We start from the raw sequence: 72,089 nt of genomic DNA, 5'->3' as shown, positions 1-72,089 counted from the left end.
TTTCATATCAGCGCCCACTCCGCTGCAGAGTGAAAATCTCATTCTCACTACTGATAGGTTATTCTATGAACTACAACTTCTTTCTATTATTTTTCACTGTTCCATTTTGTAAAGCTCTCTTCCCACTTCTTTTCTTTTGCAGATGGGAATAGCATATGGTTTAATGAAGAATTGATCATGCACTTTTAATTTCAGTTTACAATGACACCCTTTTACTCTCCCAGGTTTTACACCAAATATGTCTTTACAATCCCACAAAAAATCCTCAAGTTCTCTTCTATTCTCTACATTAAGACTCTCATTTCAGACACTTTTTAGCCACCAGTGCACTGTATGAGTCAAAACTGTTATCATTAATACAAATTTTTTCCCCTTCCTCTTAATCACCATCACTGTTAGTCTCTTGCACCCCCCCCCCCAATCAGATTACTTTGGCTATGATCTTCCATTACAGGACTATCTTCCCTATGAATTCCCCTCTTTGGTTCAACAAATCTTATTTTCATCACAGCCCAGATAAAATTTACTTTTGCATTAACTATCCAGTTCATACCCAATATCAAGTTTTCATTCAAATTATCAATCACTAAACAACCTTGTACAAATTGCACATCATTAATTTTAAATTCTAGTAAGACTTGTGTGGTAATCAATTTACTACATTTTCGTGTTGCACCTTTTACGCTTACCCCTGTTACTGGAAATTCTGTGAAATTCTCGTTATTTTTAATCCTATCTCTTAGCTTCTTTGACAATCCTGTACCTGGGCTTCCTGTGTCCAGAAGACAGTTTCCATCCAATCAGACATCTGTACTACAATTTATGGACTTCCTCATTCTTTACCAGTTTCATTGACTTCATTTTCAAATAACAGATCCTCCTCTATATCTCGGAAATTCACCCCTTTGTCACAATCATGTCTTTCTTCTACTGTGTCTACACATCCACTGATTATTTTTCTATTAGATGAGTGCTTTAGATTTTCAAAACAACTTTTCTTCACTAATTACACATTTTGACAAATTTCATTTATGGTTTTAAACGTTTGGTCACTATGGTTACATTTGTTATCATAGTCACTTATTACTTTCACTATTTTATCAGTGATCAAATTTTCTCTCTCATTTTCAGCAATACATTCAGACACAATATCACTAACATCTAATGGCAAAATAAAACTATAATGTACTTTTCTACTTGTTTCAGAATCATCACTCAAGCTTACATCAGAGTTTCCAGAATCGTTTGGCATACAATAATCAACTTTAACTTCTGCATATATTATTCATCCAATTCGTTGAACAATACAGTATCATCAATCTCATAATCACCATCATCAGAAAGATTATCATCACACTTAATATTATTCTCAACACTAAATTCATTTCCATCTTCACACAATTCTTCAAATACACCAACAACTTCAACACTATGATTCTTTTGTGCTACCACATCATCATCTTTTTCCTGTTTATTGCTTACTGAAATTTTATCTGGTATAACACTGTCATCTAAGTACATGATCATCAGCTACCATACATACAATACTGGTATCAGTATTTCACAATCACTCAACATTTTCACTAAACCATACTCATCAGATTTGTTCACATCACTATCAGTAACTGCCATTACATTACTACTATCAAACAAATTTGTCAAAATGTTTTCCTCTATTTTAAATTCAGATTTTCTTTTCCTTTTTTGTTCTCAGATAAAAAATTCTCCCAAAATTCCCTATCAAAATTCATTTGGTTCACTTAAAGTTGTGTTCTGGATACACAGTTTTGGTATGGCCTATTTGTTCTACTCGTTCCCTTTCTGAAATCACCACAATGTGCCTGATTATAAATACCATTTCTATTTGCCTCCTTCAGCCAGGCTCTGAAATTGGCAGGCCTTAGTTTCCCAGACCATTCTCTCTGTTATCAAAATTGTTACCATTATTTCCTTGACCTTGTACCCACTGATTATTTCTTTGTTCAAAATTTCTGTTCTCTGGTCTCTGGCTAGTATTTCTTTCCCCATTTTGTCTGTCATCATTTCTGAATCTACTGTTCCCTTGGTACTCTCCCCTATAAATTTCATTTCTAAAATCTGACATATAATTTTTTTTCTAAAATCTCCCCTCCTGTACCTATGTTCAAAAAGGTCATTGAAAGCTCTGTTACTTCTATTTCTACTGTCATCTTGCCTTTCATTACACCTTTCATTTCTTTCCCAGGCTAAGTCTAATTTGTCAACATATCTCAAAAATTCCTCAATAGTGTCGTCAGGCCATAGAGCAGATTTCACTGTACTCTTTGTGGCAAACGTCTTTTCAAAGCATCTATTTGAATCATCTCATCACTGCTTTATCTAAATGCACTGATGTTTTGAACTGCTGCTCACCAAATGTTTCCATTTGACCACTACCTTGCTTGAAATTTTGACCATTTAAGAACTTGAACTTGATTCTAGCTTGTCTAGTTTCCGACCAAAATTTGTTCATAAAGGCATGTTAAACCTCATAAGAGGCCACGTCAGGTTTGACGATCTGGTTAGCTCACGAGAGAGCTTCACCATCCAAGAGATTTTTAATGAATTTCATTTTTAAATTGTCACTTTTGCTACTTTAAAAATTGTCTTTAATTTGAAACACAAAGTCGACAGGATGTATATTCCATACCCCTGATAAGGGTTTGATATTGATATTATTCCAAAAGTGATTGTAGTTGCTGAAAGATTTTATAGTAACAATGTCCTCAGTTTCCCGAATTTCTGAACTGAAATTTGAAATTCGCCCTAAACATGTATGTACATCTTCTTTTAGTTCACTAAAATTATCATTCGCAGTTTTGGTAAAGTTTGTATACTTTTATCTGTCTCAGTAAACTTTTTCACTACATCTTTGTTAAACTTTTTTAAGTGTTGAAATTCTGAGCTTGCAAATTTTTCTAAAATATCATCTTTTCTTTCTACAGAATCTAACCTTTCTTCAAAATTCAGCTGTTGTTGTTTTAAACTTAGAAATTTCCCCCTATATAACTGACACATTCTTGGTATTTTTGTCTACTTGAACCCAACATTTCTCAAAGCTATCTTTTGTTTCACATATTTGGTTCCCATGACCATCTAATTTCTTTTCAATAGAGTCAAGTTTTTGATTGAGTGAAATTTTATGTTCATCAATCGACTTTTTCAGTTCCCCCATTAGTTGAATTAATCTATCCAAAAAAGCTGCACTTGATTCAAACCCACAAAAAGGTGAGCGTTCACCTGCATTATTGTGGTCACTTTTCTCCCCAATTCCGTTGTTTCGATTAACTAGATTATCTTCATCATGGATAGATCAGTTTTGTAAGTATAGATTTATGTATACCATTGCCTTTTGTTTACATCAGTGATTCCTGTTTATTTCAAATTGGATCGAAAAACACGTGTTTTAAATGGGTTTCAATGGACTGCTACGTCTCAAAAGCTAGAAATACGGAATCAATTTGAAACCCTTGTCAATAGCACTCAACACTTCATCTGAGTACAGAGCTAGTTGCATTTTATAAGACAGATTTTTTCTAAGTCCATGTTGACTATGTGGCAATAGACCGTTCTCTTTGAGGCGATTCATAATGTTTGAGCACAATATATATTCCAAAAACGTTCTGCATATACATATGCGCTTGTAATTTAGCGGATTACTCGTATCACCTTTCTTGAATATTGGTGTGAACTGTGCAGCTCTCCAGTCTTTGGGTAAGAATCTTTCGTCTTGTGAGTGGATGTATATGATTGATAAGTATTGAGCTATTGTCTCAGCATACTCTAAAAGGAATCTAATTTTTATACAATCTGAACCACAGGACTTTTATTAAGTGATTTAATTTGCTTCACTACTCCAAAGAGATCTACTTCTAAGTTACTCATTGTGGCATGTACTCTTGATTCGAATTCTGGAATATTTACTTCATCTTCTTTGGTGAAGGAATTTCAGACGACTGTTTTCAGTAACTCTGTTTAAGCAGCACTGTCGTCGATAGTGTTTCCATCGCTATCGCTCAGAGAAGGCATCGATTGTGTCTCCTCACGACGACATGACCGAATGGTGACAGAGGTACTAACCATGTACTTCATTAAGGCGGACATGGCGACATCGTCAGTGGCTAATCACACACCTTAGGACGCGATATCGTCTCTCCTGTACAACCCAAGCAACCATAGTAAAAACTATGGAGGATCACTCTCGTCATCATGAAGCAACTGCAGAAGTGTTACAACAGGTGATGTACTCTATCGACACAGCAACAGTGACAGGATTAACTGAGAAAGTCACTTCTGAAGAGGTAAGGGATGCTTGGACAAATGTGCAGTCAGTAAGTGTTCAAGGCCTGATGGTGTACCGATCGAGTTTTATCGGACCTTCCATGACGTCATGGTGCTCTGCTGGGTTCCGTGAACTCATGTCCCTAGACTGCACTGTACCACCTACGTCTTATACAGGTATACAAGCCAGTAGGAGAGTGACCGGTCAATGACTATCGACTTAAACTGTAGAACGCAGATCTTCGCTAGGCTTTTGGCAGGCCACATTAAGACAACATTGCCGATGACCCTCCCACAGAACAGACGTCGCAAGGGGGAGGTGCCAACCCACAAATGGCCACCAGCGACTGCATTGACTTAACAGTGATCGCCTCGGCGTGCCGCCTGAGAGTGGTGGTCGTCGCCATCGATTTCGATCAGGACTATGGTAGAGTGCACCATAACTTCCTCTTACAGGTGATGGACTATAATAAACGTATGGACGGTGGGCCCAATAGCCATTAAGAGGTCTCTACAACAATGTTGCCCTATGTCTATATACCTTTATGCAGTCGCCGTAGAACCACTCCTTGGCGTCTCAACTGCAGGCTATTTTTCATCACACTGGAGTGAGATGGAACCTGGATAAACTGGAAGAACCCAATGTTGTAGAGAGTTTCAGAGGGAGCATTAGGAAACGATTGACAAGAACAGGGGAAAGAAATACAGTAGAAGAAGAACAGTAACTTTGAGAGAGATGAAACAGTGAAGGGAGCAGAGGATCCGATAGATAAAAAGGTGAATGCTAGTAGAAACCACTGGGTAGCACAAGAGATACTGAATTTAATTGATGAAAGAAGAAAATATAAAAATGCAGTAAATGAAGCAGGCGAAAGGAAATACAAATGTCTAAAAAATGAGATCGAGAGCAAGTGCAAAATAGTTAAACAGAAACGGGTAGAGGACAAATGTAAGGATATAGAAGCATATATCACTAGGGAAAAGATATATGCCACCTACAGGAAAATTCAAGAGGCCTTTGGAGAAAAGAGAACCACCTGCACGAATACCAAGAGCTCAGATGGAAAACCAGTCCTAAGCAAAGAAGGGGAAGCAGAAGGAGTGTATAGAGGGTCTATACAAGGAAGACGTACATGAGGGCAGGGTTATGGAAATGGAAGAGGATGTAGATGAAGATGAGATGGGAGATGTGATACTGTGTGAAGGATTTGATGGAGCACTGAAAAACCTAAGCTAAACCAAGGCCCCAGAAGTAAACAACATTCTGTAAGAACAACTGATAGCCTTGGGAGAGCCAGCCATGACAAAACTCTGCCATCCGGAGAGGAAGACGTATTAGACAGGCGACATACCCTCAGACTTCAAGAGGAATATGATAGTTCCAATTCCAAAGAAACCAGGTGAGACAGGTGTGGAAATTACCGAACTATCAGATTAATAAGTCATGGTTTCAAAATACTAATACGAATTCTTTACAGAAGAATGGAAAAACGGATAGAAGCCGACCTCAGGGAAAGTCAGTTTCGATTACAGAGAAATGTAGGAACACGTGAGGCAATACTGACTCTACGTCCTCTCACAGAATAGGGGTTAAGAAAAGGAAAACCTACATTTATAGCATTTGTAGACTTCGAGAAAGCTTTTGACAATGTTGACTGGAGTACACTCTTTCACATTCTGAAGGGGACAGGGGTAAAATACAGTGAGTGAAAGGCTGTTTAGAGTTTGTACACAGACCAGATGGCAGCCATAAAAGTCGAGGGACATGAAATGGACACAGTGGTTCAGAAGAGAGTGAGACAGGGCTGTAGCCTATCTCCGATGTTATTTAATGTGTATATTGAGCAAACAGTAAAGAGGACCAAAGTAAATTTTGTAATAGAAATTGAAGTCCAGGGAGAAGAAATAAAAACTTTCAGGTTTGCTGATGACACTGTAGTTCTGCCTGAGACAGCAAAGGACTTGGAAGAGCAGTGAATGGAATGGACAGTGTCTTGAAAGGAATTTAGTCTAATTAAATCAGGTGATACTGAGGGACTCAGATTTGGAAATGGGTCACTTAAAATAAAATAGTAGATGAGTTTTGCTATCTGGGCAGCAAAATAACTGATGATGGTCGAAGTAGAGAAGATATAATATGTAGAATGGCAATCGCAAGAAAAATATTTCTGAAGAAGAGAAGTTTGTTAATGTCAAATATATATGTAATTGTCAGGAAGTGTTTTCTGGAAGTATTTGTCTGGGGAATAGCCATGTATGGAAGTGAAACATGGATGGTAAACAGTTTAGGAAAGAAGAGAACAAAAGCTTCTGAAATGTGATGCTGCATGTAACTAATGACAAGGAACTGAATAGAACTGGGAAGGAAGGAAATTTCTGAAAAATGCCTAGAAGAAGGGATCGGTTGGTTGAACACATTCTGAGACATCAGGGGATCATCAGTTTAGTTCTGGAGGGAATCATTGGGGGGGGGGGGAAGGGGAGGGCGTAAAAATCGTAGAGGAGATCAAGAGATGAATACTGTGAGCAGATAAAGAAGGATGTAGGTTGCCGTAGTTATTCGGAGATGAGGAGGCTTGCACAGAATAGAGAAGCATGGAGAGATGCCTCAAACCAGTCTTTGGACTGAAGACCTCCACAACAACAACAACAACTATGGGACATCACCTTCTACACTAGTGCATACATTGACGATCATCTACTGCTGGTTCATTCCACCGATGAACACCACCGTCTACTAAACTGGATCGACCAATACAGACAACCGCAGGCAGCCATCTGAACAATAACTCGGTGGCACTGGATAATGGGCACGGTCTCAGGCTGGACGCTGACGCCCTCCTCCTGCCAGTTACTGAACTGCAATACCTGGGAGCTGTGTTTATGAAGGACGTGCTTGGAGCACTTGAAGCAAAGGCAAACTGTCGATGGTTACTGTGGATCGTGTCCATAATGGTATGCCAAAACCTGACCCAGGACTTGAACCAGCTGCAATATGTGTAATACCTGGACCTCTACGTGGCATCAGAACTCAATCACACGGCATATGTCCTCCCACTATCAGCAGCGATAGGTAGTAGACTTCAGGCTGCCTTCAGTTATTATCTAACTACGGGAAACATACTTAAAGAACATTATGACACACTCACACTCCCCCAGATCAGTGGAGAGCCAGGATTGGTTAATGTCCAGGCACAGGCACCTGCCCTCTAAATGACCATTATGTGGAAATGATGGACCAGTCAACATGCCTTCCTCACAGGACATTTATTGGACATTCTGATGCCGGTCTCTCACGTCCTGCTGGCGTTGGTAGCACATTTAGAGACATAGCTCTCCCAGGTATTGACATTCATTCCTGAATACAGCTATGTGATCTCAAATATCCGTGCAACATGTCTGCTGAAGACAAAAGATTTTTACACCGCCCTTCTGCGGAAAATTCCATGTAAGAAAGAGTAAACCAAGTTTCCGAATGCCCATTGTGGGAAACGATGTATTGCCATTTACCACCCACCACTGTGCATACAACATGATATCAAGTTGCCAACAAAATGACGAGAAACTGGATCCATGCTATTGGACTAACAGATTCCACCCTTTGCTTTGATTGTTACCTACTGGACAACAATGATCATTGCTTCATGTGCTTGCTGACGTCCGGTGTTTGCTGACTAACGCTGAAGATTTTACCTTCTTACTACCTTATCACACCTAATGTGACTGAACATCAGACCCTCCTCTGTTCAGATGGTTATTACTTTCCTCCTGCAAAATATCACATGTGAAAGAAAAAGGGAAATTTATCTTTTGGCGAGAACAAGTAGGGATCCTGCAGTAGTTGTACACTACAAGAAAACATCAGAATTACCGTGAAAGATTATTAAAAATCGAAGAACGTGCTCATAATGTTAGAAATCAGTATTTCCAACAGCACGGTTAGTGCAATATGGAATGTAATGAAGCAAGAGACAGGACAGTCAGCTACAGAACAACAAAACAGCACTAATGAACTGAATGGAACAGCTATAAATGGTGTGTTGCAGGTACCGAAAACATTTAATAACCGCTTCTTAAATGTAGTAGAAAGCATAGGGACAAACAGTTCAAGCGCAAAATCATAGTAGTATGTAGAAAATGTAACTTTCATAAAATACAGTCATATGACTGTATCACTAGTTTCTCCTTCTGAAATTGAGAAAATTATACATTCTCTCAAAAGTGAAAGCTCATCTGGTTTTAATGATGTTTCCAATAGCGTACTAAAAATTTGTTCCCATATAATAAGCCCAGACATATCTGAAATATGTAATTCATCACTAAATCAAGGCATTTTTCCAGAGACTGGAATATGCCATTATTAAACCCCTCTTTGAGAAAGGTGATTAGAGAGATGGCAATAATTACTGATCAGTTTCACTGCTGATATAATTTTCCAAAATTTTTGAGGAGGTGATGTATTCTAGAACAGGTTCTCACTTTAGCAACGATAGTATCTTTAGCAAATCACAGTTTGAGTTTCAGAAGGGTTCCTCTAATGACAATGCCATTTACATGTTCACTAGCCAGATTTTACAAGCATTAAATAAGAAAATAGCACCAGCTGGTATTTTCTGTGACCATTCTAAGGAATTTGACTGTGTGAATTTCAGTAGTCTCCTAGATAAACTAACCTTTTATGGGACTGATGGTACACCCAGCCAATGAATAATGTCGCATGTAATCAAAAGAAGGCAGAAACTTGCACCTAGAAATTCAAACAATATAGTATAGGTACATAATTCTGACTGTGAAGAAATCATGTATGAGGTTCCCCAAGGTTCAGTCTTAGGTCCACTACTGTTCCTCATATATGTAAATGGTCTTCTGTCTAGTAACAACAAATAGAATTAGTTCTTTTTGCAAATGACGCTTCTATTGTAATCAATTGAACCACACATACAGAAAAAGAAGAAATGGTAAACAAAGTTTTTAAGAGTATCATTGACTATTTTTCTGTTAATGAAATTACAGTTAAATCAATACCATTAGCTGCTGATGGTCGTTGATATACATCAACGGGGACAGCTGAAAATGTGGGACCCAACCAGGACTCGAACCTGGGATCTCTTGCTTACATGGCCGATGCACTATCCATCTGAGCCACTGAGGTCACAGAGGATAGTGCAACTGCAGGGACTTATTCCCGGCACATTCCTCGTGTGACCCACATTCTCAAATTATAATCCACACACTACATTCATAGTGCCCCTGCCATTATACCCATTACTCTCGGCAGACATTCCACCGAGTCCTTAAAGAGTTCAGGCACTTCGTGTGCAACTGCACTGTATGGTCTCATCCTCAATTTTAAAAAGACACCAACATATTCGGTTCTGCACACCTAGAGGTACTACACCAATGATAAGTGTAACACATGATGAGGTGCTAATAAATAGGGTGGAAATTTTAAATTTTTAGGTGTCAATATTGATAAGCATTTAATATGAAAACAAAAAACAACTTAGTTCAACCACATTTGTGCTTCGAATAATTGAAAATCTTGGAGAGAGACAAATCAGTAAGCTGACATATTTTACATATTTTCATTTAATAATTCATATGGAATAATTTTCTAGGTATCTCATCTTTAAGAAAAAAGTCTTCATTGCACAAAAACGTGCTGTGAGAATAATATGTGGTGCTCACCCACATCTGTTTAAGGAGTTGGACATTGTGACAGCTGCTGCGCAGTGCATTTATTCCATTATGAAGTTTGTTGTTAATAGTCCACTACAGTTCAAAAGGAACAATGAGGTACATAATTACAATACCAGAAGGAAAAATGACAATGTATTACTTCACATTAAGGTTGTCTTTAGCACTAAATGGGATGTACTATGCTGCACCAACATTTTTGATCACTTGTCCAGTGATGCAAAATGTCTGACAGGCAGCAAAGTAAAATTTGGTAACAAGCTTAGAAAGTTTCTCCTTGTAAAAAAGAAAAATATATATAATGGTAAATTTCAAAATGTAACTGTATGTCGAAATTAATTTGTGATGTGGATGGATAATGACTTGTTCCACATCATTTAGGTCTGTCATGCAAAATTGTCCATGGAAAATGTTACTACCCAACTAACTAACTAACTACATTGTTCAAGGGAATGGCCATCGACTAAGTCTTTGGCAAGGGATAGAAAAAGGAGCTTGATTACTGGTGGTACCTGCAGAATATTCACAATGTCCTTCAGCATGCACCAAAGTACCATATGCTCTTTACAGATTACTTATGCAGCGTTTTCTTTAATTCCTCCTAGATGGGGAGTGCAGGGCCCAGCTTGACGTTCCCTGCAGCATCACACTGAAGACAGAATTTTCTGAATTGTAAGCAGTGAGCTAGAAAAAAGACAAGTTTCTGCCTTAAGGGGAGCACTTACATCCTATACTAATAATGTTTAATTTGCAATATTGATAAGCCATTATCTCAGATCCTTTGACAGATAGAGATCTGAAATTTTTGGGAAGTATAGTTTCACTCCATTTCTGAATACTCAACTACACTCATAACATACAGACAAATAATTAGTTAGTTGTGTTTTTTATTTTAAATATATGTTCTGTTTTTTGAAAATCCACTTTTGCTTGTGGTTCAACAGCAGCAGTATGCTAAGAGGTAATATAGTGTAAAATTAGACATACATATCTGTAATAGTTGCTGAGATAATGGGTCAAATGTTAAAAAAAGTCATTTTCAGGAAATCAAGTTTAAATGTTTCATTTGGTATTTCCTCTGCAGCTCGTAGGGCTTTCATAATCCTAAGTCGATTCTTTCACTCCTGTAGTGATGCCAAGTTGCTCTAGTACCCTAAGCAGGCATGTCAGCTCCTAGAAACAGCTAGGCCCATAATCAGCATTATCTGGATCTTCTTGTTGATCATCCTGCAAACACAAAAGCTTATTTCTTTTCCTGCCTATTGCTTCTTTAGTCATTTCCTGTGCTGCATGCTGGGCTTTCATTATCCTGATTCGATCCATTCGTTGGGAAATTTGCAGTGTCCTGGCTCCTGGAGCGATACAAAGTTGCTCTAGCACCCAAATTATTCCCTTTTACCATCATTAAACCTTGTCACAGCATCACAAACACCCAAGCGTAGAGTTTCCATTCTTAAAAGGCCTTTTTTTGGTATGCAGGTCCAAATGACATTATTGAAAGACTCATTTGGTGTTTGCATTCGATAATGGAGGTATTTGGAAAGAAGGTCAGGATGAGCTAACTCTATATTTAGTCGTTCAATAGCTTCCATCGCTGCAGATGATATGCTATTTTTGTGCCTAAATTGTTCCTGTGTACTCGCTTCCTGAACTTTCAGGTACTTGCATCATGAATTGGCGCCAGGTGGGCAAAGAATATGTATAGAAATATCATCAGTTGATAATTTGTGGAAGAATGTAGCCCACACTGCTCTTTTCATCCCTTGTAGATCATATGTATTGTTTCTTATTGCCATTACATCACATTGCTTGAGTTAATCAATGTTTTTGTCTGTAAGTACTCCTTTGCCATCTAGGGCCTCCACAAAATGCATATGCAATACTGACATTTCTGTTTACACATTGCATCCAGGCACTTAACATGAGCATTAATATGAATTCAATAATAAATAGATGAAAACCGTAGCTTTCTACACTGAATACATTATGTGATCAAAAGTATCCAGACACTTGGCTGAAAATGACTTACAAGTTTGTGGCACCTTCCATTGGTAAAGTAGGACTTCAATATGGTGTTGGCGCTAAAATCATCAACGTAGGCCTGTGCTGTGATTTTGCCATGCAAATGCTTAACAGAATATCTTGTACTTCTGATTGACTTTACGTATAATCAGCTACGTCAATTCGATGGATATCCTCAAATTCTGTACCTGATGATGATAATGATGATAAGGACTCTATTTGTTTTACATTTTCTATATTTTCTACCTATGGTTTCTGAACATTATCACCTAAACCTTCAGTTCCTTGTTTAACTTGTTCGAGTCCATCAATAACAGGTTGTTTTTCAGTTTTACAATTCTCATATTCTGTTCTCTGTTTTAATTCCATGTTCAAAAAGTTCTTTAACTCTTCTACTTTTTCTTTTTCTTTAGCCTGTTTAATAATTGATGAATCGTATTTTGCAAACATTTAACTAAGATAAAAAGCATTAATAATGATTAAATTTATGTTTAACATTTACCAATATTATGAAAAAGATAGATTGTTACTCATCAATAGCGGAGATTTTGCACTGTAGATAGGTGCAATAAAAATACTACTGAACACATAAGCTGTTAGCAAGGAGGCATTCTTCTGAAAGAGATAATGTGTCCAGTGTTCCTATGAATGTGTGTGTGTGTGTGTGTGTGTTTGTGTGAGTGTGTGTGTGTGTGTGTGTGTGTGTGTGTGTGTGTGTGTGTGTTGTGTTTGTGTTTGCGTGAGTGAGTGTGTGTGTGTGTGTGTGTGTTTGTGTGTGTATGTATGTATGTGTGTGTGTGTGTGTGTGTGTGTGTGTGTGTGTGTGTTTGTGTGTGTATGTATGTATGTGTGTGTGTGTGTGTGTGTGTGTGTGTGTATGTGTATGTGTGTGTGTGTGTTTGCGTGTGTCATCTGTTTCAGAAGAATCTGTATTTCAGCATCTCTGCTGTATCGAGAGTAGTAGTCTGTGCTTTTCATAATACTAACATTATTCAATCCTGGATTTTCCATTCATATGCTTAACCTGTAGTATTTATGTACATTGTTCAAATTTATATGTTGACATTAACTTTGTTTTTAACATTTCTAGAATTTATAACAGTGGAATATCTGACATAAAAATTAATGATATGATGTGTATTAATTGTACATTTATCAACTACTGTATGTATTTGCTCCATATTTAGTTTTGTTAATAGGTCACAGTCAAATTGTATAATGTTGTCCAAACATAGATTTAACTTTTTCTAATTTTCATTTATTTTAGTAATCAAGAGCTTCGTTATATCTATTTTTAAATTCATGGAAAGTATAATCAGGATGTTGTTGTTGTTGTTGTTGTGGTCTTCAGTCCACAGACTGGTTTATGCAGCTCTCCATGCTACTCTATCCTGTGCAAGCTTCTCCATCTCCCAGTACCTACTGCAGCCTACATCCTTCTGAATCTGTTTAGTGTATTCATCTCTTGGTCTCCCTCTACAGTTTTTACCCTCCACGCTGCCCTCCAATACTAAATTGGTGATCCCTTGATGCCTCAGAACATGTCCTACCAACCGATCCCTTCTTCTAGTCAAGTTGTGCCACAAGCTCCTCTTCTCACCAATTCTATTCAATACCTCCTCATTAGTTATGTGATCTATCCATCTAATCTTCAGCATTCTTCTGTAGCACCACATTTCGAAAGCTTCTATTCTCTTCTTGTCTAAACTAATTATTGTCCATGTTTCACTTCCATACTTGGCTACACTCCCTACAAACACATTCAGAAACGAATTACTGACACTTAAATGTCTTCTAGATGTTGACAAACTTTTCTTCTTCAGAAATGCTTTCCTTGCCATTGCCAGTCTGCATTTTATATCCTCTCTACTTCGACCATCATCAGTTATTTTGCCCCCCAAATAGCAAATCTCCTTTACTACTTTAAGTTACTCATTTCCTAATCTAATTCCCTCAGCATCACCCGATTTAATTCGACTACATTCCATTATCCTCGTTTTGCTTTTGTTGATGTTCATCTTATACCCTCATTTCAAGATACTGTCCTTCCGTTCAACTGCTCTTCCAAGTCCTTTGCTGTCTCTGACAGAATTACAATGTCACTGGCGAATATCAAAGTTTTTGTTTCTTCTCCATGGATTTTAATACCTACTCCGAACTTTTCTTTTGTTTCCTTTACTGCTTGCTCAATATGCAGATTGAATAGCATCGGGGAGAGGCTACAACCCTGTCTCACTCCGTTCCCAACCACTGCTTCCCTTTCATGTCCCTCGACTCTTATAACTGCCATCTGATTTCTGTAAAAATTGTAAATAGTCTTTCGCTCCCTGTATTTTACCCTTGCCACCTTCAGAATTTGAAAGAGAGTATTCCTGTTAACATTGTCAAAAGCTTTCTCTAAGTCTATAAATGCTAGAAACGTAGGTTTGCCTTTCCTTAATCTTTCTTCTAAGATAAGTCGTAGGGCCAGTATTGCCTCATGTGTTCCAACATTTCTACGGAATCAAAACTGATCTTCCTAGAGGTCGGCTTCTACCAGTTTTCCCATTTGTCCGTAAAAAATTCGCTTTAGTATTTTGCAGCTGTGACTTATTAAACTGATAGTTCGTTAATTTTCACATCTGTCAACACCTGCTTTCTTTGGGATTGGAATTATTATATTCTTCTTGATGTCTGAGGGAATTTCGCCTGTCTCATACATTTGCTCACCAGATGGTAGAGTTTTGTCAGGACTGGCTCTCCCAAGGCTGTCAGTAGTTCTAGTGGAATGTTGTCTACTCCCGGGGCATTGTTTCGACTGAGGTCTTTCAGTGCTCTGTCAAACTCTTCCCGCAGTATTGTAGCTCCCATTTCGTCTTCATCTACATTCTCTTCCATTTCCATAATATTGTCCTCAAGTATGTCGCCCTTGTATAGACCCTCTATATACTCCTTCCACCTTTCTGCTTTCCCTTCTTTAAATGAACCATATTATCCATTATGTATTCCAATTCACGATAAAATTCAGGATTTAGAAATTACTATTACTGATGAAGATGTTAATATTATTAATTTCAATAGCTCTATAGTATCAATTTTTTCAAAAGAATTAATAAATTTTTTCTTTAATAAACGAAGAAGATTGAGAGCTAACAGTTGTATTCTTTCTTGTGACTGAGGAAAGTAAAAATAATCTAAATGTTTCTAACAAAGATGTAGAAATTAACATTCGTATTGGTGATGGCTGGCTACATCCAGATAATTCTCAATTTTACAAGAGTTTTAAAATTTGCAGCTCATGGAACTGGTTATCCAATATATGATGGAAATAATAAAAAATTGATTGGTGAATATTTAGCAAAACTATTTGATTTTTTTCACTATAAAGGAAGGAAATAATATTTTATGTAGAATGGAACATCCTTTTGTTTCATCATCAGTTTTATTACATTTGACTTTTTCTCTTACTGATGAACTACGTATGGAAAGACATGTACTAAACAATGATAAAATAGGGGCAAAAAATGAAGGTCTATATTCACCGGAAATTTATGGAAATTTTCTTAAAGATTATCAAGAAGTAATGTGTGAAGATAATCTTACTGTTTGTCACACTTCTAACTCGAGTGCAAAATGATGCCGTTTTTAGATGGTCTGATTATAATAAAGCTGGAGTCGAAATAAGAGATACATTACAAAATGAAATTGTAATCTGAATCCCAGTTGCTACATATGAAGCTAATTATAAGTTTTAACAGTGACAAATTGTATTGAAAAATCCAAAGATAGATTTCGTGTAATGCCGGAAATGCATATCCTCCTATTTCCATCTATTGTACTATTTTTTTTTCCTTGTTTTGTTACCTCAAGATATGACATTTCTGTCTCTTTATATATTGTAATTGTTTTACTGTTTGTATATATATATATTTATGCATTTATGTCGATGTATAATTGGTTGTTTTGTAAATATTATTTGTATTTTACGCTGGGTCTTGCCTAGGGAAAACTGCTATCGAACGATTACGTCGATAGGTCGTGTGAAGAATCAAAGTGTGTAGGATCTTTGGTAGTGTTAACTCTGCCGCGTGGAGCGCGGGCTGAGAGAAGGGGTGTGGCGGGAGTAGCGAGTGGAGCAGGTGCGTGGTGTGACGCTCCCGCGAGTTGCCGTGCTTTCGGGGTTTGGCAGCATGTAATTGCGCTCGACTTGCGATGATAGTTTCTGACATGGTGTCGCGGACGGGAAACATTAACTAGCGCACATCAAGAGCCCGTTTCGTCTGGTGACCGTGTCGAGAAGAAGGCGCGCCAACATCCAGCTTCTGCAACAGCGACGGCCGACAATGAGTGACTGTCGCCACCTCCTCGATCGACGGCTTCAAACCTTCAATCCACCAACAAGGAAGACTGGAAGCAAGTAAAGTTTTAGAACTGTATGGCAGACCTCAGCTTTTAATCTTGTTCCATTTGCCTCGCAAAATTACAGCAACTTAGCATGAACCTTTGTTGCTCATTGTCCCAATTGCATTACCAAGCAGGGTCCCTTCCTTTTCCGGAATGGACCCGAGTGTCGTTGAAATTCAGACGCCAGCATTAAAGTAACATCATTTCACTGCTTTAATCTCAAAGGTATTCATAGCTGGCTTCAATATTCAGATTACACAAGCACAAATTAAGAGTGCGAGTTTTGTTATCGTATTTTAGCTTACCTGTGACTGCAGCTCAGCTTGGTACGTACTAAACTTTACTATTGTTAATTGTTCAGAATCATTTAATTCAAGTTCAAAGTTAAATCTCTTATTTCTAAATTGCGTGGATTCAAGTAGCTTTTGAAATGATTGTTGAGGTAGTCCAAGACTAACCGTATTTTACTGAATTTCGATGTGCTACAGAAAGAAAGCTCACTATTAACTTCAGTCACTAAATTAACTTTCGATTTTCCTGTTTTATTAATTCTTTTGCTAAATTAAGCCAGAGTGTAGCGAAATTTATTACTTCTGACAAACTTTCAGTTTTCGCACTACATGTGTCAACCTTCAGTTGCCACACTTCTAGTACTAATTATATGTGTAATAACCTTTCTTTTTCAGTTACTATAGTAATTGTCCTTAGGACTGGCGAGCGTAATTTCCCCCAAATCTCAAATACCTAATTACCGCTAGTTAATTGTTAATGTAACGGCTGCACATTTACTTTCTTTATTAACTTTACCCCTTTTCAAAATTAATTTCCACCAGTTTCATTAGCACTTTTCCTTTCATTTAGATGTAACCCTTTCCTCCCTCTTTACCGACAGGTTAACTTCGGTGACGATTGCTTTTCCAAAACTCCCATTAGAAACACGCGGTTTCATTTTTCACTGTCATTAAGGTCGGTAAGTGAGGGGGAGGTTACACTAACAAAGATGTAGAAATTAACATTCGTATTGGTGATGGCTGGCTACATCCAGATAATTCTCAATTTTACAAGAGTTTTAAAATTTGCAGCTCATGGAACTGGTTATCCAATATATGATGGAAATAATAAAAAATTGATTGGTGAATATTTAGCAAAACTATTTGATTTTTTTCACTATAAAGGAAGGAAATAATATTTTATGTAGAATGGAACATCCTTTTGTTTCATCATCAGTTTTATTACATTTGACTTTTTCTCTTACTGATGAACTACGTATGGAAAGACATGTACTAAACAATGATAAAATAGGGGCAAAAAATGAAGGTCTATATTCACCGGAAATTTATGGAAATTTTCTTAAAGATAATCAAGAAGGAATGTGTGAAGATAATCTTACTGTTTGTCACACTTCTAACTCGAGTGCAAAATGATGCCGTTTTTAGATGGTCTGATTATAATAAAGCTGGAGTCGAAATAAGAGATACATTACGAAATGAAATTGTAATCTGAATCCCAGTTGCTACATATGAAGCTAATTATAAGTTTTAACAGTGACAAATTGTATTGAAAAATCCAAAGATAGATTTCTTTTTATGAACTTCTGTCTACAAAGATAGGATTTAGTGGTAAGAAAAATTTTGGGACAGATAAAACAAATTATTATACATCAATGGTGTTTGATATACTTTATTTTATTCTTTCAGTGTTTAAATTAGACATAAAAATAATCGATCGGTTGATACATCATTATATGATTGTGTTAAACTATGGACATTGTATTTAAAAAATGGAGGAAAAGAATTACTTCTGCAATAAACGTGGGATTTAAAGCCATCAGACAATTACGTGAATGCATACGATTCATTTTATGGTTTTAAATGAGTTACACAACCCCAAAGCAAAAACTGATATAAAGTCCATATAATTGCTTAACAAATGATCCCTATCTATGTCATAAATGTGACATGTAGAAAAGCTAGCGTGACGACACAAAAAGCAGCAATGAAATTATGTTCTAGTTTTAATGCTACTATAACAGCTGATACACTTGCCTACACAATTAAGCATGGAAAGAAAAATTTTACATATGAGTCACAACATAGAATATATCTGAGAATGTTTAAATCTTGTATGTTTTATTTATCGATTTATTTCGGTTGCAGCTGCAGACATTAGTGTACATCATGCTTCACTGACAGAAATAACTCAACTGACTGAAGCATGGCCTATGAGCAGCTATATGAGTGCTGCGCTGGCGTTATCTTTATTTTCCATTTTAGGTCTGTGAGGCTCCGCCTTACATGTGTTTTTGTCTTTTTAGTTCCATTGAGGCTTTGCCTTATCTATGTCTCGCTCTGCAATTATCTCTAACTTGCTACACGCTTTATGTCATTATGAGGCAGTTGCTAAACGCATCCGCAGTGAAAAACTTAGTACTATGTTTTTTGACCAATTTTTATGCTTCAGATCTCTAAATGTCGTTATTTACTCTCTTTTCTTAATGGTTAAAACTAATTTCAATGATTAAAAATAAATTTCACGTATTTCGAGAATCTTCACAATTGGCAAGACATATTTAAACATTTTACACTTATTTGTTAACAGATTTAAATGATTTAATCTTTGAACTTATGTTATTTAAACTACTTATTATTATTTTCGATGATCATTGTATAATCATATTTATATATAGTTAATGAAGTTAAACATAATATTATCAGATAGGCTTAGTTTTCAGTTAGGTAATATATAAGGACAATCTGAATGATTATATCAGCTTCTGGCAGTGGCTGAGCGCCAGGAGATGGGCCAGCAACCCAAAGTGATTGAGTTCATCAATCATCACATTGCAGCTCTGCCCCCTCAAATTAAGGAATATGGGTACAAATGGTAGATGACAGCTATCACCAAGTTTGCAAATCATGACGACATCACAGCAATGAACCTGGACAGCATGATGCAAAAAATATCTATAGGTACGAAATATGAGAAAAAGAAGAGAGAAAATTAAGTATCCTTCAGGATTTCCTTCAAATTACACTTATTTCACTCAAATCGTTCAACTTCTCTTTTATCTTATTAAATTTTTTCTGTATAAATGGAGTCTCTACTTAAAAATCTCAGCAGTGTACGCAATGCAAAACTGTTAAAGAAAATTAATGAGTGAGAAGTAGATATTTTATATAGATCTTCTGGAAGAGGTTACCTGAGTACTAAATATAGCGAAAAAATTTTATGTAGCTCAATAACAAATAGAAAATTAACTGGCGAAACAATTATTTAAAAAAATCAGTAGATTTAAATTTCAATTTTTTGAAGATTAATTTATTAAAGTGACATACAAAGGAAGGAAGAAACAAGGTAGTTATAATGAATTTCATGATACTGATTTTGCAGTTTGAAAACAATTTTGTATGAAATAATTTATCTGGAGTAGTTGTAGTTAGTATTTTCTAGCTCAGTTTCCAAGGTAATGAAAATGTGAAGTTTCATGTAAATATCATGGAAACTGGTTGAAATTTTGAAGAACTGATAGGGAAATGATCGGTAAATGCAAAATAGTTTCGAAAAAAGCAGTGAAAACTTTGATAAATTGCGAAAATATTCGATAAGATGGTTAAAGTGAAAACATTTGAAGAAAAGTAACAAAATAACTTGTATTTTTCGTTTCCAGCTGCTGACCACTTCTCGTTGATGGCAAGTGTGAATTGGCCTATATTGGGTGGGATAAATGATTCCATACTTAGTTTTGTTTCATATAAAATAGAACCTGGTTTCATCACATGGTGCTCTGAAGGCTTTTGAGGCTTTTTTTTTTTTACTCAAATGGCTCAAATGGCCCTGAGCACAATGGGACTCAACTGCTGAGGTCATTAGTCCCCTAGAACTTAGAACTAGTTAAACCTAACTAACCTAAGGACATCACAAACATCCATGCTCGACGCAGGATTCGAAACTGCGACCGTAGCGGTCTTGCAGTTTCAGACTGCAGCGCCTTTAACCGCACGGCCACTTCGGCCGGCTTTTTTTTTAAATTTTTTTTTTACTTTTAGATCTCTGTGTGAACAGTATGATTTAAAGACATATTAAGTGTATTACTTTTATTCTACTTTATTTATGTTTGCACCCAGTTCCTGTACTTTCTAGGATTTAATAGAGAACTCCATTCCACCAAGTTTTGCAGTTATTGGTATTCAGCTGTATTACTGTTACATCTTGTCATGGAACGAATATATAATTCTGCTTTGAATGCTGTTGCTTCTTGCCACTGATGGTCAAGTATTTCACGGTGGCTTACAGAGTATGAATGTAGATGTAAACAAGTATATGTGCTTTGTAGCCTTGGTGACTAGAGCATTTCCTTACAGATGCTGAAAATGCGATAATAATCTTGCAAATCTTTTTACACATAAATAACAGGTACTGCAAACACTACATTTTAGCAGAAGTCAACGAGAATTTGAATGGCTTTCATTAAATGTGAGAGTACGAAAAACGAATGGGACCAAAAATAACGTAGAATACTTACAGTGCATTTAAAAAGAGCAGTTCACACGACAGTACATAAGCAGTAACAAATATGCATGGATTCACAGAATATCATACATCGACACTGGCTTCTGTTTAATATGAAACAAAAACAAATATGAAATCATGTACCCCACTTAATATTACAGGTGAGAGGAAACATTAAGCAGAATACAAGAAACTTATTTGAAATGTGTGCGATATTTGAAAGAAGGTCGTAATTAGGAACATAAATTCCACTTGATAACAGCCACGAAGTCGAAATTGCAATATTGGGTTTTACAAATAGATATACTTTATAAGAGTCGAGGGACGTGAAAGGGAAGCAGTGGTGGGGAAGGGAGTGAGACAGGGTTGTAGCTTGTCCCCGATGTTGTTCAATCTGTATATTGACGAAGCAGTAAAAGAAACAAAAGAGAAATTCGGAGTAGGTATTAAAATCCACGGAGAAGAAATAAAAACTTTGAGGTTCGCCAATGACATTGTAATTCTGTCAGAGACAATAAAGGGCTTGGAAGAGCAGTTGAATGGAATGGATAGTGTTTTGAAAGGAGGGTATAAGATGAACATCAACAAAAGCAAAACAAGGATAATGGAATGTAGTCGAATTAAGTCAGGTGATGCTGAGGGAATTAGATTAGGAAATGAGACACTTAAAGTAGTAAAGGAGTTTTGCTATTTGGGGAGCAAAATAACTGATGATGGTCGAAGTAGAGAGGATATAAAATGTAGACTGGCAATGGCAAGGAAAGCGTTTCTGAAGAAGAGAAATTTGTTAACTTCAAGTATAGATTTAAGTGTCAGGAAGTCGTTTCTGAAAGTATTTGTATGGAGTGTAGCCATGTATGGAAGTGAAACATGGACAGTAAATAGTTTGGACAAGAAGAGAATAGAAGCTTTCGAAATGTGGTGCTACAGAAGAATGCTGAAGATTAGATGGATAGATCACATAACTAATGAGGAGGTAGTGAATAGAATTGGCGAGAAGAGGAGTTTGTGGCACAACTTGACTAGAAGAAGGGATCGATTGGTAGAACATGTTCTGAGGCATCAAGGGATCACCAATTTAGTATTAGAGGGCAGAGTGGAGGGTAGAAATCGTAGAGGGAGACCAAGAGATGAATACCCTAAGCATATTCAGAAGGATGTATGCTGCAGTAGGTACTGGGAGATGAAGCAGCTTGCACAGGATAGAGTAGCACGGAGAGCTGCATCAAACCAGTCTCAGGACTGAAGACCACAACAACAATACTTTACCAACAAATCCAGCCATGAAGTATAAATGAAAAATATGATCATCTAGCACTCGTACTTTGCAAAGTAATAATACAGTGCCGTATTTTCCGAAATTCGAAGTTCACTGCCAGACCACTAGGAGCGCAAATGTCGGACCGTATCGTATCATTGGCCTTGTATTTCTGACATGTAAGAGTACTGTGCTCCATACCGCACAAAATCTGTTTTGCGCTTCTGAACGGTTACTCCAGATATATTTCTACTCTATAGTCGTAATTTATATCACACGTGCTGTAACATCAGCCTCCACAGGCCTTGGTAACTTAACTGAAATGTTTAGAATACTCTTTGATAAAACTATAAAGTGGAATTTCTTTGCCTGTATTCCTTGATCGGAGCGAATCCAATGTTATTTACACATTTTAACACGTGTTTGTTTATATAGCACGATCATCACGATGGGTAAGAAGAGGAAGTTTGAGAACAAAGAAGACGAGCACGAATTTGATCCAGTGCCCAAGCATCTTGAGGTGGCTCACGTTAAAAACCAAGAGAAGAGGTTGATTGTAATTTTAGAAGGAGCTCAACTGGAGTCTGTGAAGGTTTGTTTTTCTATTTTATCGGCGGGGTACCGTGATTATAAGTGTACGTCTGTGCTACTGAGGAATATTGTAGATTAAATAAATAAATTTTATGGTTCCCTGACATTGAATATTTACGTAAGAGATTAATGAGGCCCACAACTTTTTGACCATGTGATGTATTTGCATGGAGGGATCCACAGGTGCATGTGTCGTTGCTATTGTAATCAATGTTGGTTTGTATATAAAAACCGCATGTGATTTGTATAAATGAGGAACAAAACAGGACTTTTTTGCGCAAGATATTCGTATTTCACAAGGTCCTGTCATCAGCACCAGGCCTTACGTGCGAAGACCAATTTTGCCTCATTACCCGTCGAATATTAATACAGTTTTTTGCAAATAGGACGCTCTGGGTCCACGTTACAGGTGTTTCTGTGTTGTCCAAATCCGCCAAGGAATTTTAGATCTATTAACCCCCTGTTGCATGGAAGAGGAGAATTGCGAGTGTGTGCCGTTTGACAAAATGGACAAAGTTGCTGTTTTAGAAATAACCGTAATGCACAGTTAATAATGCTATATTGAGTGTAATCAAAGACCTGGAATGAGTCTGTCATTTTTGAAAATTTTATTTTTACTTTTTCAATTCGTGTTAGAAGTGTGTCAGCTGCAACAGGCACTTAATGGCCAGGAGTAATGGTTGTAAATTTTTGATATTTGGACGCGTTCTTTCGTGTGGTCAGCCAAGGCTAACAGAATAGATCCATTCCAAACCACCCACAGGCAATGATGAAAGTAGGGATTCGATTGGAACCCAGTTCTTCAGAATATTACCTGCAATAATTTGAACTTCTGAACTTCAGACACCTATTTCGTAAAAGACTTATTTCTGTTGCAGTAGTGAGAGGAGAAAAACTTGGTTGTTTATTTTTTTTTCTCCTTTTGAATTTTCCGTTTTGGAGCTTCTTGATTCGTGAATTAATTGTCTTAACTATTTTTGTCTCCTAAATAACCTGGACTGTAATGCAACAAACAGTGGCTGTTTACTTTACTAAAGTACTATTTGTCATGGCATATTAGTATTTGTTTTACCTTGAACTGTGTGATTGTGCTGTGAAAAGTTCAATCAAAACTGACTAACTCTTTGCCACAGGATGAAGATTTTATTGCAGGCATGGTATTGCCCTTTGGCAGAAAGCAGCAGTGATGCATTATTTGTGCAGCCAAATGAAAAAAAAGTCGAGAAATGTTTTGAGCTGAGGTCGAAACGAATACTGGATTCATTTTGGTGTCTACTTTATTAGTAACTGTCACCAGCTGAACGGATTTACTAAGTACAAAATTTTACAGTCTCTGTGTCATTCTCTTGTGTCACCCCTCATACATGACTTAGAGGAGTGAGAGGAAATTTCTATAGTAAACTGCTTCTACACTGTCAGTGAGCTGACTGGCTTTGGTGAAACTTGTTGTAGCATGTGCACCCATTTCAGACTTGAAAAATGTTGATGATATTCCAGTTGCAAAATGAGTGTGGTTAACTGTAGGTGAGGTTGGATAAAATTACCTCTCCTTGCAGATGCTCACATAAAATAATGCTGTTTTAGCAAGTGATGCAATGTCTTGTGATCTTTGGCACGAGATATGAGATGCATTAGTTTTGTACAATCTCTGTCTCTCTCTCTCTCTCTCTCTCTCTCTCTCTCTCTCTCTCTCTCTCTTCTGAGTGGCTAATTAACTAATTCTGCAAGCCATGAACCTGGTAAATTCTTGGAAGATGAGTGGAACACAAAAATAGCCTACAATGCATTGAAAGCACAGCTTGCTGTTGTTTCGTGTGATGTTGCTGTACAAGGATTGCCCCCCCCCCCCCTCACTTTTTTTGGCAGTTTTCTGCTTGTAGCGAATTCCTGGTTTCAAAGCATTCTTAATCAATGCTTTGTGTCAGCCATTACTAACTTTTCTCTATGTACTCTTTGTATATTTTGTTAATTTTAAATAATTATTTATTTTGTGCTTGTCTTTTTTTGTATACTCCGATACTAGACAATGTGTGATAGTAGGACCACCGTAAACCAAGAAATATGAATGCTAAATAAAGGTTATGGTAACAAGATTGATCTATAGCTTAGCCTGACCTCCATGTTCATGCCGGATTTAATGATTTGTATTGTAGAAAGTAAAACTGTAAGTTAAATTCAGAAAATCATGTAAACCAGGTCATCTGATACCATCCGTGTGTTTTGCACAAAGACGTCACATCAAGCATTGAGATACAATGCAAACATGATTTCAAAATGGCAACCAATAACTTTAAATGTTTCCATGGTGCAAAAATGTGAACATAAGATCTTATAAATGTTGGCACTAGCAGAACTACTGTGGGGATTTTGGGTGCGGGCAAACCAATATCTGACATCACAACTGAAAATCACAATAATACATAAGGTGCAACAATGACAGAAACATGATAAATGAAGCACAATCAGAATAAACACCTTATAACTGGTATCAGCAGCATTACATGACTTGTATAGCTCAGCTCGAAAAACCAATACCAGTACAAAAATCTTAACACAGACTGCACTAAAAAGGCCAAAAGAAAGACGCAAGACCAATACATGTAGTGAAAAATTATGAAAACTAATGAAAGATGTTGACAATCAGTTAACCGATACACCTCAACTTGAAAACCAGATGCCGATACAAAAATCCTAAAATAGATAGTATTACAAAAAGCCAAAAAGAAGACTGATACACGTAGCAAAAAGTTGCAAAAAAACTGTAGAGAGGATGTATTACCAATGTCAATTGATTTATATATAGCTCAACTTAAAATACAGATACCAGTATGGAAAGGCAAAAACTTGTGCAACAAACACGGCTTCAACGAAACAGAAGCAAACTTACCAGACACCAAATTTCTGTGAATGAGGGAGCTAGACTCATAAATATAGATAACACAAAAAATTTGAAAAAATGGTGAACTATAGTAAACTAATGTAACTCACCAAACAGTTGAAAACACAGAATGAAAACCAATCAATTACTGAACATTCAGAAACAAAAATTTTGTACATTTTATGTTCATCATAGGATAGGTAACAAAAATAGTGTGTCAGTATCACTATGACATAAAGACTGAGTCTTCGCGTCTCAGTGTTCCATGCCTAATTGAAGGTTAATTTTGGTTCCATGTTGCAAAAAATAACACAGAGAGATCACAGACCAAAATAACAAACTAAAAATCAAACCTTGTAACACAGATTGTATGCTGTATAAGAACCAAAGGAATATACCATAGGGGGAAAAAAAAGTGGATACATTTGTCACACAACCATAAGGCACAACTTAACAGTTCAAAATAAACATAAATGACACACATATAATCTGCAGAATTCAAGTAAAATGTAACCATTGTTTTCACCAGTTACTAAGATAGTGATAGGTAATATTTAATCTCTGGGTGGCTACAAACATCACACTGTAAACAAATAATGTCACACATGATGTTACAACTCAAAGCTGACAACTGGTATCAAATGCCTGAGCATTTTACCAAGTATTTTTATTTACAATATGTTCATACATAAACTGTGGAAAATTATTTTTTATTGTAAAATCATTTGGTCATTGATCACTCAAAGTATATGATAGTGTTCTGTATTTCTAACCTCGGTAACCTTTTGATTTTATATTGCCTTTGTGTTGGTACCACTATGTTTATTCTCTGTACTATACATAAATTGCTTTGTTTTACTTTTTTAGGCGGGAAATACATTTGAACTTCTAAATTGTGATGATCATGCGCATATACTCAGAAAGCACAACAGAGAACCTGGAACTTGTAGGCCAGACATCACACATCAGTGTTTACTCATGTTGCTGGATAGCCCACTCAACAGGGCTGCACTCCTTCAGGTAAATATGTTTCAGCTAATTTTCATGCTCTTCTATGACTGAAAAACAAAAGGCCCAGCAGAAGTTATGTAAAGACTACAATAGTACACTGATCATCATAAAAAGAGCTGCATCCAGAAGGACCCAACCGAAGCACTGGAAACCAGGTGGGTACGCACACACCACCAGCTATGCCGACAATTACTTTTGCACTGTTGGTTGTGCACTTGGGGAAGGTGGGTGGGGCCGTGGCGTCTTGCCTGCCAGTTGAAATAAGAGTGCCTCAAACAACCATGCTGGCCTGTACAAAAGGTAGCATCTTTCGTGTATCGACTGGATGTGAACTATTCTGAGGTCATACGTATGACAGAAGGTTACCCAGCAAGGTGAGTTTTAGAAGGCTGCATCTTGAGGCTTCAGGAGAGCTGGTAGTCATATCTTTGTAGCTCACCACATTGGTCGTACAGACACCATTGTTGCCCACTGTCGGTGGCAATGAATGCAGGAAGGCATGCGCACACAACGTGTGGGATCTTGATGTCCGACGTGCATCACAAGGAGAGAGGACTGGTGGATTATCCACCTGACAACAATAAGAGCCATGCTGTCCTGCCTTCTCGGCATCATCCCATTAGTGCTACTACCACCAGTAGGCAATTGCACAACGCGAGGCTCACTGCACACCGGTCGTTACAATGTGTGTCACTCACACCCCCACTGTACCATCCCCGACTCGCCCAATATGGGCTACGGTGGACGGGGGACCCCGCAGACTGGCTGTGGGTCACCTTTAGTTCCGGTCTCACTTGTGCCTTGGGATCAAGAGCACCAGGTCTGCAGAAGGAAGTGGCACAAAGTGCGGTTTGTGATGTCCCATCACATGTCCCACCAGCCCAGTCCTATGGTGAGGGGTGCAATATCCTACAATACCTATTCATCATTAGTGTACCTAATAAGCTCCGTGACAGCTGCACAGAGGAGGGCCTGCAACTAGTGGCTCCACCGCTTGTGAATGCCTGTGTCCCTGCCCTGTCTGCACAGGACAATGCTTGTCCTTGTACCACTACCGCCTCCAGAGTGTAGCTTACAGCTGTCGATACTCTGCCACATCCCCAGCCCCTTCCTGATCGAGAACGACCGGGTTGTCATGGAATGTCTCATTGGGACTCCACCTCCACCAAATGATATGTGGGAACTGCACTCAGATGTGGGTGACACGGGACAGAGTATCACAGGATTACATCTGAGACCAGGATAGCTCTGGCCATGACATCTGGATGCTTGTATATACAACTGTGGGGACCTCACACCATAGGACCACATAATTTTGTGGCCGTATAGCACCTTAAACGTTTATTGCTCCTTAAATGTTTGCCCTTCTAAATTGTTAGTGTAATCATTTTGCATGTGTAGTGCCACCTATCTGCTTGCCACAGTAGTAGCAGTATGCTTTGCCATTGTGGGTGAAGTTTTCTTATGACGATGAATGTATATAAACGTGCCAAAAATTGAGGACAGGCAGTGTGACAGAGTATGAATTTTGCTGAAATTTTGGATTGGCGGGCATTTAATTATGAATTGCAGAGTATTGTGTAGGTTGTGTAGATGGTGATTGTGTGGTGTCACCATCAGACACCACACTTGCTAGGTGGTAGCTTTGAATCGGCCGCGGTCCATTAGTACATGTCGGACCCGCGTGTCGCCACTGTCAGTAATTGCAGACCAAGCGCCACCACACGGCAGGTCTAGAAAGACGGACTAGTACTCACCCCAGTTGTAGGACGACTTTGCTAGCGACTACACTGACGAAGCCTTTCTCTCATTTGCCGAGAGACAGTTAGAATAGCCTTCAGCTAAGTCCATGGCTACGACCTAGCAAGGCGCCATTAACCATATCTGGAGAGAGTCTCACTTGTATCATCAAGACAAATGATGGATTAAAAGTTAAGTATCACATCAGCTATGTACTTTTCTTTATAGCATTCATTACGTATCCTGTTCCAGACTTCACGCCAGTCGGCGTGAGTTGACGCGTGCCCTTTCGGTAACCTCACCTTGTGTCTAGACTGTCTTGTCTAGACACAACAGATTGTTAATGTGCTTCATTTTGTTTTGAACTGCTGGAATAATTTAGCTCAAGGAAATGCATTTAAGTTTTAAGGTTATGTGTTGGAGGAACATAACTGAATGGAATGATACCTCTATAGCACAGGGACTGAATTACAAAGAAGGCCATTTGCTAAACCAAACTCATTCCTTGACACTTGTATGCTCTGGCTCAGTATGCGCTAGCCGGTAAACTTTACCTTCTAGCATTTTTTGTAGTAATGTGTCTTTTTCTCACGGTTGGGGCACTGTTGTGATGTGTTGCCAATGCTATCAGTAGTGACTGTGTGGAATCAGCAGTGTTTTTGAGCTGACCAAGGTATCTGGAGAAAGAATCATGAGAAATGGACATGTGACAGTTAAACTGAGAAGTATTTAAGCAGTTGTATTGATCGAGTGACATATTATTTGATGTATAAAGTTTGAGAAGGTGTATTGGTGATGTTTAGTATTTCACTTGTAGATACTGTTTTCTGCAGGAGTCAATAACCATTTTAATTTGCATGCATGCTAAAACCCTAATGTTGTGCATATTTTAAAATTGTACATTTCCTGTCCACGGTTTACAACTTCAGAAATTGCAAACAATTATACTGTGCACCACTTGTAAGCTGCCTCTCTTGCTACAAAATGTGAAGGCTATAACATCTTTTGAATGGAGACAACTTATAAACAGTTCACGCCCATCAAATGATGAAACTGTGTGGCTACTGCCTGCAGATTGCTTGTAATTAATTGTCACACAAAATGAACTAGTCGTGACATAGATCCTTTGCAGTAAAAGATAATGTCCATTCATTTAGTGTATTAAACTTCAGTCAATAAAACACTCGTAGCTATGCTCTTCTCATTCACACTGCCATAATTTGCAAACAAAAATCTACACTCCTGGAAATTGAAATAAGAACACCGTGAATTCATCGTCCCAGGAAGGGGAAACTTTATTGACACATTCCTGGGGGCAGATACATCACATGATCACACTGACAGAACCACAGGCACATAGACACAGGCAATAGAGCATGCACAATGTCGGCACTAGTACAGTGTATATCCACCTTTCGCAGCAATGCAGGCTGCTATTCTCCCATGGAGACGATCGTAGAGATGCTGGATGTAGTCCTGTGGAACGGCTTGCCATGCCATTTCCACCTGGCGCCTCAGTTGGACCAGCGTTCGTGCTGGACGTGCAGACTGCGTGAGACGACGCTTCATCCAGTCCCAAACATGCTCAATGGGGGACAGATCCGGAGATCTTGCTGGCCAGGGTAGTTGACTTACACCTTCTAGAGCACGTTGGGTGGCACGGGATACATGCGGACGTGCATTGTCCTGTTGGAACAGCAAGTTCCGTTGCCGGTCTAGGAATGGTAGAAAGATGGGTTCGATGACGGTTTGGATGTACCGTGCACTATTCAGTGTCCCCTCGACGATCACCAGTGGTGTACGGCCAGTGTAGGAGATCGCTCCCCACACCATGATGCCGGGTGTTGGCCCTGTGTGCCTCGGTCGTATGCAGTCCTGATTGTGGCGCTCACCTGCGCGGCGCCAAACACGCATACGACCATCATTGGCACCAAGGCAGAAGCGACTCTCATCGCTGAAGATGACACGTCTTCATTCGTCCCTCCATTCACGCCTGTCGCGACACCACTGGAGGCGGGCTGCACGATGTTGGGGCGTGAGCGGAAGACGGCCTAACAGTGTGCGGGACCGTAGCCTAGCTTCATGGAGACGGTTGCGAATGGTCCTCGCCAATACCCCAGGAGCAACAGTGTCCCTAATTTGCTGGGAAGTGGCGGTGCGGTCCCCTACGGCACTGCGTAGGATCCTACGGTCTTGGCGTGCTTCCGTGCGTCGCTGCGGCCCGGTCCCAGGTTGACGGGCACGTGCGCCTTCCGCCGACCGCTGGCGACAACATCGATGTACTGTGGAGACCTCACGCCCCACGTGTTGAGCAATTCGGCGGTACGTCCACCCGGCCTCCCGCATGCCCACTATACGCCCTCGCTCAAAGTCCGTCAACTGCACATACGGTTCACGTCCACGCTGTCGCGGCATGCTACCAGTGTTAAAGACTGCGATGGAGCTCCGTATGCCACGGCAAACTGGCTGACACTAACGGCGGCGGTGCACAAATGCTGCGCAGCTAGCGCCATTCGACGGCCAACACCGCGGTTCCTGGTGTGTCCGCTGTGCCGTGCGTGTGATCATTGCTTGTACAGCCCTCTCGCAGTGTCCGGAGCAAGTATGGTGGGTCTGACACATCGGTGTCAATGTGTTCTTTTTTCCATTTCCAGGAGTGTATTTATTCCAGAGAAACCACTGTTTGTTCAGTACAAAGCTGAATGTAAATGTAGTAAGGTCAATGTAAAAATTCCACATTCCAGTGTCCATGCTAAAAATGAATATTTACATGATTTGCAAGAGTTAACACCTCGTCCTAGAAATTTACTTCAGCTCAACGCAAAAGACTCCCAAATTTACATTTTCTTATTAATCTGTAGACGCCAGATAATGTGCTACAACGGTATAACTGCTTAAATGCTGCCCATTTTAACTGTCACTTGTTTATTTCCTACAATTCTCTCTCCAGATGGTAACACGGCAGACCTAAAACCACTACTCATTCTGCTCTTCCCCTGCTGAAGCACTGATGGCACGACACAGCAATGCCCCATCCATTAGATAATATGTGGAAAAGTGAAAAATGTTTGAGGGTAAGGATCACTGACTAGTGCGTTTTAAGCCAAATGCACTCAAGAATGCTGTACTCTTACAAAATTGATTAACTGTACAGTTTCCCTTACTATGCATACCCAGAATAGGTCGCAAATAATGTAGCTCTGCTTTGGGGATTAGCTGATCCTCTGAGCAGGTTCTCAGTTTACTTCTAAATTGATCATGAAGCATTTTCATATGTACCTAGTGACCAGCTTCGATTTAAGAACTGTCTTAAGTAATGCTGTTGATAAAGTAACAGATTGTGCTAAGTATCAGTTGAGGCTGTAAATATCTTATTGACTGTGGACATGTAGCACTGTAGTTGGTTACTGAACCAAAAGCAGTGACCTAGTGTTAATAAAAGGCAACTGGACTGTTTTAAGATCAGTTTTTGTTAATTAGCCACTGTACATTCTTAGATACCATGTCTAAAATTATATTCATACCTCTACTGCACTGTTTTATCTTCGCAATTTGATCAAATGCTAGTTTTAACCTCTGTTGTTCTTTAAGGTGATGGAGATCAGGTCGCAGTCCTTACTTAGACGATAAGGTTGATAGTGTTTTCCACAATTTTAATTTCATTGGATTCTTCAGTGATTGATCTGACATTAGAAACTGTTGTCACATTTGTGGATTTCTATTGCCTCCGTCAATTAATGGGCATGGTAGCTCTTCTCCGCAGTGAGAACTTCTGCGCTGTGGAATTTTATTATGTGGCCAGTCTCACACAGCACTATGGCCCAACCTGAGGTACTGTTTTGGTGATCCTGGTGTTGATGGATCCTCCTATCATACCCCCAGACGCTTTACCAGAAGTACATGGTGTGTGGTATATTTATGAATCGCAGTTCAGTTCTTTTTGTCCTGTGTCAATCTGAGGCACTCTTCAATCACCTCAGTTGGTTTGTAAAAGGTCTTTACTCATGTTCGCGCTATGTACGACCGATTCTGTGTGTCATCCTGGAAATGTATGGCAGAGAGCCATACACGTTAATTCTTCCAGTGTGTCACTTCGCCAAGTGGTAAGTTTCATGACACTTGTTATGAAATGGGTGGAGTACCCAATGCTCCACAGAATACTTTCCATGTTACAAGCATACAACGTCTGTCTAAAAAGTATCCAACCTTCTATTTTCCCACGCAAAATAGACGATAGCGTGGTGCCACTGTACACAGTAAAGGAAGAGATCTTTATGTGCATGTGTGAATTTTGTCCCTGCTCTCCAGCATGTCAGTCGCTGCCTGTTGGTCACCGAGTGAGGTGCTACACAACGTGTTCATCGGATTACCGATTCTCTCAAGATGACTGAATGTATTGAGCAAAGATACTGAATCACATTTTGTGAAAAGCTTGGTGATTCTCAAAGTGAAAAATTCGTAAGACTCAGAAGGTGTTTGGAGAAGATGCGATAGGTGTAACACAAATTAAGGAGTGGTTCAAGTGATCCAAAAATGGCCGCACATCGGCAGAGAGTAACCAGCGTTCTGGCAGGCCCCAAATTGCTCGGAGTGCAGCTGTTGTTGAGAGGGTGCAAAATTTGGTCATGGAAGATGATTGTTTGACCATGTGGGAGACTGCCCAAGAGGTTAGAGTGAATGAAGATTCTGTACATGCAATTTTGGGCAATGTTTTGAACATGCATCGAGTGGCTGCGAAATTCGTGCCCAAGTTGTTGTCGCCAGAACAAAAAGACCTCCGTTTTGAGGTTGCTCAGGACCTTCTGGGCCCCACCAACACTGATCCTGGGTTTCTGAACACCGTGATAACTGGAGATGAGTCATGAGTGTATGGGTATGACCCAAAATGACAGTCGTCGCAATGGAAGCATCCTTAGTCTCCGAGGCCGAAGAAAGTGCGGCAGGTGCGTAGCAAAATCGAGGTGATGCCAACTGTCTTCTTTGATGTCTGTGGATTTGTGCATCACGAAAATGCATCGGAAGGACAAACAGAGACAAAGGAGTGTTATCAAGATGATGTCCGTGACGCAGTTCGGCGCAAAAGACCAGACGTGTACGGCAAAAAAATGGCAACTGCATCACAACAATGCCCCCGCACATTCATCCCACTTGATCCAAAATTTCTTGGCCAAACATGGAATTACAGCCATTCGCCAACCTCCCTACTCTGCAGACATGGCTCCTTGCAACTTCTGGTTGTTTCCATAATTGAAGACGCCACTGAAAGGATCCCGTTTTGAGAGTAGAGAAGAGATACTTTTTAGACAGGCCTCTTATTAACCACCCCTCTTTTATGACTCGGCTGATGATTTGGTAATTTGTGTAGTTATTGGTCAATTAGCGTCAGTTTTGATACATGCTGTGTCCAGGTACTTGCCATTTCTTGTAACCAGCATATCTAGAAAGGGCAGCTATTCGTCCTTTTCTGCCTCTGTAGTAAATTTTACATTAGCAAGGAGACTGTTTGTAATCTTAGGAAGTTACCATGACTCTAGATGATGGTGTCGTTTACATACGTTTACTACACCTTAGATTTACCAGGTAACCAGTCCAGTGCCTTTTGAAATGCTCTGGAAACTGGTCACCATTGGACTATCTATGATGATGCCTTTCAGCTGTTTGTAGATATCACTATTCCACATGAAATAACCATTCCACATGAACTAGCTTGTGGTAAAACATGCGGGTAAGAGCTTACTGTTGTCATATCGAAAAATTAATCCTGAAATCTGCATGCTCAATCACCACTGGTGAGGCGTGTTGTTCGTATGACATAATGGAACGAGCTTTTCTTTGTGAGCAAATTCACGCAACATGGATAGTCTTGGTAAGAACCGATGAGGAACATTTTCTATCAACTAAGTGGCAGCGTTGAGTGAGAAAACTGTGATGAGATTAGTAGCATCACTCACAGGAACATTCAGAACAAACTTGACTGTTGCTCTGAGGGACAGAAGAACGAGTTTGCACGATACAGAAACCAGATTGACAGGTCGATTCCGAAAGTGGGTTGTCACACATGTTGGTCAACCTCAGTGAAGGACCGTTGACCTCAGAGGAGCAGTCTGTCCATCCGAAAGGGGGAATTTTGCCATTGTCCTAGAACTTTACCTACGGAGGATATCATTGCTAACTCTGAAGCAGCCCTCCACATCCTTTCTTATGAAAAACCTGAGTAAATTCACACTGAAACCACCAGGATACTGTGCCGAACAAACCACCAGTTTGCAAACTGAAAAAAGAAGAGTTACAAGCAATCAAGAGCCTTAATGTCAACAAGAGTGTATTGGTGCTATCTGCCAATGAAGGAAATATGACCATTGTAATGAAGACCAAAGATTGTGAGCAGAAGGTTTGGGACCTGTTAGATTCAATAACATACCTAAAGCTAAGCATGGATGCAATACAGCAGATCACATGCAACATGAAGCAGTTAATCAAGGAATTTTCTCTCTTGGCAGACATGTAGAGAAACCTGTGCTACACAAAAGCCTCACCATCTCAGCTGTATAGATTACCAAAACTCCATAACGCCAACCGTAAGCACTCGTGGCTCATCAAAGTATAAACTGGTGCAATACTTGGCCCCTCTGCTTCAGTTGCACACTGGAAAGACTGACACTTACATAAAGAACTCTGGACATTTCATTGAGAAGCTGAAGAAACTAAAACGTGGACCAAAGGACATTCTGATCAGCTGCAATGTTTTCTTTGTTTACCAAAGTGCCACTCAGTGATTCTCTAGAGTATATTGGTTCCATTCTCCCCTAAGATATCACCAGTGTTTTCCAGCATGTCTCAGGAGGAGCTATTTCATTTTGTTGTGGTCTTCAGTCCTGAGACTGGTTTGATGCAGCTCTCCATGCTACTCTATCCTGTGCAAGCTGCTTCATCCCCCAGTATGTACTGCAGCATACATCCTTCTGAATCTGCTTAGTGTATTCATCTCTTGGTCTCCCTCTACGATTTTTACCCTCCACACTGCCCTCCAGTACTAAATTGGTGATCCCTTGATGTCTCAGAACATGTGCTACCAACCAATCCCTTCTTCTAGTCAAGTTGTGCCACAAACTCCTCTTCTTCCCAATTCCATTCAATACCTCCTCATTAGTTATGTGATCTACTCATCTAACCTTCAGCATTCTTCTGTATCACCACATTTCAAAAGCTTCTATTCTCTTCTTGTCCAAACTGTGGCGGTGGAAGAATATTTTAAATTAGTTACATTACTTAAATTAGTTTATACCTAAGTCTTGGCCTCTGAAACTTTGTATTACACTTTTCACAGAGTTTTAGTGGTCTGAAGATGATTGTACCATGATTGGAACATGTGTCTTGATTAATAAGTTTTAAATTTTAACCACTTACATGCAGTTCTAGGCTGATTTTATTTAAAAGCTTTTATGATGTATTTTGATTTTGATTACTGTTTTCCCAGGAACAATGTTCAAAAAGAGGTTTAGATATAGTTTGAGAGAGAGCTTTGTAAGATTGGAGCATAGTCTGGCTTCACAGAATAAACCTATCACTCTGCTGCATAGATTGTGCCACTGTGAAAATTCTGTGCATTTAGTTGTCTCTCTGTTTTCCAGCAAGAGAGGGTTTGAGTTGGAGTTCCAGATTTGTGCACAAATTTAATCTCTCCGGAAGATGCAACACTGTTTTAGTTTGTATATTTATCAATTTGTGATCAAGTTGACACTCAGGCTTAATGAACATTGCATGCACGAGAAAATTGTAATTTATGAGGATTAAAAATTATCTTGTGGTAGCTTGTACTAAGTGTTACTAAGTTTTTGAACAGTGATCTTTTTTGACTGTAGGTGTACGTGCATACAGAGAAGAATGTTCTGATAGAAGTAAATCCACAGACGAGAATACCCAGGACATTCAAGAGATTTGCTGGTTTGATGGGTAAGCTACACGTGTTCTGTCTTGTTTTCTACTCAGTAATTTGATTGAAATGTTTCACATTTCAGTATGTTAGTCGCAATTTTATTCCTGTGTTTTTTGCTATCTTGTGACACACTGTTGGTATGAAACTATGAAACTCTTTTGCTTCTCGAATATTCTGACAATGTTGTGCGACACGAGTATTCCAACTACATCACTGTTCACATGAAATCTGTAATTGCACACAATCGTTCGTGGAGGGCTGTGTATAAAAGTTATGCACTATTGTATAAAAGTTATAAAGTACTCACACAAAAGTTACAGTGGTCTCAAGAGGAAGATAGGAAAAGAAAAGTGTCAATTTCGTCGTTCCCCAGAAAACTGATTGCTATCTCAGCCATAGTCTATATGAGAAACCCACCAGAACAGAGATTGGTTTGAAGACCATAGTTCAGAGCTTTTCAAACTTCTCACAGTGACATCCTTCTAACACGTACAGTTTCACTAGACACCCTTTCACTAACATCAGTAAGACAGATTCTGTTGTAACAAATGATATTTTAAAGAAATTTTAATTTTTATATTTGATTTGTAAATACAATACACTTATTGAAGAGAAGGTTGTTTTTTATTATTCTGTCACAAGTTTTTCGTTTATGTTACATTCTGAATTTACTATTCTCACAACACCTTTGATGCTACCACTTGACACCCTGAGGTATCAGGACACCCAATGTGGTAAGCTCTGCCATAATTGTTGAAAGTTCTTGTGTTCCAAAAAAAGGTCACTTGCCGTGTCTAAACATGGCTTGACTGATGTGAATGATAAGGACCTATTTAAACAACATTTAACAGAGAATGCTTTAATTGCACACATTCTCATCCAGCATACTTGTTATGAAATAGATCAAAGGATAGTTGCTACAACTCTACAGTACCATGAAAATACAGGGAACATAAATACAGTAGAAGCCTGGTATGATGCAGTTGTCAGGGGACGTGCTTTACTGCCGCGTTATGGAGTACACACAATGTATCGAGAGTAAGCCGTGTAATGACAAACTTTGTGTGGAAAAGTAGCACATAATGTGATATTATATTTCTTTAAATTTAATGAACATTAGAATTAAAACATTTCAGAAACTTACCAAATAGGGTACAGCAATTAGACAAACTTCTTTCAAACATTGACCAAACAATAACACAACTTTCAATACAGTATATAAAGTGTGCTTTTAAATACAGTACAATAATTTATAACAGTGCCTGTGAGCCACAGTACGTTCTTATTATACTCCTTTAAAGAAGTTCGCTAGCTTTCTTTGGCAGATCATTTCACACAGTTTCTCTAGTGCATATTGTTTTATGCTCATCAGGTGCAAAAACTCAATTTGATTTGAATCACTTTATTGCTCTATGCACATAATCATTTTATTTATAGTATCCAATAATGGGAACGTCATCTAATATTTTCTTCAAAGCTTTATCATCCTCATCCTCAACTGCTTCACTATTGTAATTTCAAACAGCATCAATAATGTCCTTGTCAGCTACAATCTGGCCAATTGGTGAAAAGCTCACGACATCTGAGCATTTTTTAAATATGTGTAAGTGACTTGAAATAATATATTTAAAAAGAAAGATGATGAGACTTACCCAACAAAAGCGCTGGCAGGTCGATAGACACACAAATAAACACAAACATACACACAAAACTCTAGCTTTCGCAACCAAAGGTTGCCTCGTCAGGAAAGAGGGAAGGAGAAGGAAAGACAAAAGGATATGGGTTTTAAGGGAGAGGGTAAGGAGTCATTCCAATCCCGGGAGCGGAAAGACTTACCTTAGGGGGAAAAAAGGACAGGTATACACTCGCACACACACACATATCCATCCATACATACAAGACACAAGCAGACATGTCTGCTTGTGTCTTGTATGTATGGATGGATATGTGTGTGTGTGCGAGTGTATACCTGTCCTTTTTTCCCCCTAAGGTAAGTCTTTCCGCTCCCGGGATTGGAATGACTCCTTACCCTCTCCCTTAAAACCCATATCCTTTTGTCTTTCCTTCTCCTTCCCTCTTTCCTGACGAGGCAACCTTTGGTTGCGAAAGCTAGAGTTTTGTGTGTATGTTTGTGTTTATTTGTGTGTCTATCGACCTGCCAGCGCTTTTGTTGGGTAAGTCTCATCATCTTTCTTTTTAAATATATTTTTCCCACGTGGAATGTTTCCCTCTATTATATTCATGACTTGAAATAATGATATATTTATATATTTGAAATATGTTGGGCATTTACTTTTACGTATACAAAGAGGTTTCAGCTTACGACTGCCCAATTTATTTGCAGTAAAGAACAGGGTTATTTGATCTTTATTCATTTTCAAACCCAACTTATTTCTTTATTTTTTTTTTCCTTTTTTATGTTTAGAGGGTTCTGGTTGGAAGCAGACAATATTAAAGCACAGTTTCATCACAATTAAACACTTGATCGCCATTTAAATTTTTATGTACTGTTACTTTGTGTAGAATTTCAGGAAACTGTAAAGCAGATTCACTGTTGCAAGACCTTGCTTCTCCTTCAGTGGTTGCTTGGCAAATTCCATCTTTAACTTGTTCAGTGGTCATTTGGCAGACTCTGTGGTGAAAGTTCCATCTTGAAAATCATCCATTGGAAGCCATATAATCTTTGGTTTACATGAGAACAAAGTGAATTTTTTCAGCCTGGGCTTTAATAATTGACCCAGAAAGTGGCACACCTTCACTAACAAAGGCATTTGTCAAGTTAATTGTCTTTTCCTAGTGTAGCCCTTTTTCTGTTCATTCCCACATTACTTTCAACTGTGTTAACAGAACTTCAAGTTCATTTTCTTCTTACACTCATCATCTGATTGTTCCTTCAGATACACTATAATCACATGATAAATTTGCTTAAATTTCACCTTCTTCGCACGATCAAGAATTTTTAGCTTATCACTCACACAAATGCCTTCCGTTTCTGTGACTAAATAACAAGCACACAGAAATCTAGCCAATGAATGAATAATTTATGATCCACATGATGGCTGTGCTCTCTTCATTCATTTCCAAGCACTGTTACACAGTCACTTTGTTGATTGCGTCACAGTGTTAACAGTGAGATGTGTATTCTAAGCTTCTGTCCAGCTACACTCCTCATATGTTGATAAGACAAACTAAAGATTGAGTTTAATTATGTCCATCTATTTTGGTTATTGTTTAAAGAGCTTGGAGGTTGCAGCAGTAAATCGTACTGCAGAAAGGCTACATCAGACTGTTATAAGATTTTTTCAAGTTCATAAGATATACCGAGAGTGCAGAAATCATTCATAAACTATATTTTATTTTGGGGAACATACTTTATACTGTGTTATATCTGAACCTGCAGTATATTGGCCCACAGTAGTTTGAGCTTCTACTTTATGAACATTACACGTAAGCTCATAGGTTTAGATATAAGCCACACCCTTTATTATTGAGGGTGTCACTCTCTAGACATGTTTATGTTGTAATGTAGATAAATTATACAGAAATACCGACCTGTTTGCTGACATGTATGTGTTCCTTTCAGTCAGTATTTTCGTCACTCTCCTCACTAAGTAACTGAAGTGTTTATCCTGGGATTTGGACACGCAGCACTTATTCAGCTTTTTAATGATAAAATATGGTGACAGTTTATGGCACAAAGGGAGAATCCACTCGTATGTAAAGCTGAGTGGTGGTTTTTTAATCATACCATATGGAATGAGGGAATGATGCACTTTTAAAAACCAAACAGAGCAGCGTTTTTAGAGCTGTTCTACAAATGGATTTTTTTTATCATATCAAGCACCTGCAGTACTGAAGACATATATCCAGATGTAATGGCTAAGTCTGCCTTTGGCCCAGTAGCTTTATTCTGTATATGTGAAGTGGTCTTTAAAGGCATCCAACCCTGATGTAGCTGGCCAGTGCGATAGATCTGCAGTATTTAGCCATTCATTAATTCGATGGGGGGGGGGGGGGGGGGGGAGGGAGGGAGTAGATTTGCTCTTACATGGGCACATTTTTTTAAAATTGTTTATGTATTTCCTTTTTTGAGCAAGAATAAGTTGTATGAAATTTGGGCTTGGTAGGATAATGTGAAAGGTGCCTCTGGCCCCTCAAAATTGTAAAATGCAAACAGAAAAGAAGCCCTCCAGCTTTACTTACTTCTGCATGGCAAACTCATTCATTACCTAATGTAGTCAGTTTCCTTCAGTCTCCTTAACTGAATGTGTTTTGATATCTTCTTTGGCATTGATCAAGTAATGGGATGAGTCAGTGGCCACGGCACAAGGAGCAAGAAGGCAGCGTGGCACAAGGAGCAAGAAGGCAGCGTGGACTGAGCCGTGCCCCTTTATGACCTGACGCGATCCACACCAGGGAATTTAACAGTTGTTGTAAGAGCAATATTTTCATCTCCTGTTCACTTATGGGAGGAAATTCATTTACTCGGGCATTATCACAATTTTTACTCAGTATCCCTCAAGTAACGTAGGAAAGTGTCAGTTGCTGCGCTGCCAGGTAAGGTGTATCATCAATCTAGTCTATAAGGCTGCCTCGTCATTGTTGAGCAGTGCAGGTTTGTACGAAGTTGTCCAAAATTTGAAGCTCTCCATTGAGTATGAGGAACTCCTCTTTGACGGGCTGTGTCAGTTGCTGATGCAATATTTCAGACACTGAGCCTGTGTGCTGGCAGCACGGTTTCAGTTTAACCAGCACCACAAGCACCATGGGCAGTCGTACAAAGGCCAGATTGCTGATTTGCAGAGTCTCTTATGTGAGTGTCAATTTTATTGTTCCAAATGTGCTGCTTCTTATTTGGACTTGCTAATTTGAGACTTGATTGTCCTGTCAGCACCCGATACCAAAGTTGAGATTAGGGCATCAATTTCATGTGACCCTTCTTTAGGTGAAGCTACCAGATTGCGGGCTTGTGTGAGCTGACAGTGGCAGTGAGAGATATCCTTTCTGATAATTGCAGTTGGCTGAGTTAGGTGTGCATGATAAACTGTACCTGGCGCCCCATGGGGGGGAACCCATGTGGCCTCCACCTCCCACCGAGTCGCTGTATGTTGATGCCTCTGACAGTTCTGCCACAGAATTGTGCTGTTGCCCACTTTTGCCTGTGCCGAGCTCGGCAGTTTCACATCAATTGTGGCAACCGTAATTCCCTCTTGCGACAGTTTTCAGGTCCCTGACATCATTCTCCTTCCGCTCGACATGTGAACCAGCGGCCTTGACCCAGTTGTCATTTCTTGAATGTCATCGAGATTCCCTGCATGTGGAAGCCACATGTGGTGTATGCCACTGGATAGGCCATTTGGCAACTGTTCACGACAGTTGGTGATCCGTGAGTCAGTTATCGGACACCCCTGTGTTTTCACTGAACTGTGGGAGCATCCCTACTGCCCCACACAGATCATCCCAGCATATTTTGCTTATGTTTGTGGAAGGGCAGCCAGTCGAATTTCGAGTTGACACTGGAGTAATGGTCAGCGTCATTAATTTAGATGCATACAGGCCCTTGGAGTGTTGGAGAGTTGCAATGGCTGCTTGTCATGTGTCCTATAACAAAACAGTTCATTCATTTACAGGGACGATTCTCCATCCTTGTGCATTACAAGAATGTGGAGTAACAACTTACATTGTTAGTGCTCAGTTCACAGATGGCACAGTATATTTATGGGCTGGACACCTGTTCTGTCTTCAGTTTCCAGATTGTTGACAAAGTGCATTTAGTATCTGAATCCATTCCCTTTTACTATTTGCACTCCTTGCTGTGGCCATGTGGCACACTGTTTAAGAATACTTTAGGCCAGGCTGGAAATTTCCCTGCATGTTTCTCTTAAACCGTTGATGGTACCTAAATTTCATAATCCTGCCCAGTTCCCTTCGCCATGAGTGACAAGGTAAAGGCTGAGTTGCACATTGGTAAGATTGAGATAGCCTTTATTCTATTTCATCACATCAGTGGGTCACCCATTTGGTGGTGATTCGAAAACGTGATGGTGCCGTGGATCTTTGTGGTGAATTTAAATAGAGGGTGCACATTGTGTCACTTATTCTTATTCAGCTCCCTAGTCAGCGGAGTTGTTGGTAAAGTTGTTGGGGGGTGGGCGGAGATCAGTATTTTTCATGCATTGACTTGTGTGATGCATACCTGCAATTGCCGTCAGACTCATCTTATGAAATTTCCTGGTTCTCAACACCCCTTTAGGATCTTTACAGGTTAATTGCTTTCCTTTCGGACTCTTGTCTGCACAGGGAATTTATCAACAACATTTGGAGGAGCCGATTCAAGATGTTCCCTGTTGCATCAATTACCTTTACGACATCTGGGTAACAGGAGCTTTCAGAGATGAGCATTTACAAGGCTTTCAGTCAAATTTCGAATGCTGCGTGAAAAGTAACCTTCATTGCAAACTGGAAAAAATGGAATTCTTTCTCTCCGAAGCTACCTTTTTTGGGACATGCACTTAACAAAGGTGGCCTTGCGCTGATGTGTGACTACATAAAAGAAGTCATCAGCCTGATAGCACCCAAGAACCTGAAGGCACTCCAGCCTTTTTGTAAGAATTCTAATTATTTTCAATTCATTCCCCGGGTCACGCATATCAGCCCAACTCGTAACTGGCTTTGCCAAAAGGGTGTTGAGTTTGTTTGATCTGCAGATTGTCAGTGAGCTTTTCAGTCCCTCAAGTGGTGTATGTGCAATGCTGCCTGTGTTGTGGCTTTTAACCTTAGCCCATGATGCGTCCCAGTATGGCGTTGGTGCAGTCCTGTCCGATCGGAACTTGGACAGCTCCGAATAGCCTATCACCTATGCATCAGACACACTTTCAGCCATGCCACTTAATTATTCACAAGTGGAAAAGGAGACACTAGCTATTATTTTCAGCATTAAAAAGTTTCATGTTTTCTTGTATGGGGTGATATTCCTCTTCATATCAACCATGAGCTGCCGGTTTCCGTATTTAGCCCTCATTCCATGCTGCATGATAGGACTACCCACTGGTTGCAGAAATGGGCCCTCTTTCTCAGTAACTTTTGCGACAACATTTATCACTCCACCGCCCTTCGTGCCAATGCTGTTGTATCGTGGCCGCTGGTGGGCCCCAATGCTGAATTTGATCGGCAGGAGGCTCTCGTGTCCTCATTGGATGGTGCCTTGCAGCAAACTGTGGTGGATTTTCCGTTGACAGCATGAGGCTGTAACCAAAACAGCTGCTAATCTGCTTTTCCAGAAAAATTGTTTCGGCAAATGAGATGGGTTGGCCAGAGCCTGTATCTTTTTTCTGCTATGCAATTGACTCGACATTGTCGGGGGGGCGACACATACTTGACACATACTTGACACATACTTGACACATACTTGACACATACTTGACACATACTTGACACATACTTGACACATACTTGACACATACTTGACACATACTTGACACATACTTGACACAGGAAAGCTATGATGTCGAGTGGTGGCCCCCTGCCATTGTGCCCTCGCATACTCCAGTTGCTGCACGCATCGCACTTGGTACACCTCACACTGAGGCATTGGCGTAACATCACGTGTGTACTGACCCGCGATCGATTGTGGCATCGTAAGTCTGGTGAAGGGGTTGTCGGTAGTCCATGCATTGTCCAGTTTCCCATACATAGTCGAACTGCTCTCCACATCTTCAGCTGCCTCATGTCTGGTAATGGTAGGAAATTTATCGTGGGAGTAAGAAGACTTTTGCATTTGTAACAGTATCTGGCATCTGACTACCACCTCGTTTCACTCGGCTTCTAACTCGGAGGTGGAGTGCACCGTGCGGACAGTCAAGATCCAAATGAAGGTCAGTATCTGTGTCTTCCTACAATGGTGTGTTGTCAGTTTTTTTGGCTATGTACCGAACGTCGCCAGTCAGTGGGTGCAGTGCAGTCTGGCAGAACATTTGCACGGGTGCTGGCCACAGTGTTTCCTTGCTTTGTCGCATCCTGAGTCGTGTGCCACAAACCACCGTGGCCTGCTGCATTTTTTGGGGCTGCCAGGTCGGCAGGGTGGCTGTGAGGTCTCGTGGTGAGTGTCAGAGTTCAGCAGCTGTTTGTGCTGGGTGCCAGTATGGAGAAGCTGACTCATTGTGCAAAACAGTTGTGCCCATGCCCTGTCAGGTCATTATCACTGCAGTCTTCTGGTCAGTCAGGTGGTATGATCGGTCGTAACATTCTTTCAAGTGCAGGCTCCCACTTGCAGCTGCATGCTTCCCTGTTGCCGTCTCCTCTACTGTCCTCCCATTGTCTGCAGTCTTGGTCCCCACTGAGACTTGCACCTGTGCCTGCCAATGTGGAGTGTATAGGTTTTCGTCCTTCATCCATCCTCCTCCTCCTCCTCCTCCTCCTCCTCCTCCTCCTCCTCTCCCCCCTCGCCGATGGAAGTGACTGCCTCCATTGCTGTCAGCGGACAGCCATCCCCCAATTGCTCTGGGCTCCATGCCCTTCCACCCTCCTGGTGGAACTGGCAGTGTTGGCATTACATCTTTTAGCGGTCAATCTGCTGCCAGGTTCTCAGTGGCCATTGCAGATCTATGCTGGAGGTCGCGACCTGAGCCTGGCCATTTTATGCCCTATATAGCCTTCTTTTGGGGATGGGGAGGATGTAGTATTCTCACCAGCAGTAATCGTGATGGAGGCAGATGAACTGGCCTGCGTAATGCAGTGGAATAGTTTGGAAAGCTGCCACGGAGGGTGCACAAACGCATAGTTTGGGCAGACCTGCTGATGGAGGCATTACCTGCGGTTGGCAATAAGCCGAGCGAGCCAGGGCTTACGCCAAGTTCAGCTACTGTGGACCTTGCCCCACGCATCACGCCGGGAATTGTTGCCGAGTACTCTGGCGACAGTCGCACCCGCTGACCGTGTGCTGTGTTATCTCTGTGCACTTTTCTATGTGGGCTCGGACTTTCTGCTTCCCTTAGATTGACACTCGATGCGGGTTTTTGTTTCCTCTCACAGTCTTCTGTTCCTGGGTTGTTATCGAGCCACTGTCGGCCCGTGAAATAACCGTGCTGACAGTGTAGTTGTCATTCCAGTGCAGATGCTAAAGTACAAAATGAAGAGTAGTTCATTTTGAAAGTTTGTCCAGTTTGTCATACATAAATGTGCTCATAGTTACCACATTTTAACTTATAAACACCCGAATGTGCAAATTTATGGGATTTTTCCATGTTATGACAAATTAGTGATCACAGCATGCTATGTGTGTGATGTGCTGTATGTTTGGAAGCATATTTTTAGATTGGTTTTCTAAAGTGCGAGTGTAATTTTATATCAAATTTTTTCCCCAGTTTAGTATAATAGTGAATTGTTTGTTCTTGATATAATTTGTCCTTGTTAAGGTAATGTTGTCTTTTATTTTGTTTCATTTGTATGTTGCTTTCTGATATAAATTTTGTCAATGGTGGAATTATAAGAATTATTTTTTATTATGCTTGTTAGTGTCTGATTTGAAGACTTTATGTTTTCTTGAGTCAGTGGATACATTATTAGTCTCTCTATATATTCTTCTTTTTTTGTGCCGTCAGATGACGAGATATTGTGCACTATACAGTTTGTGGTGGTCTGTTTTCGATAGGTGTTGAATTTATGCATAGCTCCATTTGTTGTGGTTTCGAGGTTTAAAAAATTTATTTTATTATCTTGTTAATGTTGAACCATCACTGTGATATTTTTTATTGGCTGTTCCATTGTGTGTCTATTTTGTTTTCTGTTTCTTCAATTAAAATTCTATGGAGTGTTAGAAATAATAATCTTTGCGCGTACAGCAGTTGACAATGATTACTGCATATGTTTTTGTAAACAATACCTGGTGCTGATTGCATATATGTATATACATAAATCATATAATTGTGTCATTATGCAAATATTATGAAATATCATCATTGGCATACCATAAAAAGTATTACATATAAGGCAGATCACATCACAAATTATACTAAAAGTCACATACACATAAAATGCTACTATATAAACTACAACTAACATATTAAAATAAATGTGTGTCCTTTGTAATAGAGATACCACCAATGATGGATGATTGACCAAAACTAATCTTAACTATTATATCACACATTTGCAACATATGTGATTTATTAATCAGTCCTTCCCAAATGTCACATGCTAAAAATTCTGACATACCCAAGAAAGATCACTTTCAGAGTTTTACATTGGCAGCAACCTTGATTGACTTAAATGAAAGTATCCATTTGCACAATATTTAAGAGAGAACACTTTAATTGTATTAGTCTTTTCTGCAAAACTCATTTCAAATGCCAAAAATATGCCACAAGATAACTGAGTATCTTATGATGTCTCAGATTTTCTTGATGTGGTTGATTAATAGTCGGCTCTTGGGTGTTTTGTCAGTTCATTGTTTCCATTTTATGTGCTATACATGGACAACTGACCTAGCTGTCTTCTTCACGTGCTGCAAGTTTTGCTGTTAAGTGTTAATTTAAGCCAGTCTAGCTGGAATCCAGGCAGCAAGCGCAGATAACAGCAAAACTCGAAGCACCTGAAGAAGACAGTGGGTCGGTTGTTGAAATATAGCACGTAAAATGGAAACGACACATTGGCAGAACACCCGTAAGCACTATTGTAACTTGGACACACATAACAACCAAGAATGTTATTACAACTTTATTAGACTGTGGGATATATGCCAGTCACTGTACTGTAGTGTACTATACACAATAAGATAAAGCAAATGTATGCAAGCAATAATGACACGATAATTCAACACAAGAGTATTGCAGCGGTGTTTAAGTAGGCACGCCCCCGTGGCGGGCTCTATTGAAAGTTCACAGTATCGTTCTTTTGTGCCTCACTCTTTCGGATGATGACACATCGCTGATGCGCATGGATTTCAATTAAGTGTACATTACTTCATTCCTCTTCCTTTGCGAGGTGCCCATAGCATCTTCCTCCGCAAGACTGAGTGAGATGATGTGCTGATACTGGGGCATATGGTTTGAAGTACTTGGTGTATGGGCAGCATCATAGTCTGCTGTCTTGTGACAACCTGTATGGTAGGATGGGTGACATCAGCACAAGCTTTGGGTTCGTATCAGGCCTAGGGCCTGGTGAAGGTTGGTCCCTGCAATTGGCGGCTGAGGCGGTGGAGACTGCTCTGGTGTGGACGGTGACTACATCGGTATCGGTAGTGATATTTGAGAAACTGTGCCACCTTTGTCCACTGATGCTGCGGAACTCCTCGTATGTCATGGCAGGGACACAGCCGCGTTAAGTGATCCGCCAAGCAATGCAGACTGGCGTGGTGACGTCGGTGTATTGGCCATGCTCGTCTGGTCGTCCACACACAGGCACAACTGATCGTAATGGTGTGCACAGAGGGCCTCCTCCATATGAACATCGCAGAGACAGTGGCTGTGGCATCGGGAGATGATGGCGGGAATCCATTTTGGGCAACGACCGAATGCCCGTGCCCAGATGGCCACCCCGGGCTGGAAATAGGATGACGGCTGCACGAGTTGGTGTCCCTGGCCGTGTCGCAAGAGAAGCAGGAGCGTCCGAGGTTGATGCCTGTGCAGTTCGGCAGGACTGTTGTTGCCGAGTGGTATGAACCGATAGGAAGACAGAAATTCATCTGAGGCAATGTCAAATGGGCACCGGATCGCGTACTTCTTCATTTGCAGTTGGAATTTTCTAACTAACTTTCCAGCCTACCTGTTGGTCTGCACAGGTGAAAGGGGGGTGGGGGTGGGGGGCAAAACTGTGGCAAATCCCACAGGTGTTGCAGGAGACAAACCCCTGTGACAAAGTGAGGGCCATCATCAGATACCGAAGTTGGCGGAAGCCCTTTGATGGAAAAAATTTTCAACAGTGCTGCCACAGTGGCAGAGGCCAAAATTAACATGCAACGAACAACATATGAGAATCGAGAGAATGCATCAATTACTGTTAGCCAGTATATATTGAGGAAAGGGCCAACGAAATCAATGTGGAGATGGTCCCAGGCCTGCGAAGGTTGTTGCCACGGATACAACACTGCCCGCTGGGCAGCTTCTGCAATGCGCATTGAGAACATACTGTACCCAAACGATTGATGTTGCTGTCCAAACCGGGCCAAAAAACATGACAGCAGGCTAACTCTGTGGTGCGTGACACCTCCCCCTCCCCCCTTTTGCCCCCCACCTCCTACCCAGTGATCAGTGTGCAGCAATCGCAGGATCTCCAAATGGAGAGCCAAGGGAACCACTACGCGAGGAGCTGAGTAGTATGTATCAAGGAGTAGAACACCATCAATAGAGAAATGATGGCGAAACACACAGTAGTTATGGAGGGGATCAGAGAACCTTGATGGAGGTGCCTCAGGCCAGCCCTATTGTTTGCAGTAGACCACTTTCCATAAAATCGGATCGGTAGCAGTAACCTGCACAACTCAAGTGCTAGTGATCGAAAAACCGTCAACAGTTTCTTGAGCGCATTCATCAATGTGGGAACAGAGTAACTCTTCCCTAACAAAAACTGGGTCCAGACCAGCTGGAAGATGAGAGAGCACATTAGCATTCGTGTGTTTATCCTTGGGGCAGAAGTGAATCTCGTAGTTGTACCGAGAGAGGAACAGTGCCCAATGCTGCTTTGTCCAGCAACAACACTGAGGAGTTAAACAGCAAAACTAAAAGCTTGTGATCCATGAGGAGATGTAATAGAGGAAAACATGAAACTTCTTCAAGGCATAAACAATAGTGAGGGATTCTTTCTCTATTTGTGAATATCTAGTCTGGGTCGAATTAAGGATCTTTGATGCTTATGCAATTAGCCACTGGGAGCCATCAGAATGTTTATGAGCGAACACCACCCCAAGCCCACACTGCGATGAATCTGTTGCTGACACTAAATGTTGTCCGGTTTGTAGGTTATGAGGCAAGGTGCAGATTGGAACATAGATTTCGATTTGGTTCACACATCTGCAACCAGTGAAGGGACATTCCCTTATGCAGCAAAGCATGTAATGTGTAATGGTTGTGCAACCAATGCCGCCCCTGGCAAAAACTGATGATAATAAGCAGTGATAGAGATCTTGAACCCAAGACAAAACCGAGTGAGGTGGCACAATGGTTAGCACACTGGACTCGCATTCAGGAGGACAACAGTTCGAACCCACATCTGACTATCATGATTTAGGTTTTCCACAATTTCCGTAAAATGCTTCAGGCAAACACCGGGATGGTTCCTTTGAAAGGGCACAGCTGACTTCCTCCCCATCCATCCTTAATCTAATGGGGACGATGACCTCGCTGTTTGGTCCCCTACCCCAAATTAACCAACCAATCCAAGATAAAGAATAGAAGGCTGAAAGAAGTGTCACTTTTCCAAATTACATTTTAACCCGGTGGTCTATAACACTGAAAAGAGCATACATAAGTTGCTGAGACGTTCAGCAGTAGAGGAGATATAGACCACAATATCATCAAGGTAGTTATCACAGCCAGGCACAGACCTTGTGAGTTGTTTGAGAAACTGTTTAAAAAGCACTGGGGCACTGGCCACACCAAATGGTAACCTCAAGTATTAATACAAGCCAAAAAGAGTGTTAACGACCAAGAGGCATTGAGATTCAGCATCAATGGGAAGCTGCAAACATGCATTGGAAAGGTTGATCTTGGAAAAATACTGACCACCAGCGAGCTTAACAAAAAGTTCATCAGGGCATGGTAAAGGATATGTGTCAATGATAGATTGAGTATTGACAGAAACTTAGAAATTGCTGCAAAGGTGTAACCATCACAACAGCTTCTTGACAATGACTAAATAGCCTGTTTGCTGGATGCAAAACCTTATGGTAAACCTAGACATCAACAAAAAGCTTACTGGATCAAAGGAGATTGCCAATACATATTTGATGTCCATGTCAGCATTTGCAATGGGCTGTTGGAATTTTGCATTACAAACAGGAGCAATGTGGCCTGTTTTATTGCACTGACGGCAAATGGTGCACTGCTTAGGACAGTCCGGCCTATCTCGAGTGACAAAATATGACGGACAAGAGGAAAGTGTGAAGCGCTTCAGTTGTTGTTCATTACTGGGTAGATCACATAACTAATGAGGAGGTATTGAATAGAATTGGGGAGAAGAGGAGTTTGTTTCACAACTTGACTAGAGGAAAGGATCAGTTGGTAGGACATGTTCTGAGGCATCAAGGGATCACCAGTTTAGTATTGGAGGGTAGCGTGGAGGGTAAAAATCGTAGAGGTAGACCAAGAGATGAATACACCAAGCAGATTCAGAAGGATGTAGGTTGCAGTAGGTACTGGGAGATGAAGAAGCTTGCACAGGACAGAGTAGCATGGAGAGCTGCATCAAACCAGTCTCAGGACTGAAGACGACAACAACAACAACAACAACAACAACTGGGCGTGCTGTGCTGCTGCTGCGGCCATGGCTGCCACAGTGGTACGGGCCGGCCACCGTGATGTTCTGCTCACGGATGGACGACTGCCACCACATCTTCACCCTGCGAACCGTCCAACAAATGGAGCGTGGAAGTGGGGTAACTTCTGCAACCTCACACCACAATTCAGTTCGAGTACCTGCGACCCTCGAGACCTCAAACGATTGTGCAATAGTCAGAACGTTGGAGAGGAAGGGGTTTTCACTTTGAAAGGCCTGCTCATGAACCTCAGGATCGGGGGCCAACCAAATGATTGCATCACAAACCATTTAGTCGAATGCTAATGTACATCAGCAACAAAGTGACAATGACGGCTTAAACCGTGATGCTCAGCTGCCCAAGCTTTTTAGTGGAATGTCCCAATTTCTTGTGACACTGGCAGAATCCAACTCGAGCGGCTGTGATGTGCGTCTATTATAGTAGTATTTTGAAAGAAGATCACATGTGTTAGTAAAAGAGAGTGGTGGTGAGCCAGTGGGCAAAGGAGTTGATATGTGCGAGGTGATAACAAAGACAAAAAGAAAGCACAGCATAAGGTAAAATCAGTCAATCCAAATGCAGAAAAATGCTGCTGCAACCATTTTTTGTATGCTCCCCATTCTTCAGCAGACTCATCGTAAACAGGAAACGGTGGGGGATAAATGACAGGGTTAGTGCCAGGCTAGACAGGAGGTGCAAGGAGTGACATGGCAGGCGATGTAGATTGGGACAGACCTATAACTGGCCAAAACAGGGGCAGGTGTTTGCAATACCTGGATTTGATTGTGTTGCACTGTAGCAAACGCCTCCTGCTGTTAACTGAGATTCTGCAACACCACAGTAAGAACTCCTTGCTGCTCAACCAGCTGACATATAATGTCATCAGTAGCACTGTCATACATTGGAGATGCAACAGAGGACCTACCAGAGACTGAAAACTGCTGGGAGAACAGTCCCACACTCGTTGTCACTTGTGTTGTAACTTAGATACACAACGCAGAATATTAGTACTACTTTATTAGACTGTGGCATTTATGCAAATCTCCATAACATACACAGCAGATGGCTGAAGAATTTAAAAGAATAACTGTGTTGTGTGTATATTTAAGTTTCTTCTACAAAATTTCAAAGAAGAAAACTGATTTCTCCTAATTAGATAGTAAAAGCCTCAGTTGGTATGAAGCTGTTGAGATATGCAAGAAGTAAAGATTGTAAGTAAGATAAGGCAAATGTATGCAAGTAGTAATAACATGATAACTGAGTGCGAATGTAGCACAGAGGGGTTTAAATAGGCTCTCACCTGTTGCGGGCTGTGTCAGAAGTTCACAGTATTGGTCTTTCGCAGCACACTCTCACGAATGACAATACATTGCTAATGCATGCGGCTTTCAATTTCATGCACATTACTTCAGTAACCTATCAAAATTCCCCTTTGAAAATGTATATCATCATTGCCTCATTTCACAAATTATTTCAGATGATGCATACAATAAAAAAATGTGTCAAGAACAAGGCAAGATATTTGTGTTTAATTGACATTTTGAGGTTCAGTGATGGGGAAGTTTAACTGGCTCCTGAAGAGGCATAACGTTAAATCATTCTTTAGGCCTCCAGCAATAATACAATTTTTGAGATCTCTGAAGGATTATAGGGGACTCTTACATAACCTACCTTGTGAGCAGAGTCTTCCTTGTGTCAGATAGACAATGCACACTCTAGAGCAGTTCCAGATGAGCACAAGAGCTGTATACATTGAGGCTTTTTCAAGATTTTGTGGGTGGCTGAAGCACGAAATGGACATTGAGCATTCAGCTACATCTCCGTTGTGATTGAGACAAATAATTTCTGCAGTAGCATATTTAAGGAAGCTGTCAAACTAATATCTTGGAAAATACTTGGGGAGGGGGGAGCAAAAACAAAAAAAAAATATAGATAGCGTTCGTAGTATATTGTTCGAGTTAAGTTCTTGTATGTTAGTAAGACCCCTGCTCCCCCTTCGCTAGACAAAACATTGTCTTTATTGTTTTCAGAGGTCAATAACTGTTAAACTATTGCTGTTGTATGTTTACTGTGTGTCATTTCTAATTCCGTTTCATTCTTCGAACAGTGCAGCTGCTACATAGATTTAGTGTGCGAGCATCAGACAGCCCCATGAAGCTGTTGAAAGTCATACGCAACCCTGTGACAGATCACCTCCCTGTCGGCTGTCGTAAGGTGGGGACTTCATTTTCAGCTGACCGAATAGTACATCCCCGTGAGCTTGTGCCAGATAATGAACCGATAGTGGTGGTTGTTGGTGCTATGGCCCATGGAAAGGTGAGCTTAGAGACACTTCTTTAGCCTGTGTTTCACTAACTTTTATTTACCATAATTTATCATTTGGGTTATTGGATCATTTTCTAATACAGTTGGAGAAATTATTTGATTTTGGTGCTATTTAGTAGTTAAGCAAGTTTTTGTAAAGACCAGTCAGTAATAGTTTCCTGCCAGTTTTGCGAGACTGACTTTCTTGTGTGAATTAAGTATGTTATGTTATTGTATTGTATAGTATTGTATTGTACTGACTAGATACTATTGTTTTTTAATACCTTACAATGAATTTTGTTCTCAAGAATGAGTGCACTTGCACATTTTGGTCACCAGTATGTGAGGTGTTACTTCATCTGAGAGGATATACTGTGCTAATAAATTTATTTGCTGGATATACAACAAATTGATTTAAAATCACATTCAGAAACAATTGGTGAAGATTACCTTCTTATACTGGAGGCCAAGTGGACACCATTGCATAAGTTACACTTATTTTATATTTTTAAGATGGAAAAAGAGTTCAACAGATGGCTGAAGAATTTAAAAGAATAACTGTGTTGTGTGTATATTTAAGTTTCTTCTACAAAATTTCAAAGAAGAAAACTGATTTCTCCTAATTAGATAGTAAAAGCCTCAGTTGGTATGAAGCTGTTGAGATATGCAAGAAGTAAAGATTGTAAGTCAATTTTGATCCATGTTTTTGAAGTATGTGCGATGTACTCTTTCCAGTGACTGGCAAAGAAGGTGGAGAAGGCTGGACTCGCTCTTGGAGGGTAAACAAAGCTAACAATTTTCAGCATCATCCCTAAAGGGATATTGGCCCTCTGTATCTGAGTGAAGTGTTAGGTTCAGGGACAGGCTAGACTGTGATGTCCTGGACATATGTTGTAGGGTTGAAAACTACTGGGTTCCCCTAAATGGGTCAGTGTGCAGTGTATGTCAGAGTTTTTTTTTTTAAGTATGTGACTCTGCATCCAGTCCAGATAATGATGACTGTAAGAGACCCAGAAATATTAGTGTAAGATGCAAAAAATAACCCCCCCCCCCCCCCCCCCCGGCAAGCAGGTGACACTGTGTGGTTAACACAGCAAAGTCCTGAAATAATGATAAAGTTCACATAATACTGGGTACAGAAAGGCACTTAAAACCCAGACTTGACACCAGTGAAATTTTTGGGGAAAATTTAATTAGAGTACACCGAAAGGAGAAATTCAAGCTGTAGATGAGATTGTGTGGGCGAGACTTGATATTAAGAGTGGGCATAAGCTTATCATCAGATCACCAGACTTTCCCACTTTCACAGAGTGCCTACAGTGGCCAGTTTTTCTCTAACATGTGTCTGCTAACTGGCATCTCCTGTACCAATTGTCAATGATGACATCTCTGTGTGTACCTTTTTTGTCGCCGACAAGCATTTTTACAATTTCTGTTGAGCTGTTTGATGGTTCATCAGGCTGTTTTCCCACATATACTTCAATATTACTGGTGTAAAAACTCTTTGTGTCACACATGCCAAATATTTTTATAGTGTATTTGGCTGGTTTGGACAGTATATACTGGATGCAGGTGCCGTTGCCTCTAAATCATATCAGCATTTCATTGATCATCTCATTCAGTAGGATTATAGGATTGTTTCCCATTGACTGTAAAGGTTTGTAAAACTTTCTCACAGCAGCTAACTTGTCAAGTTTTCTCCTTTTATTTTGGTGGATATGTCATCAAACCTGATACTACACATGACAAGTAGATATCCCGCATAGCCCATTGTGGCCCTCAGGATATCGATACCTGTACTGTCTGACTCCCAGAGTTTTTACATTTACATGTTGACCTTTCTTTATACTTACCCACATTAAAACACTGAATAGTACCATAATTTCACATCTGTCTGTAACTTTACAATCGCTTGTTCATTTGTAGTTTGGTTTAAGATTGTCTATATATTTATTTTATGGGATGCTATCATATCCATTTCAAAAAGCTAGAAAAATGTGTCAATTTCATTAGAAATATCGATTGAATAGCTTGGGACACCAGGTGAAACTTTTATATTTTTTTGCTTAGTTGTATTTGTTTTAGAGGCTGTTTTTTACTCTATTTTGATGGCTTGCCTTTTCCTAAGAAAAACTTAATTCCTGAACTTCTTTCTTTCTAACACCCACCTTTGTCCTGTTCAGAGTTAGTTTCATGGTCGCTGTCACTAAAAATAACTACTTTGTCACTCAGATCACCTTCGCTTTCAGCTAACTCAACAAGATTTATTCCAGGTCCCTCTACTTCAAGTTCTTGAAGGTATGCAGGAATGTCCTCAAGCTTTGTGAAATCTATGGTCCTAGAAACAAATAGACAAAGAATACCAACTGCTGGCTAATGACTCTTACATAAAAAAAAATATGCAACAAAATAGCTTACATATTTTTGTGATCTTTGTAATAAATACTGTGATGAAAAGGTACTTTTACTGTTCAATTCTTTGCTTGGATAAAGTAAAAATACCTTCAAAATTGCCAGAAATAAACAAGTATAACAAGAGCAGGTGCACAGTATACGGAGTGCCCCACTACATTTTCCTTGTGAAACAAAGCAATACTGAGGGGAAGGAGGGTAGAGGAAAGAAAGGGGGCTAGGAGGATCAAGTAAACAAATGCCTAGAGGTACCATGTCACAGGGCTCTGCGTTATGCTACAGCACTACGTAATTCTGTAATAGAGTACTCAGTACCCAGCACACCAGCTCGAAAATTGAAATTCAAGCTATTGAAGTCAACATAGATGTTTGAAGTTGTCACTATTAATACCCACACACAGGTGACTGCTGCAGAATTACCAACTGCAACGTGTCCAGTTGGATATCTGTACAGAAATGTTCAATTCATTATTGAAGTTCATCCGATGTGTGTGGTTTTTGTTGATAAACATCGTCCTTTAGTATTCCTTATAGGTATAAGTTAGAGGTTTTAAGTCTGGAGAGCTTGGTGGATACTCAAGAGCTCCTATTTGGTCTACCAATCATGCAAATGGATTTTCATTGAGGCACTCTCTAACACAAGTATGATGGTTGGGTGGGGTACCATACTGTTCAGGGTAAAACCTTTAGTCCCAATAGAACTCGTGGACTGCGGGTAAGTTGAATCTCTCAAGTGCCGTCAAAGAAGAATGGCCCAATTATCCCAATAAGATAATCCGCACCACACATTGACTCCTGGTAAATTCAAAGTTTATGTACATTCATGTGCGGATTTATGGCAGCCCAGTAGATGCAGTTGTGTGGTTTACTGTAGCACTGAGTTTAAACTGTGTATCATGGGATCACACATTCACCTTTGCAAACATTTTGGTGTTGTGCACCATACCATTAAACTACTCGCAGTACTCAGTTGTATTACCTGCACCATCCTTGTTCATAGAGTGTAACAGTCTTGAGATGTAGTACTTAAAGTTTGCAGTCTTCAAAGTGCACTGGACACTAAAGCAACTCAACCTGTTTTCACGGGCACACTATCTCACAGACTTGTGTGTGTAAGCGAATACAGTACAAGAGTTTTCTGGACTTGTTGCTGTTATAGGTCATCTAGATCATCTGTAACACCTCCTTCGAATTCAGTTTTGTCGCGAATACATACAATTGATGCAATTGTTGGTTTCTCTGTTTGAAACTCATTTCTCCATTCACATTGAACTTCATGATGTTTTCATACTTAATGTACCATTTGAAAACTGCCTTCCTTTCATTGAATGTCAAGCTTCCACCTGCCATGTTCACTGGTAACTGAAAACAAAATTAAACAATGCTTATGTGGTGAATATCAAGTAATGAAACAAATAAATGCATATGTGGCAACTGGAAAAACAAGATAATGCCAATGTGGCTGTTGCCAGAACAGTAAACTATTAAAGTCTAAAAACTGAGATGTTTCATCTATTAATTTGAAAGTTGTGGACAACAAAAAGACACCCTTACATTTGAGGTGGACTGAAGAAAACTGTCTGCCATTGGCAGACAATTATGCTGTTCTGTCTAAAAAGCTAGTGGATGCATAAATAAAAATCTGTTTCTCAAAAAAGTTACCCAATAGAGAATCATTGTAGAGAAAACCAAATTTGGCATCTTAAACTGTGAGGGCAGACTGTGTGTCTCACTCAGATAGCTCAGCTGGTGAAGTACTTGTTCGTGAATTGCAAAGGTCCCAGTTTCAAGTCCTGGTCCAACACAGTTTTAATCTGCTAGGAAGGTTCAGGTCAGCACACGCTCCACTGCAGAGTGAAAATGCATTCTGAAAACCCAGGTTATCTGTAACATAAGAGAAGCACCTAATTTTTTGCAGATGGATGTTGGTCAAATAAAAAAGGTCAAATCATTCAAGTATTCAGGAGAGAGAATTTGAAAAAAATGGGTTAGAAAAACCTAGCATAAATGAAAGGATACACAAAATGGAAAGAGACTGTGGATTAAGAAAAAAATATTTACAATAAAAAAGTGCAGTTGAAGAAATGCAAAACTAATGCAGTACAGTTGCAGTAGTGTATGAGAATGTCTCTACACAAGTGAATGCCTCACACTGAATTACAAATTAGAGAGCCTAAAAATATTAAAGAGAAGAATTGTGGGGACAATTTTATGCCCAATAAGAATATGTAACCTGGAAATTAAGAAGCAATGATTGAATATGTGAAACATTAGAAAACATAGCAAAAAGAATAAGGGAAAAAGACTGATATTTTTTGGATGATTGACAATAGGTTGATAAAAATTAACTCTGGGGAAACAAATTAACAAAGTTGTATTCAGAAACTTATATAATTTTTTTAAGTGTAATGTAAAAGGATATATAGATACTTTTCAGAAGAAAAGTATTAAAAAAGAAAAGTGAGTCCATGGCAGAAACAAGAAGACAACAGTCGTGAAGTGGTGTGGGTAGGGAAGACAGGGGGGAGGGGGGGCGGGAGATGTGCTGAAAGGTGAAAGAGTATAGAAGGGAAAGAAAAAAAAGCAAATGACAGGAATTAAAATTCTCACATGCTCCCTAGCTGGCCAAAATAGAAAAAGGGTGGAGGACTGAGTGATTACTGCATATGTATTAATGCTTGACAAACTGAATGCTCTCCCCCATATCTGATCTCGTAGTTGGTGGGATGTTAAACTAAATTTTCCTTCCTTCTTTCTTAATATTCTCCATATTCCAAGCAACACTTCGAGAGAAAAAGTACAAACAGATTTACTAAAATTTATAAAACACTTCTCGTACCATTAAGACTATGGACCCGTTGCGTATGGGACAGCTGTGACTTCTGTCATAGGCTTATTTCAAGCTATACAGCACAGTGTAATGCCTTTCACAATCAGAGCTTTTCATACGAGCCCTGACAATAGTCTTCCTATGCAACCGGGAATACCTTCTTTGAAAGTAAAACACCAATAAAATGTAATTAACTGTACAATTAATATTAACTAAATGCCAAAGCACTCCCATCATCCCATTTTGTTCATAAACTCGGGGCCAGGTTATTCACAAACCACCTTACCAATAGAATGAGCCTTGCAGTATGACTCAAAGACTTCCAATGAGAACATCAATTTCCTCCAGTAACCTGTATGTGTAACTACCAGTCACTGACTTTCCATTGCATGTGCCCCAGCCACCAGTAAGGATGGATCTATGGTGTGGTACCAAAGACAACAAAAATCTCATTTTTATTACTGTATGTTTTATTCAGTCGCAAAGAATATCCACATTTCAGATACCATTACACTTACATTTCCAACAATTATGAGCTAGTTGGCTAAGTGTTCATCTCTAAAAGAAATGAAGAATGGCAATATTTATGCTGCAGAATTAATAGCAACATGTACAGCCCAAAAATACAGTACAACTTTTCCTCTACAGAACATCTTTGTGTACAGGAATTCCTCGAGTGTGTAACCAGCTACATGCCTTCACAATACTGGGATATCCACTTTCTTCTTCTAGATAATGTATCATGTCAGCATTCAGAGTAATTAATTGGGTGGCAAACTACCCAAAAAATCAGTGATGATCAAAACAAAAGAACTAAAAACTCTAATTTAAAGATGCACATTATACCGTAGCATCCTAGAGAGCTGTGAAAAAAATGGCTATATATTACACACCACAGGAAATTGCAAGCAACTGAAAGCACTACAAAGTTATTGCCTCAGGCAGTCTCCAAATTGGATGTACTAAAATTGCTCATGAATTATACTACTGCAAGAAGAACCTCTCCCCTCATCCTGCCCCCTACCTTTCAACAGTTTGTTACATCTTTTAAGATTGAACGACTACACAGGATGTGAAACATGAGAAACACTACCTACAGCAGATCCTAGAAGGCAACATAAATCACAAACTGTGCTCTGCACTTACTATTTACGAGCAGTTATTGTCACAAGAGTAAATTTTGACTGCAAGGGTAGGTCTGTCACTGCCAGTTTAGCCCCTAGGCACTTCCCAATGTGTTCTTCACTGCGGACTCAACATTAACAATAAAATACCTTTGTGTTCTGTTAACAAAATAGCTGTAAACTACATATTTCTATATGTTTCTTTTACACACTGATCTTTGTGTTTCACCCTGGAACCATCTAATTTTCCCTAGTCAGTATAGACAAGGAGTCGAGGATGACTCCCGAGCCACAGGTTTGTTTCTGGCAGAGGCCTCCACCTACTGCCCAGCTACTCGAGTCAGTACGTTGACACCTACTAAATTTTTTGATATTTGTTAATCTGTTGAGTGTAACAGATATGATAGAATTTTTATCATTGAAAATGTAAAAAAAGTCTCTCACACCTACGAAGTTTATTGAAAAAAATGAATATTTCACTTTTTGGAAGAATTTTATCTATTTCCCTACATTAGTGTTATCCCCCTTCAAAGTATTCCCCTTTTCGTACTATACATTTATACCAGCACTTTTTCTAAACCCTGCAACACATCTGAAACTCAGTCTTTCAGATAACGTTTAGCTCTATTAGCAACACATTTTTAATCTCATCTGTTGTTATGGTCTTCAGTCCAGAGACTGGTTTGATGCAGCTCTCCATGCTACTCTATCCTGTGCAAGCTTCTTCATCTCCGCGTACCTACTGCAACCTACATCCTTCTGAATCTGCTTAGTGTATTCATCTCTTGGTCTCCCTCTACGATTTTTACCCTCCACGCTGCCCTCCAGTACTAAATTGGTGATCCCTTGATGCCTCAGAACATGTCCTACCAACCGATTCCTTCTTCTAGTTAAGTTGTGCCACAAATTTCTCTTCTCCCCAATTCTATTCAATACCTCCTCATTAGTTGTGTGGTCTAGCCATCTAATATTTTGCATTCTTCTGTAGCACCACATTTCGAAAGCTTCTATTCTCTTCTTGCCAAACTATTTATCATCCATGTTTCACTTCGATACATGGCTCCGCTCCCTACAAACACTTTCAGAAACGAATTCCTGACACTTAAATCAATACTTGATGTTAACAAATTTCTCTTCTTCAGAAATGCTTTCCTTACCATTGCCAGTCTACATTTTACATCCTCCCTACTTTGATCATCATCAGTTATTTTGCTCCCCAAATAGCAAAACTCCTTTACTATTTAAGTGTGTCATTTCCTAATCTAATTCCCTCAGCATCACCCGACTTAATTCAACTACATTCCATCATCCTCATTTTCCTTTTGTTGATGTTCATCTTATATCCTCCTTTCAAGACACTGTCCATTCTGTTCAACTGCTCTTCCAAGTCCTGTGCTGTCTCTGACAGAATTACAATGTCATTGGTGAACCTGAAAGTTTTTATTTCTTCTCTATGGATTTTAATTCCTACTCCAAATTTTTCTTTTGTTTCCTTTACTGCTTGCTCAATATACAGATTGAGTAGCATCGGGGAGAGGCTGCAATCCTGTCTCACTCCCTTCCCAACCACTGCTTCCCTTCCATGCCCCTTGACTCTTACAACTGCCATCTGGTTTCTGTACAAATTGTAAATAGCCTTTCGCTCCCTGTATTTTACCCCTGCCACCTTCAGATTTTGAAAGAGAGTATTCCAGTCAGCATTGTTAAAAGCTTTCTCTAAGTCTACAAATGCTAGAAACGTAGGTTTGCCTTTCCTTAATCTATCTTCTAAGATAAGTTGTAGGGCCAGTACTGCCTCACGCGTTTCAACATTTCTACAGAATCCAAACTGATGTTCCCCGAGGTCGGCTTCTACCAGTTTTTCCATTCGTCTGTAAATAATTCGTGTTAGTATTTTGGAGCCCTGGCTTATTAAACAGATAGTTCGGTAACTTTCACATCTGTCAACACCTGCTTTCTTTGGGATTGGAATTGTTATATTCTTCTTGAAACCTGAGGGTATTTTGCCTGTCTCATACATCTTGATCACCAGATGGTAGAGTTTTGTCAGGGCTGGCTTTCCCAAGGCTATCAGTAGTTCTAATGGAATGTTGTCTACTTCTGGGGCCTTGTTTCGACGGTTCACATTTCTCCAAAGGTCTCTTTAATTTTCCTGTAGGCAGTATCTATCTTCCCCCTAGCGAGATATGCCTCTGCATCCTTATATTAGTCCTTTAGCCATCCCTGCTTAGCCATTTTACATTTCCTGTCGATCTCATTTTTGAGACGTTTGTATTCCTTTTTTCCTGCTTCATTGACTGCATTTTTATATTTTCTCCTTTCATCAATTCAGTATCACTTCTGTTACCCAGGATTTTTATGAGCCCTCATTTTTTTACCTACTTGGTCCTCTGCTGCCTTCACTATTTCATCTCTCAAAGTTACCCATTCTTCTTCTACTGTATTTCTTTCCCCCATTGTTGTCAATCGTTCCCTAATGCTCTCCCTGTAACTCTCTACAACCTGTGGTTCTGTCAGTTTATCCAGGTCCCATCTCCTTAAGTTCCCACCTTTTTGCAGTTTCTTCAGTTTTAATCTACAGTTCATAACCAATAGATCGTGGTCCACATTTGCCCCTGGAAATGTCTTTCAATTTAAAACCTGGTTCCCAAATCTCTCTTACCATTATATAATCTATCTGAAACCTTCCAGTGTCTCCAGGCCTCTTCCACGTATATGACATTCTTTCTTGATTCTTAAACCAGGTGTTAGCTATGATTAAGGTATGCTCCATGCAAAATTCTACCAGGCAGCTTCCTCTTTCATTCCTACCCCCAGTCCATATTCACCTACTACTTTTCCTTCTCTTCCTTTTCCTACTATCGAATTCCAGTCCCCCAGGACAATTAAATTTTCGTCTCCATTCGCTATCTGAATAATTTGTTTTATCTCATCATACATTTCATCAATCTCTTCGTCATCTGCAGAGCTAGTCAGCATATAAACTTGTACTGTTGTGGTAGGTGTGGGCTTCGTTTCTATCTTGGCCCAAATAATGCATTGACTATGCTGTTTGTAATAGCTTACCCACATTCCTATTTTTTAATTCATTATTAAACCTACTCCTATTTGATTTTGTATTTATAACCCTGTATTCACCTGACCAGGAGTCTTGTTCCTCCTGCCACCGAACTTCACTAATTCCCACTATATCTAACTTAACCTATCCATTTCCCTTTTTAAATTTTCCAACCTACCTGCCCGATTAAGGGATCTGACATTCCACACTCCTACCCGTAGAATGCTTTCTCCTGATAACATCCTCCTGAGTAGTCCCTGCCCGGAGATCCGAGTGGGGGACTATTTTACCTCCGGAATATTTTACCCAAGAGGATGCCATCATCATTTAACCATACAGTAAAGCTGCATTCTCTCGGGAAAAATTACGGCTGTAGTTTCCCCTTGCTTTCAGCTGTTTGCAGTAACAGCACAGCAAGGCTGTTTTGGTTAGTGTTACAAGGCCAGATCAGTCAATCATCAAGACTGTTGCCCTGCAACTACTGAAAAGGCTGCTGTCCTTCTTCAGGAACCACATGTGTGTCTGGCCTCTCAGCAGATACACCTCCATTGTGGTTGCACCTACGATACGGCTGTCTGTATCGCTGAGGCACGCAAGCTTCCCCACAAACGGCAAGGTCCATGGTTCAATTCTTGTAGAATGACAACCCTTTAACGTTTACTTTATTTTTGGGAACAGAAAAGAATCATAGTTGGCCATTTTTGGAAATATGGATGTTGGGACATCATTGCAATGTTGTTTTTCATCAAAAATTGAGAAACATGTCTTTGAATATGTAAGTAGTAATCCTTACTGATCAGATGACATTGTGGCCATTAAAATCTAAGAAGACACTGAGCATAATTTTCACATTTGACTGCACTTGTCAAGATTTTTTTCAGTCTTAGTGATCTGGAATGCTGCTGTCGAGATGAATGGATCGTAATTTCGACATTGTACCTTTAAGCCCATGTTTTGTCAGCTTTTATGACACCCTTTGGTAGTTCTGCATCGTTACTGATTGTACCTAGTGACCCCTCAGCATCTTGCATTAACATTCTCAAGCAATCTGAGCCTGCACCATAGTAGGTGATATCTCTGCCACTGTTACTCCACGCAATAGCTGTAATATAACAAGGCTTTATCTTTCACAGAAATCAATCACTCCAATCTGATGAACTTGGAGCAAATATGGTGATGCGGCACTCATTTTGTACGACAAGTACAGAGAAGGCTAATGAAAAATAGAGTTGGTGCAGGTGTCTTCATGTTGACATTTTGAAGGACTTATTTTATTCGTAAAAATAAGTCACCATATGTAGGTGGGACATTCAGCTTTACATCTTGCCACACTTGAGGCATTCCCAGTGTTTCTGTGTGGGTTCCCAGTGTTTCTGCTAGGGTTCATATCATCTCATTATACTTCCCAAACTGTTTGTGGTAACTCTGGCAGATGGTCAATTGATGATTGCATTTGCGAAGAACGTCCACTGTACATAAACTAGATAGAGCATCACTCTATTGGGTTCCAGGTTTGCCCAATTTTTAAAGATGAAAACAGGATGAGAAATACAAAACAGTTGACCACTTGTTCTACTTTGAAGCCAAAGATACAAACAGCTTCATCCAGATGACATGATCAAAAATTTTGCAAAGGCTACAGCTAGAACTTCCTGTGTTCAGAGTCACAAACTACTTCCTAAATCTCTCTCATTGTATCCCCGAGTACACCTAGTGTGCATCAGTGGATAGTCTTCTGTTGACACAACTGGAGGCTTTTATTTTTCTCTAGTGTTGCTTGAGAGATCAACACTCTGGATGTCCTCCAGTACTTTAACTGGCCCACTCACAAATAGTGATCAGTGGGAGGAAATAGTATGAGCATCGGCCAGTAGAACAGTCCTGTCATCCTTTGCAATAAATATGAAACCTAACAAGTTCCGACAATAATTAAATTGTTCCATAGAGAAACAAAGAGAAAGAAAGGAAAATATGTAAATCAAACACATCTTTGATGGCACCATTAGACCTTAAATCTTTCCCTGCAGTAGAACTACTTGTAGATATGGATAATGTATCAGTATAGTGATTCAACCAAGTGTCCTTTAACTTTCACTGCTCCACTCCCCCTCATTTAACTATCATACAGTGGCATTATTATTATTATTATTATTATTATTATTATTATCACCACCACCACCACCACCTTGTGGAACTGGAGTAGTTGATGGGCCTCTTGTCGACAATAAGTATTGTAGTGCAAGAATTGCTGTTATGGGAATACCAACTTCTTACAGTCTGAAACTGCCATATTTTAAGTAACAAAAGAAGAAATTTAGCCCTCGGAATCTGAAAGTCTGCTTTGGTAACTATTTGCAACTTCACCTCCCCTAGCTGGAGATGTATTTTATGAGGAAATGGAGGAACTATTAGATTAGTTACCCCTACCACTAATCCTGTGTGTTGGTGTCAATATCCATAATTGTGTGTGGGACAGCAAGAAAGCAAATAGTAATTGCCAGCTAATCCAGTGGCTGCTTGGCTGCCTGTGGAATCAGTCTGATGAACAGAGGTACCTCAACAAAATTTAGTGTCACTCATGGCAGCCTTCACTGTAGTTAGCTTAACACTCTGACATCTGTGATATAATGCCACATTCATAGCAATCAGTGTGGCAGCAACTGTCATCCAGTCATTTTATCATTACTGCATTTGGGCCCCAGTTAATGTTCTACTGCAGTTGTCTGCACAAAAAGTCATCTGGAACTTGTACTCCTCTGAAATATACATCACGATATCTCCAGAAAATGACATTGATAAGAAGTAGCTTCATTTGTTTCATATCTTTGAAGGCTCTTCCTCACAGTAGCATAAACATGTATGAGTGAATGAAACATACAGCATAGGTGCTTGTGATGGTACCTCAGCAAATGCTATGAACTTCATTTTTATGCCAGTTTTGCTTTGCTTACGTTCTCCGACCATGGACCGTGGGAGAAATTTGTGCGTCAGTTGGTCAATCATATGTATGAGGCAGTCAACAGTGAGGTCATCGAAACCTTTAGTAAACTAATTTGGGCGAAATGTGGTGGCTCGTAATGTACATTCTCCATTACCTTGTGAATGACTCGCTTTTGGACCCATGTTTACTGGATTGTTTCTGCTCCTGTTGTATACATTCACCTATGTCAGTTTCTGCTGTGTAGATAGAGGTTGAAAGACATTTGTATTTTGCTATTGTCATTGGAGAAATGTTAGGGAGGTGTTCTAAATCAATATGTCAATGCACATTTTCATCGTAACATTATGTGGAGGAAATGGAAATTTTTTCAAGAAAAACTAAATGCTCATGAATTGGCAGTTTGAGATAACAGTAGCAAACAGGGAGTTCCATTATTGATGCCCTCCATGGAGAACGAACTATTTTTTTTTTCTCTCTCTCTTCATAGTCTCATCTTCATGATGCTTGCAGGAGTGGACACTGTCTGTAAGCATAGGTTTAATCTTGATACACTGCATGAAGTGAAATGAAGCAATACTGAAAGTTTCCAATTCTCTTCGTACAAATTTAATCACAATACTTCAAAATCTTCATAGGCTCAACTTACAGAGGTATCTTCCATCTTTGCTATATGTTTACTTATCTTGAAATTACCTTCCACAAGACATGTTGATACCCTTATATACTTTGTGTCCTTAGTTATTCAAGCCATCCACGTTTAATGTCCCTTATAACGTCCCTTCAGTCAGTTTATTGTGAACAACTCGAGGCAACTGTCCACTCGAGACTGATAAAATTAGTTTCTTGTATTAATACATAGAATAAAATTTTAGTTCATGGTGCATTCCACATAACTGTTCACTCCACTCTCACCAGTCAGCACTTTCCATACATGTGGCAATTGTAGGGTCTAATATTTGTACTTGACAATAAATGAACTGCAGTCTTATTGACCCACTTGTCCCTCGGTGGGACATCAAATACAATGCTTTGGTAACTAACGGACATAAAATCAATTCTTATTGGAAATTTCTCATATTTATCCTAGAGGTGCCTTTTATGTCAACAGCTGAATACATTTTGTGACATAAATATTGAATATTTCAACTACTATTAGGCATCCTGTTCCATCACAAAGTGCAAACATAAATTGGAGGTGAACTTGGTGTGATATCACTTCCCTCAGTTAATGTACAGGAGTTGCAGAGCATAACTGTTCCTCTAAATCAGGGGTTCCTCCAGGAGTTCACGGATAAAGCTGTAGAATACCTCACATACTTAACAAATAAGACAAGATGTCAGCTTGTGGATCCTGTCCGGGCCCCGAGTGCTAAAGTCTTACTTCACATTTCCTCCACCGCCACGCTGTGCTGTCTGAGCGTGTGGAGGGGGAAGAGGGGAAAACAGCAAATGCACTGCATTTAAATGGCAGTGCAATTGCACTACATATAACTTGGTTCTTTATTTCACATTTCTCAACAACATACATCACAAACAAAATAAGTTTTCAGTGTAATGAATTATTTTTGGTATGCAGAAGACATTATTTTTATCTGGTATACAAAACAGTCGGTGTACAGACAGACGCAGACAATTCCACAGTTTCGCACTCAAATTGCCACACAATCGTGACATATTTAGTTCCATAATTGAAAAAAAGATCTATCACACAAGTATGACTTTTGAAATATTTTAGCACTTTTGCAGCCTCATTATGGAGACTTGGGAAAATCTACCTGAGAAAACCAGTGTAGATGTCCTAGACAGTTTTAATGTAAAAAGATGTGTAATTAAAATTGGAATTACCGTTCAGGTCAGTCAGTTATATCTGCACATGCACAAGGGTGCTTTCAACTGAAATGGCAGAAGGTCTCGAAAAGAGATGTAAGACAGACAGCGCCCTCAAAATCTTTATAAAATTATCGTTGCATTTCTTTCAAGGCTACAATGAATTCTTCAAACCTCATGCTTTCTTTAACGCCAGTGAGCTAAGGGAAATGGATTGTCTTTGCAGAATGTGCCCCTTCCGCAATGTGATGTTCTTTTTAAATGAATTCCCATTAAATCAGAAAGAACTTACTTTGCAGTGTGTTACTGTCAAGTCCACTTAAAATTAAATTCATCCTGAATATTATAATTTTCGTTTCTGCACTCCTTTTTCCTTCATAATTTGACAATAGCGAGATTTAAATCGAAAAATCATTCCAGGCACATCCTTTGAAAACTGTTGCAGCTGAAAATGGAGGTGTGACTTCAGAATATTTACTATTTGTACCACCAATTTCTTCACGTACTCCATGCCTGCAAATTTAGTACAAAGTCTGTCAATCGTAATTTTTTTGCTGTTTCAAAAAAGCTTAAATTCTTTCAGTGTGATACTTTGTCATTTCATAGCAAATAAGCAATATCTGTTGCTTATGCAAATTGAGTATTCTCGTATATTTCTTCTGTCGTTTATTTTATAGTTCATATGGCAGATATCATGAAGTGATGTCACTCCACAGTGCACCATGTAGAAGCTTATAGACACACTGATCACATATGATAACTCCTACACAACTCTGAATACAATCAGGGTTACTTGTGTTACAGCGTATTGTTATAAATTTCACCGATTTATGAGCTAAACAAATAAATTTGCCTTTACTTAATAACATAATTCTTCATAAGATATACAACATGGTCACAGCTCTTGCAATATCTTAGATGCCCAGTTATTACACCAACCTTTTGTATCCATTTGTTGTTGACAGAGAATGTACCCTCAACCTTTTGTTGAAAATGTTTTATTTTAAGTAACTCAGCATTAGACTGTGAGAGACTATCGTGTAAATCTGTTTACTTTAGCTAAAGTCTTTTTACTACCTCATTTATAATTGTAGGCACAAACACGATTGTTGCAGTTACAGAATTGTTTTCTTTACCAGTAGTTCCTTCATCAGTTGGTAATACATTTACCTGTAAAATCTCTTCTACTTCTTTACAGTATCTTTAGAACAGCATGTAGCTTCAGCTGTTTTGGAGGAAGATTTCACAATTGGCTTTTCGAATCCCTTTCCCAAACTGAACAGCAAAATGTCTCGAGCACATGTAATTATTAGCAACTGTGAACACATTGGCACATTTGCAAGCATTTGTCCAATTATTGTTTCCGCTACTTGTTCTTAGGAAATATATGAAACTGAATTCCTAATTTTTTTAGTTGTGTGGACTTGTTAGTATGACACATGATATCACAATAAACCATTATTTTTCTTTGAAAACAATTCAAAACATACTCTTAGAACCTCTCAGTATACTGATAGCTGTAGCAGAACTCTGCACTTAATTAGCAATCACTGTAAGAACTCTCTCGCATAAACAGCCTCGTGTTTACTCACAAACAGAATGACAACACAATAGATTACTGTACTGGCGCGCTACAGAAAAATGACACATTATTGGGGGGCTACTGAACAGTGACAGGGTTGGCTGTGATGTCACCATCTCGGCTTACTACTGTGCACACCTCGCATGTTCTAGTAGATTCCACCAGGGGATGTCCCACTGGCTAATGGAACAAAATAATATTTTCATTATTGCACCAACTTTGTCTTACATGTACTTGGCATTCCATTCTGATTTCAAGTCAATGTGTTGGAAACTCCATCATATGAGTATGTTTAATAAAAACATTGTATTTAGTTTATATTTAAAATTTATAATCGTTAATGTATTGCTACATAGTTATTGGACACTATTGTCTTGTATTTACATGTTGTAATAAGGGGATCATTTTTTTACTTACAGGTGAATGTGGACTACACTGAGGATACAGTATCGTTTAGTAACTATCCATTATCTGCAGCTCTTACTTGCACAAAGTTATGCTCAGCATTTGAAGAAGTCTGGGGTGTTACTTAATATTGTCTGGGCACATGCTGTGAGAAGCTGTATCTGTGCATTGTGTGTAATGTGCACCTTATTTAATTGCCTTAGTGTAAATAAAAGTATTTGAAATATTATATTCTTTTTTAATGTTGATTGCTCTATTTAAAGCAGTATCTAGTATAAGGGCCAACCAAAAAGTTTCTGTTTGAAGGGCATACAATCCAAAATTGGTATGTTGATCAGGCAAAGTTGCTGCGAGCATTGAGGTAATCATCCTACTGACGCAACAGTTTGAAGATACCTGTTTGGTAAAACACCATGTCCTGTTGTGTGAAGTTGTCCGCATCTGAGTGGAATCATTGACCCTTCGAAGCCTTTCTTTAGGACCAAAAGTGTAATAATTGCATGGTGAGAGATCAGGACTGTAGGGCGGGTGGAAAGACACGAATGCCACAATAATCCCTTGCCTATACGTCAGTGCTTATATACCCACATCGGAGTTTCACTATGTTGCATATACGCTGCAGAAATGCCCTCAGACAGAAACATTGTGATCACTCCTTATAGTTAATTGTATAAAAAATTATATAAAAATGGTATATAAAAGAAACTGAGTTCATAAAATTGCTACATTTATGCAGAAAGAGGCAGGTTGATAAATACTTACCTTAACATGGGTAATAGTGCTTCAGGTCTTTGAAGCACTAAATTTCTTCTTTAAGGAAGAAAGAAGAATTGGTTGATGGAGGTCAGACAAAGGAGGCAGATCACTCCAAATTGAGGCTAAAAAGAGTCATATATATATTTAAAAAGAAAGATGATGAGACTTACCCAACAAAAGCGCTGGCAGGTCGATAGACACACAAATAAACACAAACATACACACAAAACTCTAGCTTTCGCAACCAACGGTTGCCTCGTCAGGAAAGAGGGAAGGAGAAGGAAAGACAAAAGGATTGGGTTTTAAGGGCGAGGGTAAGGAGTCATTCCAATCCCGGGAGCGGAAAGACTTACCTTAGGGGGAAAAAAGGACAGGTTTACACTCGCGCACACACACACATATCCATCCACACATACACAGACACAAGCAGACATTTGTAAAGGCAAAGAGTTTGGGCAGAGATGTCAGTTGGGACGGAAATACAGAGGCAAAGATGATGTTGAAAGACAGGTGAGGTATGAGCGGCGGCAGATTGAAATTAGCGGAGATTGAGGCCTGGCGGATAGCGAGAAGAGAGGATATGCTGAAGGGCAAGTTCCCATCTCCGGAGTTCTGACAGGTTGGTGTTAGTGGGAAGTATCCAGATAACCCGGACGGTGTAACACTGTGCCAAGATGTGCTGGCCGTGCACCAAGGCATGTTTAGCCACAGGGTGATCCTCATTACCAACAAACACTGTCTGCCTGTGTCCATTCATGCGAATGGACAGTTTGTTGCTGGTCATTCCCACATAGAACGCTTCACAGTGTAGGCAGGTCAGTTGGTAAATCACGTGGGTGCTTTCACACGTGGCTCTGCCTTTGATCGTGTACACCTTCCGGGTTACAGGACTGGAATAGGTGGTGGTGGGAGGGTGCATGGGACAGGTTTTACACCGGGGGCGGTTACAGGGGTAGGAGCCAGAGGGTAGGGAAGGTGGTTTGGGGATTTCATAGGGATGAACTAAGAGGTTACGAAGGTTAGGTGGACGGCGGAAAGACACTCTTGGTGGAGTGGGGAGGATTTCATGAAGGATGGATCTCATTTCAGGGCAGGATTTGAGGAAGTCGTATCCCTGCTGGAGAGCCACATTCAGAATAGATCTAGAATAGGATCAGAAAATGACACTTCTTTCTATGGTGAGTTAAAAGTTGTGGAAAGGCGGTGACTCTCCCATTTATGTAGGTTCTACAGTGAGTGCTCATCATGTTGTCTTGAGTGAAAAACTGTTTGGGCACTCGTGTTTTTATCACAACCACTTGTCACAGAGTGGCAAGGAAAGCAACACCCATGTGATAATATGATGTGGACAAGTGAATGTAATTTTTTTGGGCCATACACATATTGTGTATGATATCAGTATAATGCATATTAGGCACATGACACAATGTTGGGGAAGATTAGGAGAGAAAGCCTATGCATGCAGCACAGCTGTGTGAAGTATGACATGCTAACGTGAGCGTATTTAGCAGCAAATGACACTGCCAACTAGTGAGAAATTGATTGATAGTGCACATGCATGATTAATAAAATGAGATTGTTTCATCAGGTGCTACACAAGGAACAGGAGTAACTGACACTAAAATTAGGTTATATTTATGTAACATAATGTACCATCAGAGTCAGAAGATGTCATTAGATGTCAGTTTAATTTTTTGTCAAAAGTAATCCTAAACCATATTCCGAAATAGTGTCTTGTTTCTCCACTAGGCAGTGCCACAAGTTCCTCCAAAAATCGTAACATAACACACACACAAATGTAATACTAACTAATGTAAATCCACCCGATGATGGAGGTTTCAACCTTCGAAACGCGTCGTGGAAATAAATAAAACGGTGACTGGTAACAGTAAACTTTCTGTTTCATTTAATGTCGGTAACAGTCACGGTAAAGCCTAACCTAAAAATGTTTGCATTTAAAGTTAATCTGCCCAGTCAGGCAATCAAGGCTATTTTCGAGTACAAAAACAGTGCAGAAAAGGTCGCAATGACGACACAACAGATACACTTCAATAGGAAT

The 72,089-nt window shown here is 39.7% G+C and overlaps 1 protein-coding gene across 1 annotated transcript; it reads left to right on the top strand.

The window, feature by feature from the left end:
• Positions 1 to 22,529: 22,529 nt before the first annotated feature.
• Positions 22,530 to 69,503, top strand: LOC126100206 (ribosomal RNA small subunit methyltransferase NEP1). Its single transcript, XM_049910767.1, has 5 exons — positions 22,530 to 22,760; positions 26,505 to 26,657; positions 36,251 to 36,341; positions 52,899 to 53,107; positions 69,289 to 69,503. Exons 1-5 carry the CDS (start codon positions 22,617 to 22,619, stop codon positions 69,400 to 69,402), a joined length of 711 nt encoding a protein of 236 aa, XP_049766724.1. The 5' UTR covers positions 22,530 to 22,616; the 3' UTR covers positions 69,403 to 69,503.
• Positions 69,504 to 72,089: the final 2,586 nt, after the last annotated feature.

The sequence above is a fragment of the Schistocerca cancellata genome, chromosome 9 (assembly GCF_023864275.1).
Source record: "Schistocerca cancellata isolate TAMUIC-IGC-003103 chromosome 9, iqSchCanc2.1, whole genome shotgun sequence".
Lineage (NCBI taxonomy): Eukaryota > Metazoa > Arthropoda > Insecta > Orthoptera > Acrididae > Schistocerca > Schistocerca cancellata.
The sequence above is the reverse complement of the archived record's forward strand: the minus strand, read 5'-3'. Positions and strand labels throughout refer to the sequence as shown.

What these genes read in the sequence shown, in the direction of transcription:
- LOC126100206 (XM_049910767.1), top strand. Translation starts at nt 22,617, where the DNA reads ATGGGTAAGAAGAGGAAGTTTGAGAACAAAGAAGACGAGCACGAATTT. An exon ending in CTCAACTGGAGTCTGTGAAG is followed by an intron (nt 22,761 to 26,504) that starts GTTTGTTTTTCT and finishes TTACTTTTTTAG; the next exon opens with GCGGGAAATACATTTGAACT. An exon ending in GAGATTTGCTGGTTTGATGG is followed by an intron (nt 36,342 to 52,898) that starts GTAAGCTACACG and finishes TTCTTCGAACAG; the next exon opens with TGCAGCTGCTACATAGATTT.